This window comes from Oenanthe melanoleuca, chromosome 12, assembly GCF_029582105.1.
Source record: "Oenanthe melanoleuca isolate GR-GAL-2019-014 chromosome 12, OMel1.0, whole genome shotgun sequence".
In the NCBI taxonomy this organism is placed as follows: Eukaryota; Metazoa; Chordata; class Aves; order Passeriformes; family Muscicapidae; genus Oenanthe; species Oenanthe melanoleuca.
This window is the reverse complement of record NC_079346.1, coordinates 18,220,463-18,274,947: the sequence shown is the minus strand read 5'-3', so window position 1 is coordinate 18,274,947 and position 54,485 is coordinate 18,220,463. Positions and strand designations below refer to the sequence as shown.

At 45.7% G+C, this 54,485-nt stretch overlaps 4 protein-coding genes across 9 annotated transcripts; 1 reads left to right on the top strand and 3 right to left on the bottom strand.

Moving 5' to 3' along the window:
* The first annotated feature begins 2,341 nt into the window (after positions 1–2,341).
* Positions 2,342–17,848, top strand: RAB43 (RAB43, member RAS oncogene family). The gene is made up of 3 exons (XM_056501586.1): positions 2,342–2,766; positions 11,671–11,854; positions 12,632–17,848. The coding sequence occupies exons 1-3, from the start codon at positions 2,557–2,559 to the stop codon at positions 12,883–12,885; spliced, it is 648 nt and encodes a 215-aa protein (XP_056357561.1). The 5' UTR covers positions 2,342–2,556; the 3' UTR covers positions 12,886–17,848.
* Positions 15,658–30,573, bottom strand: LOC130258320 (haloacid dehalogenase-like hydrolase domain-containing 5). Its single transcript, XM_056501583.1, has 8 exons — positions 30,444–30,573; positions 28,261–28,470; positions 27,494–27,606; positions 26,706–26,799; positions 25,505–25,538; positions 24,423–24,597; positions 22,861–23,049; positions 15,658–22,069 (listed from the first exon to the last, which is right to left on the bottom strand). The coding sequence occupies exons 1-8, from the start codon at positions 30,552–30,554 to the stop codon at positions 21,640–21,642; spliced, it is 1,356 nt and encodes a 451-aa protein (XP_056357558.1). The 5' UTR covers positions 30,555–30,573; the 3' UTR covers positions 15,658–21,639.
* Positions 30,574–34,733: 4,160 nt separating this feature from the next.
* Positions 34,734–41,491, bottom strand: ISY1 (ISY1 splicing factor homolog). 2 transcript variants are annotated; one of them, XM_056501584.1, is made up of 11 exons: positions 41,382–41,491; positions 41,012–41,034; positions 40,326–40,377; positions 39,549–39,614; positions 39,074–39,116; positions 38,793–38,905; positions 38,506–38,623; positions 37,758–37,880; positions 37,440–37,543; positions 35,734–35,820; positions 34,734–35,452 (listed from the first exon to the last, which is right to left on the bottom strand). In XM_056501584.1, exons 1-11 carry the CDS (start codon positions 41,382–41,384, stop codon positions 35,345–35,347), a joined length of 840 nt encoding a protein of 279 aa, XP_056357559.1. In that variant the 5' UTR covers positions 41,385–41,491; the 3' UTR covers positions 34,734–35,344. The 2 variants fall into 2 exon arrangements, with proteins under 2 accessions (XP_056357559.1, XP_056357560.1); XM_056501585.1 differs by lacking the exon at positions 41,382–41,491 and adding an exon at positions 41,253–41,260.
* Positions 41,492–42,835: 1,344 nt separating this feature from the next.
* Positions 42,836–51,718, bottom strand: CNBP (CCHC-type zinc finger nucleic acid binding protein). Of its 5 annotated transcripts, none has more exons than XM_056501591.1 (5): positions 51,555–51,686; positions 45,477–45,596; positions 45,117–45,208; positions 44,741–44,943; positions 42,836–43,902 (listed from the first exon to the last, which is right to left on the bottom strand). In XM_056501591.1, the coding sequence occupies exons 2-5, from the start codon at positions 45,577–45,579 to the stop codon at positions 43,785–43,787; spliced, it is 516 nt and encodes a 171-aa protein (XP_056357566.1). In that variant the 5' UTR covers positions 45,580–45,596; positions 51,555–51,686; the 3' UTR covers positions 42,836–43,784. The 5 variants fall into 5 exon arrangements, with proteins under 5 accessions (XP_056357566.1, XP_056357563.1, XP_056357567.1 ...); XM_056501588.1 differs by having other exon boundaries at positions 45,117–45,211; positions 51,555–51,673; XM_056501592.1 differs by having other exon boundaries at positions 42,921–43,902; positions 44,741–44,939; positions 45,116–45,208; positions 51,555–51,718.
* Positions 51,719–54,485: the final 2,767 nt, after the last annotated feature.

Here is a 54,485-nt window from a genome sequence, read left to right as displayed (position 1 = left end):
CCCAAATTCAATGTGGAAATTGCCAACAATTTCCACCTGCACCCAGGGCTCTGCAGCTCAGTTGGGTGGGGTTGGAATTTCACTTCCCCTGTGAGCTGAGAGAACAGAAACTGTGACTAAACCACTTCAGGGGTTTTCTCCCAGGTTTTGGTGCTGTTTTCTAGGTACTGCTAGCTAAGAGGCTAATACAGAGTGCTCCCAGCACTCTCAACTCTTCTCTGATGAATCACTCTCAAATACAGCCAGACACAAATTAGAATTGACTCAAACCCATTTTGTTTTTCCTGATCATTGCATGAAACAGGTGTTAACCCCAATGGAGTTAATCAAATGAGATTAATCAAAGAAAACCAAGTATTTTAACACTCAAAGCACTACTTAGAGCTTTCACAACGTGAGGGAGCTCACCACAGATCCCTAACAATATAATGAGACAGTATGTGGGTTTTGTTGGAGGAATTCTTTATTTTAAAAGCAGTTAAAGGCTCATGATGACAAGCAGCAACAGTAATAGCTAATAGGAAAATGTTTGCAATGATCTCTAGCAAGGATGATGAAATACCTGATTTATAATTATCTTCACAGAAGTAGCACCTTTAGTTTTACATTAAAATGATGGGACACAATGAATTATAAATATTAAAGACTGACATCTCTAGCAATGCTTCCTCCTAACCTAAGTGTATTTCTCAGCCCTGAAAATATAATTAGCATGAAAGCACACACACAGTGATGTTTTATTATCATTTTAACACCTTTTCTGTCTGGGCTGATCAATATCCAAGGATGCAGTGTCCAGCTTAATTCAGAGTTGCAGGAATAGAAAACCTTGGGTCCAGCCTGGCTCAAACCTCTGCTCTTGGCTGGAAGATAACCATGGATCACCAAAAATAGATATCCAGACCCGAAAAGGAATAATCAAGAAGCCACCCAAAAACAGATGGATTGCAGAGGCAATTCAAGCCAAGCTGGCTCAGAGGTAATCAGGTTGTTCTCTTCCTGCACAACTACCTACAGAACAATTTAACTCTCACTCTTTGCCATAAAACAGTTCCACTACACAATTTTATAAGCTGAAACGATGAGGATGGAATTTAGCTGATCTTTGGTACAAAGAACAGAATGATGAAATGTACTCTACCAATGCACTTAATTAGTAAAGCTTATTTTTATGAGCACCTTGATTTTCCACGTAAGCTAAAGGAGAGTACCTGTTAAAAGAGCACTCTGCTTGGTAGATAACCCAGAGAGCAGTGAAATAACTCCAGACTCCTGAGACGTATCGATCTCGATACACAGAACCAGCGTGTGATGCAAGGGTCACACACACCCAGGGGCACAGGGCAGACACGTAGCTGATGCTCCAGCTCCAAAGCCGTGTCTCAGCAGAGCAGGACCTGGCAGGGGTGAAAATCCACAGCCCTGAGCCCTGGTCTGTGCACACAACCCACACCCAGCCAGAGCTGAGAGCCAGGAGCCAGCGGGGCGAGCCAGCAGCACTGCCCGCAGGCTGATTCTGTAACGGGAACACACACACAGAACCAGCAAAACACCAACTAAATGGGTCACCTCAGCCAACGTGGGGATGGGGTGCTCAGTGACCGATCCTGGGCAGGGACCGATCCACAGTGACCGATCCACACGGAGTGACCGATCCACGCCCAGTGACCGATCCACAGTGACCGATCCACACCCAGTGACCGATCCACAGTGACCGATCCACAGTGACCGATCCACACCCAGTGACCGATCCACACCCGGTGACCGATCCACACTCAGTGACCGATCCACACCCAGTGACCGATCCACACTCAGTGACCAGTCCACACTCAGTGACCGATCCACAGTGACCGATCCCTGCTCAGTGACCAATCCACACCCAGTGACCGATCCACACCCTGTGACCGATCCACACCCAGTGACCGATCCACAGTGACCGATCCACACCCAGTGACCGATCCACACCCAGTGACCGATCCACAGTGACCGATCCACAGTGACCGATCCACACCCTGTGACTGATCCATACTCAGTGACCGATCCACACGGAGTGACCGATCCACACCCAGTGACCGATCCACGCCCAGTGACCGATCCCTGCCAAGTGACCGATCCCTGCTCGGAGCCGTCACAGCCCGGGCACGGGTGGTGCCGGGGAAGGCCGGGCGGGGCGGAGCGGTCCCGGCAGGGGCGGTCCCGGTAGGGGCGGTACCGGAGCAGGGCGGTCCCGGGGCGGTCTCGTCGCGGTGCCGGGCGGAGCGGGGCGGTCCCGGAGCAGTCCCGGCTCGGTGCTGGCGGCCGGCAGGGGCGGTCCCGGCAGGGGCGGTCCCGGCAGGGGCGGTCCCCGTGCGCTGTCCGGCAGGGGCGGTCCCGGCGCCGTGCCGGGCCGAACGGAGCGGGGCGGGCCCGGAGCGGGGCGGTCTCGGGGCGGCGCCGCCGGTGTCGGCGGCGGGCGCCGAGCCGAGCCGAGCACGACCCGAGCCGAGCGCGACCCTAGCCGAGCGGAGCCGAGCCGAGCCGATTGGATTCGGCTGCCGTCGGCTCAGCGGCCCCGCCATGCCCGGAGCGGCCGCGCTGGGCGCCGGCCCCGACCCTGAGGAGAGCTACGACTTCCTCTTCAAGCTGGTGCTGATCGGCGACGCCAGCGTGGGCAAGACCTGCCTGGTGCAGCGCTTCAAGACCGGGGCCTTCTCCGAGCGCCAGGGCAGCACCATCGGCGTGGACTTCACCATGAAGAGCCTGGAGATCCAGGGCAAGCGGGTGAAGGTGAGCGGCCGGGGCCGCGGTCCGAGCTCCGCCTGCCGTGCCCGCTTCCCTTCGGGCCCCGGGCTGTTTACCCGGCCGAGGAAAGCTCAGCTGCGCTGTGGTGTTTCCAGAAAGGGATGTGCGACTGGCAGGTTGAGAGAAGGTTCTTAAATTAGGCGTGTTGTTATCTTCAGGCACTGTTTACAGGGTGTCACAGGAAGTGCCGTTTTTACGGTTCTTCTTTAAAGGACCGATCAGTTCTAAATTTGACATCTGCTCTCTTTTTTTTATGCTGGAGGGAATCAGCTGGTTGGTAAGGTTAGGAGGAGCCCAGGACATGCAGGATCTGTACAGATTCCTTAGAGCCGCCTTCACCCTCTGAGCACAGCACTGCGAGTGGGGAGAAAATGTTTAAAGCATCTCTGGTGTGTAGTAGATGCTTTAAACAGGGATCAATCTCTTCACCAGCCCCTCTGGAATGGGGTCACACAACTATCCTTGGGGTCACACAACTATCCTTATTCCTAGTTAGACTAAAAATCATTTAATTCAGTCTGGAAAAAAGATGGGGGAATTACAAAGCTTTTGGTGACACACAGATACAGTGGTGCCGTCAAGTTTTGTCCTGTGTTTACCAAAGTAGGTGTCAAAGTCCTCTTGTCATTTTTTTCTTATAAATTAACTTCTGTGAGGGGAATATGAAGGCGAGAAAGTTGCAGGAAACAGAAGAGATGAAGGCTCTCGTGTTTTAGGAAAAGAGTGATTACCAGTTCCACAGCCGGCTGCAGTGTTTATTTGCTTGTTGGTGTCACACCTTCCATGTCTGGCTGGGGCTGAGGAGCTGAAAAGCAAACTCAGATTTTCTGTTTGAGCTGTCAGTGCCTCTTCCACACTTCCTGGCAAGTGAGGAGTGGGCTTCTGCTTTAAGGTTGGAACCTGCCTCCATTTAAATGCCAGGCACATAGAAAGGGAGAAATGTGTCTGTTCCTGGTGCCAGGGGCTGCAGGAGTGCCCCAGGAAATCAGCCAAACCTCCTAGGTGTGCGTTTTCACATTGTCACCACCTAGACCTGAACGTTCCTGCCTGTCTCTAACTAAACCTGTGTGTTATTTCTAAGTGGTTTACAAAAAAAAAAAAAAAAAGTAAGAAAGTGCAAGGTCCTGAAGCTTTTCTTTTTCTTTGGGTTGGTCTGTGCTTCCACTTAGAAAAGAAATGAGGAATGCATATATTGAAGGATTTTAAGTATTACTTTAGGGAAATTAATCCAACACTCTTGCTGATTTACCTTACAGATAGTTTTGTCAGCTGCTGAGTCAGGGACACAGCCTAAATATAAAAACATTTGCTTGGAGGGTTTTTTTCTGTTTGTTTGGTCTGTTAAGGTGTGGGGTGTGTGTGAAGTTTAAATCAGACCTTTGCAGTTGGACTGAGGTTTCAGAGCAGCCCATCTAGCCTGGCTTAGGTTTGCTCAGCATGCTTTTAGAAACAGGAAATAAAGAAGCATTTTCTGACACTTTTTTGAGCTCCCTTACACACACTACTTCCACTTTTTGCCTTACAAAAGCAGGCCAGGTAATTAATTGTCTGCTGCTTTGATTTTGTTAGGGATTTATGCTACTCAAGACAGTATTGTTTTCTATTTAGCAAATGGTGCAGGAATGAGAAAATTCCCGGTTTTAAAATGTTTTAGATACTTATATTTAGAAGTTCCCTCAAAACAAAGCATCTACAAAAACTTGTTCCACCTTCCCAGTGGCCTAAACTTCATTTTCAGTCTGGCTAAGGGTAGTATTGCAACCCAGCAACACTAATTTTGAGATTGAAACAAACAGTTTAAGGTTAAATGTGCCCCTTTCTGTTTCAAACTTCAAATGTTCACATCACAGTTACATAATGTTTCTGAAACATTTGGAGCCCAAGGATTTTAGGTCTCACTTTCTTTTGATATGTGGTTGTTTTTTTTTTTTAATAAGGGAAAAGATGCTTTTTTGAGTACTGAAGATTAAGGTGCTGCAAATAACTTTTTCAAAATTATTCATGAGACTTGAGGCTTTCCTTGCACCTTGAAGCTGTGTTCTTTCAAGTGTCTCACGTGGTGTTCCATCCTCTGCTGCTGAAGCTGCCTGAACTTCATATGCAAAGAGATCAGCTTTGTGAAATGTCTGCAGCCTGTCTTCATTTAAAGAAATGTTCTAGTACATGCTGTTTGAAATTGTGGCATACTGCTTTCTCTAAAAGACATCCTTCCTAGCTGGCTAAATCCTAGAGTACAGACTGTAGTGCCCAAAAGTTGCTCTTGTTAATCGCTCAAAAGTGTTTAAAAGTGGTGTTAATCACTTAATGCACAGTGATTAGAGTCCTGTTGATAAAATAATTACTTGTTCTTTGAGCAATAGAAGAAAATCTGGCAAACAGAACTAAAATGTTTTATAACTGTTATGTCACTGTAAGAAAAGATATTTATAAAATGCTGGAACCAAGATTTTACATAATGGTAGGCAAGGACATTCCTAAGTCCAAGTCCATAAATCATGGTTAGTAATAACAGAAGTCTTTTTCTTTTGATGAATTACCTCCTGTGAGCTGATTAATTGTCTTTAATGTCTACTTTATGCTGTCATTTCATAGTGTTTTACATAAACTGTTTTTTCCTCTATGCCACAGTTTTTCTCTCTCAATATAACTTTCAGAAAGTAGCTGGAGAGAACAGTTGAAAACACATTCCTTTTACAACAAATACTTCTTTATGTACCATTGCACTTCTTCATTTGCAAGTTTTTTCAGCCCATATGTTATCAAGATTATTGGCTTTGATTCAGGCTCATGGCTGTGAGCTGTATTCCTTTCACAATGTCCCAAAATGTATTTTGTGTCATGACCTGGCCAAACTGCCAGTAACACAGAGTTGTGACTTGTTAACTCTCTTGTCTCCTGACTGGGCATTTAATAAATTTGCTACACAGATAAAAGTAGAGCTACTGGCAGCAATTTTCTTTGATATCCAGAGGAAAATGTTGCTCCCTGTCAACTCCTTTGACACACTTAACCTGGAGCAAATGGGAATACTGCATTCCCAAAAAACAGAGATTCCTCATTCTCTGAAAATCGTGGAGGGAAACATTTGACTGGAGCAGTTGATCCTGACTGTTCTGTCTCTGAATATCACTTTAAATTGAAATACACTGCCACAGAGATGTTGCTTTTGGCAAAAACTGCCTGGATTAAGTTGCAAGGCAATTTCAATAAATGTTTTTAGGAGCAAGTGGTGTGATTTGCCAGCCTACAGGAATGTATAGTATTGTCTGCCATTTGAGATGACAGGATTCAGACACAGTTGGTTAAGATTCATTTAGCACAGTCTTTAGGTCCAGTATTTCACTGATGGGAAATTTTATGGAATATTGCTGCAAAAGTGACATTTCTGTTTTTGTAAAGGAAGGTATCAGCTGGAGGATGTACTTAGTCATCATTTATGCTGCTCCACAAGCAAAAGTACACCTGAACTCCTGTGATACTTTAGAAGAATCAGGAAAGTACTTAATAAATTATGTAGGAAGTAAGGGAGGGAGAAATTATTTGATGTGTCTTGGGGCCATCTGTTAAGCATTAACCTTTGAGCCAGAAGCAGCCACATTGGCCCATTTGATAATGATAATTTACTGTGCTCTTTGGCCAGACTGTCACTCACCATCTTCAACATGTTTCTGTAGTTCAAAATCTGCTTTCTTGTAAGCCTGAGCAGACATCCCAGAATGATCTTCCAGAGACCCTCCATTAATTTTATCACTTTCTGTTTTCCTCCTTACGTCCAGTTGAAACACTCCTTGTTTCAGATTTTTCCTGGTGGCTCTCACTGTCCTTTACTTTCCACCGTGAAGAGCATGGCTGTCCAAAAAGTTCCAAGCTAAGAGCAGATCAAAATAATCAGCTTTTGTAAGTAAACGAGTATTCAGTAGTGAAACAATTAGCACAAGGAAGGTGGCTCCTTTATTCTGCCATATTCCTTCTGAACTTTGAGTATTTATTCCCTGTTCTTTACCTTCTTCTCTTTTGTTCCTAGCAGTGGTCCTCCTGAAGGCCTGCCACTAATCTCTGATTTCAGAGGTGTTTTTAATCAGTAGTTTCAAATGAATTCAGCACAATTCTCCAGCAATCCCAACTTCTCTCTGCCTTTCTTACACCAAAGGAGTTGCCAGAGTAATTACAAATCAGGAGCTGCTTTAAAAGGTTATTGAGTGACAGATGTGGCTACCATTATGTTATTTAAAAGCTGAAGCACTTAAGTCAAGGAAATAAATAATTAAGAACTTTGTGTCATTTACAACATATGTCATACACTTGTAGAATACAAAAGAACACATGAGCATGTCTTTTTTTAGTAACCTGTGGCTAGTACAGTTCTTTTGGTATTTAACTTTTAACTTCAACTGAGGAACTTTGGAATGAGAAATACTAAGGCTACTTTTTTTGTCCAAAGTTTTCAGTTATTATTTTTTGTCAAGAGTTACATGTTTGTAAATGTAGTTTAACAGAAATACTTTATAAAACTTTTACTATGCACGAGCTGTTTAAAGTTGTAGTTGTGATTGGTATTTCTGTATAGTTTTCATGGTTCTTTTTCAGTAAAATTCTCTGAAATTTGTCTCTGTAGACATGCTGGAGAAAATAGTGTTTACTTAGGATCAGAACTGGTATTTTTGTAATTAATTATATTTTAACCATGTATCAGATTGATTAATGTTCCATGGAAATATTTATCTTAGAATTTTCTAAAGATGCTGTCAAGCAAACTAGCTGTTAGAAATACAATTTGCTTTACATTAAGTAATCTGGTTCATAATACTCCCTTGCTGTGTCCATAGTGTGTATTCTTAATGATAAAGACATTATTCAAATTACAAATGATGTGACAAGACAAGGTTTTCAAGCTTCCAAACCAGGGGGTGAGAGTTGTTCTTAGCTCAGTCACTCTGCACTTTTATTTACACCACATGAAAAGTGTAAGTGAAAACAATTTTATTTTTAATTCAAATGTTTCTAATTTGTCAGTATGCACAGAATCCCTCAGGCCCTTCCCAAGAGTTGAGTAATCATCATTAGCCTTTTCTAGCACTTGACCTAATCAAATATTGAGATTTACAAACACAAAGGTCTGGTGGGAGACTTGAGTGCAGAGAGCACCCATAAACCTGGCCCCAGTTTCCTTGTCCCTGGTGATTGCCATTGACTGCTCTGAGCCATTATCTGTTTCATTAATAGTTTTTTCTTTGGGGCTTTCTGAGTCCATTACAGTCCCTTCCCCTGCTCTGAGAACACTCTTAGCAGAACTGAGAAGTCCTTTTTCCTTGGCTTGATTCCTTTTAAGGTACATAGATCATCTGGGATCTGAATGCTTGCTTAGCACAGGAAATGAGGTCTTACCAGCACTGCCTTCTCCAAAGTGAAATTTGCTGCTCAAAAATGCAGCAGAGTCAGAAGATACAAAGATACTAATGTGCAAAAAAGATAAAAGGAAAAATTATTGCATAATATTTGGTATAAAATAGCACTGGCACATTGTGTTGTCAACAACTCTTCAAAATAAGGAGGTTCAGAGAGAGGGAAACCATAAGTAAAAGGTCCATGCTATAGGAGGATTAAAAATCCCAGTAGTACTTGCTTAAGTCCAGTTTCAGTGGAGATGCAGAATATAAGGAATGGCACAAAAAGATGAGCAGTGGTTTCTCTGTTACCATTTGGGGACAGAGAAGTGAAAGTGCAACAGAATATAAATTTATAAAAGGAAATAATTTAGTTTTAGTGTGGCTGTATATTGAAGCCAAGAGCTTTGGAAGATTCAGAAAGAATCAGAGATTGCTATGGAGGATCAGAACATCCACAGTTACTGTGGATTAAAAGATGCTGGAATATAAGCCATCATGTTCCAGGACATTAGATAACCTATAAAACAACAGGATTTACAAAGAAATTCCCTAGGAGCAGGTGTCCACTCTGAATTATTTAGTTTCCTCCTCTGGAACATCTCCTATTGGGAACTCAAACTCTGATACCAACCAAACTCATAATTCTCATGCTGTTGGATTTAGGCAAAAGTATATAAAGCAAGCATTTCTTCTTCCTGCCCAGGTGTAATGTCTGTTTTACCAGCCAGAAAAGGACAGGTGATTGGACTGACCAGATCCTTGACTGGCTTTATTGACACTCAGGATTGCTGGCATTTCATTATACACTCTTCTGTCTGTATTCTTTTTATTGTCTCCTGTTTCCTTCTAAAACAGCATCAGTGCTCTCACGTTGTGTGACCACATCCTGCTGCCTTTGTTCCTGCCCTGTGGCAGAACTGGCAGAGCCACAGGCAGTGTGGTAGCCAAAACCCCCCTGTAGTTCCAGTGACACCCCAGGTGAGCGTGGCTGCAGGCTGGCACCTTGTTCTGCTGCAGAGGGTGACAGAGGGGTAGGGCTGGGCCATGAGAGAATTCCAAAATCTGCCACAGAAGGAGCTCACTGGCAGGAAACCAGGGTCCCAGCTGATGCAGGCACAAATTTTGAGCAGCCACGTTCCCAGCATAGATTACATATATATATATATATATACATAATTATTTTATATTTGTTTATATCAGGGTTCTCAAGCATATATTCTCATCCTTAGATCATTAACAAAAGGCTAGATAAACACAGGGCTAGAATATATTGGATATACAGGAGTTTTGGATCAAGGCTCTTGGATCAAGTCCTCTCTTGATGCCTTAAGGGGGAAATGATTAAGTTTAGCTTTTATATTTTTCAAACTCTGTACTGCATTAGTGGATAACTGTGAACTTTATATATAAAGTGTTACAAGTTCTCCTCCCAGCTCAGCCACACAAAACAATCCTTTTCCAGCCCCAGAACCAAGGACACGCTGCAGCTTCAGCCCCAAAAAGTGCAAAGAGCAGCGAATTGGGGAGAGAATCTGGGAGGGTGGGAACCTGGAGCTGGGATTGGCCAGTGAACCCCAAGATGGAAATGGAACAAAACTTAGAAAAGTGTGAGAACTCGTGACTCTTGAGTCCATCTTGGGTGTAGCCACGGCCAGGCTCTTGTACTGCCCAGGGTGCATCCCTTGAAGGGTTTTTAATAAATCCCTGCTCTATTCCTTTAACTCTGTCCAGCCTCTGTTCCAGGCAGCCTCTCCAGGCATCACTCTTGGTTGGGGAGAGCACTTCTGTGTGTCACTGTGTGCTGTGTGTCACCCTGTGCTGTGTCAGTGTGTGCTGTGTGTCACTGGTGTCACTGTGCACTGTGTGCTGTCTCACTGTGTGCTGTGTTTCACTGGTGTCAGTGTCCTGTCTCTCACCTGTGCTGTGTGTCACTGTGTGCTGTCTCACTGTGTGCTGTGTCACTGACGTCCCCGTGCTGTGTGTCACTGTGTGCTGTGTCACTGTGCACTGTGTGCTGTTTCACTGTGTGCTGTGTGTCACTGATGTCACTGTGCTGTGTGTCACTGTGTGTCCCTGTGTGCTGTGTGTCACTGATGTCACTGTGCACTGTGTGCTGTCTCACTGTATGCTGTGTGTCACTGCTGTCCCTGTGCGTTGTGTGTCCCTGGTGTCCCTTTGTGCTGTGTGTCACTGGTGTCCCTGTGCTGTGTCACTGACATCCCTGTGCTGTGTTCACTGTGTGCTGTGTCACTGACATCCCTGTGCTGTGTTCACTGTGTGCTGTGTCACTGTGTGTGTCACTGTGTGCTGTGTCTCACTGTGTGCTGTGTGTCACTGTGTGCTGTCACTGTGTGCTGTGTGTCACTGTGTGCTGTGTGTCACTGTGCTGTGTGTCACTGATGTCACTGTGCACTGTGTGCTGTCTCACTGTATGCTGTGTGTCACTGCTGTCCCTGTGCGTTGTGTGTCCCTTTGTGCTGTGTGTCACTGGTGTCCCTGTGCTGTGTCACTGACATCCCTGTGCTGTGTTCACTGTGTGCTGTGTCACTGACATCCCTGTGCTGTGTTCACTGTGTGCTGTGTGTCACTGTGTGCTGTGTGTCACTGACATCCCTGTGCTGTGTTCACTGTGTGCTGTGTGTCACTGTGTGCTGTGTGTCACTGTGTGCTGTGTCTCACTGTGTGCTGTGTGTCACTGTGTGCTGTGTGTCACTGTGTGCTGTGTGTCACTGTGTGCTGTGTCTCACTGTGTGCTGTGTGTCACTGTGTGCTGTGTCACTGTGCTGTGTGTCACTGTGTGCTGTGTGTCACTGTGCTGTGTGTCACTGTGTGCTGTCTCACTGTGTGCTGTCTCACTGTGTGCTGTGTGTCACTGTGTGCTGTGTCTCACTGTGTGCTGTGTGTCACTGTGCTGTGTGTCACTGTGTGCTGTCTCACTGTGTGCTGTGTCACTGTGTGCTGTGTGTCACTGTGTGCTGTGTGTCACTGTGCTGTCTCACTGTGTGCTGTGTCACTGTGTGCTGTGTGTCACTGTGTGCTGTGTGTCACTGTGTTCACTGTGTGCTGTCTCACTGTGTGCTGTGTCACTGTGTGCTGTGTGTCACTGTGTGCTGTGTGTCACTGTGTGCTGTGTGTCTCACTGTGTGCTGTCTCACTGTGTGCTGTGTGTCACTGTGTGCAGTGTCTCACTGTGCTGTGTCACTGTGTGCTGTCTCACTGTGTGCTGTGTCACTGTGCTGTGTGTCACTGTGCTGTGTGTCACTGTGCTGTGTGTCACTCTCACTGTGTGCTGTGTCACTGTGTGCTGTGTGTCACTGTGTGCTGTGTCTCACTGTGTGCTGTGTGTCACTGTGCTGTGTGTCACTGTGTGCTGTGTGTCACTGTGTGCTGTGTCTCACTGTGTGCTGTGTGTCACTGTGTGCTGTGTGTCACTGTGTGCTGTGTGTCACTGTGTGCTGTCTCACTGTGTGCTGTGTCACTGATGTCCCCGTGCTGTCCCCAGCTGCAGATCTGGGACACGGCAGGCCAGGAGAGGTTCAGGACCATCACGCAGAGCTATTACCGCAGCGCCAACGGGGCCATCCTGGCCTATGACATCAGCAAGAGGGGCTCCTTCCTGTCCATCCCTCGCTGGATCGAGGATGTCAGGAAGTATGCTGGCTCCAACATCGTGCAGTTACTCATTGGTGAGTTGCAAATGGCACTGCTGGCTTCCTGTGGCCACAGCTTGTGCTTTTGGTTGAAGTTAAGGTGTGTGTAATAGACTGACTGGAAATTTCACCAAAAGAGCTGATTCACCAAAGCAGAGATGTTTTACTTTGATTGACTTCTGTTGGGAAGTAGACAACTTTGCATCTCATTTAATGGAGAACTGGGATGCCCAGGATTTCCCAGTTCTGAGGCACAGCTGCTGTGGAGTCTTTTCCTTTTTTTTCCTTTTTCTTTTTTTTCCTTCTCCTTTTTTTTTTTTTTTTTTTTTTTTCCCTTTTCCTTTTTTTTCTTTTCCTTTCTTTTTTCTTCTCCTTTTTTTTTTCTTCTCCTTTTTTTTTTTCCTTCTTTTTTTTCATTCTCCTTCTCTTCCTAAGCTGCTAATACAACAGCAGTACCATTCTAGATTTCCCTAGAAATCAGCAGACATCTGCTGTTTTCACAAAATGGTTTTAACTTCCATTTCTAGCCTATTCTCTTCTGTTAGGGCCTACAGCCACTCTTCAGTTCCTTGTTCTGTTCTGTATGGGTAATACAGAAATACAGGTTGGAAAGGGCTGGGGAGATGAGCCAGTCCAAGCTCCTGCTCAGAGCAAGGCCAGACTCGGGTTGGTCAGGACCTTTTCAGTCACATTTTGAAAATCTACTGAATGGAAATCCTTCAGCTTCCTTGGGCAACCCAGAACCTCCTGCCAAACACTTCCTGTGGCACAAACAGCCATTAAGAATCTCTCTGTTGTTTCCTTTCCTTGCAGGTAACAAGTCTGACCTAAGTGACCTTAGAGAGGTTCAGCTGGCAGAAGCTCAGAGCCTGGCTGAACGCTATGACAACATCATCTGTGCCATAGAGACCTCTGCAAAGGACTCCAGCAACGTGGAGGAGGCTTTTGTGAAGATGGCCACAGAGCTGATGATGAGGCATGGAGGGCCCATGTTCAGTGAGAAGAGCACTGACAGCATCAAGCTGGACAGCAAAGACGTTGGGGAAAGCTGGGGGTGTGGTTGCTGATAAGAGCTAGCTGATATCCCTAACTTTACTGGAATTTAGATGGTGCTTCACCCTAATGCTGAGTAGCATGGTAGCCATATTCTCCTCCTCCTCCTGTGAAACCAGCAATTTTGTAGAAGTTAGACACAATCCTGTTTGCTTCGGTGTCTTATTTTTAAAAAGGGACTTTGGAGAGGTGGTCCTAAAGTCAAACCCTCTGAAAAACTTACTCAACATTTGCCCCCACCTTTTTATTTTCTGTAACCTTCATACGAGTTACAAAAATGGAGGAAGTGACTTTGAACTTGGTGTTTTGGGGTGGGAAGACATTTGTTTGGGTAAGAGACTGATGCAAGCCCAAAGGTCTGAGCATTAACATGGGGCTGGTGGCAATGGAGGTCACTTTTGGAATAGGCAGTCTTGACAGTGTCTCTTCAAATCCTCAGCACTCCACAGCGACCAGGAAGTGTCAGTGTCTTTGATAATGGTGTTTCAAGGGCCATAATAGCCAAGATTTTGATTACAGGACCAAATAGCAGTCACCTGGCCTAGGGCATGTAAAGTGCTAGTTGCTGTTGGAGCAGGCCCAGGGGGAGCTTCTTTCAGGTTTTGTTATCATTTGAGGTTGGTGTTTTAACAGAAAGCAAAACCAGCCTGAGCACTATCACAAGCAGGGTTGGACCAGAGTGGTGATTTAGAACAGCCTTGAGGAGAGGGAAGATTTCATTTGCCTGCTGCTTGCACAGTGATAGCTCCTTTTTCCCAGTGGAAGCATCACTGAGACTTTGCCCTCAGGTCTCCATCATTTCATTCCACAACTCAAGACCTGCACCACTGGAAAGAGGAACTGGAGAAACCTTGAACTGACTGTAGCCAAGATCTCAAGATCTCTTGCCATGTGCCTAATGGTCAAATACAGGGTTCATTCTGGTCAGACATTTGATCTCATGTTACCAGAGTGCATAAGTGGATTTGATTTTTTTGTTGGTTTTGTTTTTTAAACCATCTCTTTAAATACCACATGGGCATATAATGGGAAAGAAGACCTCAGAAGAGCTGAGAACTGGATGACTGCAGCTTCTTGGCTGTGAGAAGCCAGTGGCTTTTTGAGTGGTTCCCTCCCAGCTTTGTACCCAAATGTTCCCCTCTCCCTATCACAAGTTACTGGTTGCTTTTCATTTCTTGAAAACACTCAGCAGGAAAAATCTTTCACAGTGGATCATAAGTCTTCATAAAGTAAAAAAGAATTCATGATCCAGTTCTTTCAGATGCAGCTCTGTAGAGTGTCTTGTAGATGTAGCTGAGGTCCTGGTGGATTCCTCTGCAATTACACTCTCAGGCACCTTACAAAAGTGGATTTGCAAAGAGAGCAGGAGCAGCAATATTTTAAACTCTGCAGATAAAGCAAAGATGTTCAAGGATGGCAGTTGATTTCTGCCATCCTGGTAATTTGAAGGAGCTTACTTTTCAAAAAGCTCTCACTTGAAGTCACTTGACTTGGAAAAATCCAGAACAAAAAGGACTTGAATTCTTTTGCTACTAGGCCTGCACCAGTTTAATCATCCAACATATCCAGTGTCATGAAAATTAGGAAGATTTAGGAAAGGGCTAATGGATACCAATTTTAATACTATTCATCTTCCTGTAGCAATTATTCAACCATTCTCTGCTCTTTCTGGTTTTTTAAGCTGTGAGGTAGATAACTGAGGAGTCATGTGTGCTTAGTAGCCTGTTTGCTTCTATCTAAGGGGTTAGTTTTCAAATTTTATAGTTATGAGAATGAAAAGGCCTTAAATTTTTCAACTAGTATAATTTTCACAATTGTGATATTTTCTACAGAAGGGCAGGCTGAGCTGCAGTTCTTGGTAGTGTTTTTGGATAGCTTTCCAGGATATTCCTACTTCCAAAGATAGTAGGCAATAAATGTTCAGCTAGACATTTGGGGATTTGAAACTGGGAATGGGAATGAAAATGGGAATTTTCCAAACCCTAGAGTTGTTGGTGTATTTATTCCCTATATTCTGCTCTCAGGAGAAACTCTGAAGACAGTCCAGGCTAAAGCTCAGTGCTGGTGAATGCTTTTCCTCCTGGTGAGATCCTTAAGGTACAGAATATTTGCAAACACTTGACTTTCTGTCATGAGCCATTGCAGTTTTTACCTGTGGGTCATGGTCCTGCAGCTCTGCTTGAACAGGGACCCCCAGATGAGCTCAGCCCCCACTGCCTGCAGGACTAGTGCCAAATTATTTACTGCTGACAAAAATCCACATGCATTTAAGAACAGTGTTGCTACTTCTCAGACTGAAACCCATAGTTTACTTAGTAACTCATCTTAAAACTGGAACAAGAAGCAAAATGAATATAAATTCTGCTTCCAGTGCAGCCAGTGAATGACTGTGGTTTTATAGTAGATGAAGAATGGAGGAATTATTGATTCATTTTCTTTGTTTTGAAGTTTGTTTAGTGAGTAAGTAGAATTAGACCAGGCACTACACTTTTCATTACAATTTGCCTGGATTTTTCTCTTAAACTAGGCTTGAAGGGTGAGGCTCTGTCTGCAGGCCAGTCTGTTCAGTCAGAAAATGTGCAATACAGCAGCAGTGATTAGTTTGCTGTATTTAAAATGAAGGACCAATTCCAATTAGTTTTCAGTTTCCTGCATAAAACTAAAACCATGGATTTAAATCAGTTTTAACTCTTGGCTCTTCTGTGTTGTGACAAGTGGAGTACAAGTTTGCATGCCCTCCTAACTGAACAAAAGAAATAGAAGACCTGGTTTATTTTTAATTTATATTTTTTTCAGAAGAAACCTGAAGATTTGGTTTATTTTTTCGGTTAGCAGCTGGTGGTGCTTAAGCTGTCAGTAAAAGTTTATTTTTATTACCAAACCCTTCCCTTTTTTACTGCCCTGCTGAAGACTTTATCAAACCTGGGACTCACACACACCTATGGAATTGAGGCATTAAAAAGATTGTTGGTTTAACTCCATTAATCCTATTGAAACCAAAAGGATATTTGGGTGAAGAGAGTGAGGAGCAATAAACCTGTGATTTATGGGTAAAAACCTGAGTTTCAGCTCTCAGGGTACAAATGGGCAGTGATGTACATCAAGTGAATAATGCAGGAGTGCTTGTTCAGAGTTCACAGCATAAACATTTGCCAAGAAATCTGTTTACTGCCAGTTGAACATTAACAAGACTGTGGTGCAGTAATTGCTTTTAAGCAGATCCCCTTGGCTGATCATGTATTTGCATTAGTATTTATCATTTCTTTTTGGCAGGACCAAAGTGTGCAAAAATATTACAAAAGCACAGGAGGGGACATTGATTTCTGCCTTGTAGCACTTGGGAGTGGAATGCAGAGGCAAATACTGAAATGAAATAATCAGCAGAATGTGGTTCCCAGGAGCCTTTGTTACCCTTTGCATTGATTTTAAGCTAATTTTATCTCCAGTTTGTCATCCAGTCCATCATCACAGGTGGAACTTGTACAAATATTTATAATTATGTAAATATAAAACCAAATCAGTGTTGGCCCAGAAACCTGCTAACGTTTGCTTTGCAAAACAAACCTTGAGAAAAATGAGAATACTTAAGAACAGAGGAGAAGTCCTGATGATTTTCTTACTCTTACTGTCCTGGAAAAAAAACGGTTTTTCAAAGGAAAAAACCTAAATGAAGCCCAGCTAAAACCACTAATAGCTTTCCTATTAGCTAATACTGATAGATTTCCAAGAACTTCACCCAAAGTGGAGCTCTTGCTCCTTTTGGGTGCCTAGACTATTGTACATGAAAACAAGGGTTTGGAGGATTGTCCTTTGGACACAACATGCAAACTTGTCTTGAAAACTTGAAGACATTTTTTTAAAAGTGAGCCAAGAGCTGAATTTACACAGAAATGAAAGCTGCAGGCAGATGCCTCTCAATGTCTTCAAAAGCATCTCGGTACCATTGCAAGTAAAGCACAAAACTTGTGTGGAAGTGATTTTTGCACTAAAGGGAAATAATGATCAGAGAAAAAAAATCATTAATATGAAAGGCAGAGCATCCTGATTATTCTGCATTTTTCATGTTCATTTCCTATTTCAATGCTGTGCATAAGTAAGATTTTTCCCTTTATAAATGTTATTAAAATAGATAAGGTGTGAAAAGTTGTTTGATACTTGACAAAATCAATGCTTTCTTAAGAGAGTGATAATATTGATGAGGAGAATAACTTTGCTGATGAGGTTTGGTGGTGCAGTGTCAGGGATTCCCACAGAGTTATGCTGGAATGGTGGGAGGCACAAAAACCATTCCCAAACAGGGGAAGCCAGTGGGGACACCAGACCGTGTCCTGCCAGACAGAGAATAGATCCAGGCATGTCCTGAGCAGAAGGTGAATTTAGTTCTTTGTGGCTGTGTTTAAAGATTTCTGTTTCAGGTTTCTGATGGGCAGATGTGCTCTATGCTGTCAGCCAGCTTTTCCCTCTTCTGTGCCTCACTTGCTGAGATCTGACAGGTAAAAACCCCACAGCTGCAGAGCAGGGAGCATCCCAGCCAGTCTGGCTCACACACACCTCCTGGGGGGAAGGAAGAAAATCTCTAATTCATATTGAATTCATTCACTGCATTCCAAAATTATTTGAGGGGTTTGGGTGATAACAGTGTTAAAATGGTTCTGCATTTTCTAGGACAAATCTGTTGCTTTTCAAGGTTTCTTCGAGAGATGCAGGCTGTACATTTCTAATCATCAGTAACTATTTTGCTTTTAAACTTTCTTATCACAATACTGACTAAATGATTTGGAATATGAGGAGACAAGGGAGCAAGCTTGCATACTACGGTAATTTTTTATACTTTACCTTCATCTATTTATGAATTTATTATGAAAAGTATTTTTAAACATGAAACCTGCTTTTGTTGTGAATTTTAGCAAAGTAGTGGATACATTGTACTGTGTATCATTAAAAAAGGTTTAATTAAAGTAAACATTTGGCAATGAATACCTTTTGTTGTTACTTTATGCATGTACCTTGCTGTGGTATATGATCAGAAGCAAAATCAATTTTAAGAAATTATGTATCCTATCCTACACATGATATTATCTAATCTACTCTTAATTAAACAAATGGTGCTGAACTAACTTCCTCTTGCCCTCCCAGATGTCCATCACTTCCAGAAATGCATGCACTTTCAATTGTTCCCACTTAGCAAATTCTCCAGCAGAGCTGGCAGGAAGATGAAGAATGAAACCCGAAATGCTCAGTGTTGGGAAGTGCAGATAACTTTTCCAGTGCTTGCAATTAAGTGTGAACAATGTAGTTACAACTGTACCTCCCCAAGGGAACATTTAGATCCTGGGTTTTATTGAAGTGCTGTAAATTAAACACAGCAACACCCCTTTCTTTTTGCTTGGCTTTCTAATTGGAACGTCAGCAGATGGGTATTTGTGATGCACAGGGGCCAAATATTGAATTACTCGGTTTGCTTTGTCTGCTGCTTCAATAACAGCCTCAGGTAGCAAAAGAGGAGCTGTCAGTGCAATGGCCAGGCTCTAGAGCTGGCTCCTCAGAGTGCTGGGTGGAGCTGGATATGTCAGTTAATTCCCTTTAAGGACACATTTTTACTGCTGAAGCATTGTGGCTGTGACTGCCCTGGCACTGGTGTGCTGCAGAGTCCGTGTGAGAGGGAAATAATTAACAACACCCTGCTCTTGGGAGGGACTGACCTCGATTTTCTCATGGCTTCTACACGTTTATACTGGAGATCCTAAATCTGTGTGGGGAAAAAACAACTTATTTCCTTTTAATGGCTTCTTATAAGTGCATGTGATGAGCACTTGGAAATTGTTTTCCATTTCTGGGAACTTTCCCTGGAATTATCTAAGAATGTGAAATAGTTTGGATACAAGAGCTCTGCACACACTACATTTTTCATTTTCTGTGGTGAACTGACCTTTCATTATGTAGCTTGTGCCTGCAAAAAAAACCAACAACTCTATTTTTTATAGTATAGGTTCAATGAATATTTTTTCTCCACATCTGTGGGCAGGAAGTTAGCTGTAAAACTAGCAGAAAGGATTTTCCCAGATAAAATTCCATAAAACAAGACACCAATCCCAAATCCTACTGAAAATCTGATTCTGAGATTCTTACCTGTACAACAGGTGCTGCTTCTGCTTTGGGAAAAGGTCAATAACTAAATCAATAAATAAATCAATGACCTGCTGGGTGTTAAACTGTAAGGCATGATCCCAGATTCCAGTACTGGATTCTGAGCTGGGCATACAAAACCAACACAATGCAAGGAGGAGAACTTTTAATTAAGACCAGCTGAGTCCCAGGTGGCCTGAATGAGACAAATGAAACCAATCCTTACACCAAGTAAACCCACTTGTTTGGAATCTGCACTCCTCTGCTTTGTTCCCAGAAGTGACCACAGAAACACTTTACTGAAACCTGTAAGTGTGCAGCCTGTTTCTGTCAACGTTGAAAACAGGATCTGTTTCATCACCCAAGAACTCCTCCTTGTCTAGACAAAAGGTTTTAAGGCACACTGTCAGATATGCTGTGATATCTGTCAGCACCCATTTCTGTTCAAGTTACAGAGCATACAAGCTCACCACTGAATATCAGAGAAATTCCTGTAATCCCAGCTTCTCCCCTTTACACTGATGGAAAGGGATTTCCACCTCTTCTGGCAACTGCCCTCTGTGTGTAGTGTTACCCAGGTCACTATCTCTGCTTTCCTTTATTTCCTTCATCTGCTGCTTTTTCAGCATTTTGGCTTTTTGAGGCTCTGCCAGTCAGCAAGCTGGAGTTGGTCCATGGAGCTGGAGAACCTGGAGCACCCTGAGGCTTGGAGAACTGCACTGGGTAAAGGGTTTTACATTTCACTGGTGATGTGGCAGAAAAAGGACTGTCTTCCTTTTCTGTAACCACATTTTATGTTAATGTTTCCATGAGGGATGAGGTTGAAGAGGTCTATATACAGTTCCTTCATTTTGAAGTGTTTATCCACATTGCAGAGAAACAAAAATGGAAGAAACAAATGGAACATTTTCTGTTCTTCAGCAACTTCCAGCATTTTTTATTCCTTGCTTCACTGATTCTGGTCATGTTAGAGAGTTCTGCAACAGGCTTTGGTACTGAAACAATGTGACTTCAAATCATGGTGACCTTACAAAATTAGAGTCTTTACTTAGATTTGGCATTCTTTGCAAATACTTGGTATTTTACAGGAAAAGTGCTAAAGAAACAGGTTTGTTGTACCAATAAAAAGGCAAGTATGTGCTGCTGTAAATACTTTTCCAGTGAAGAAGCAGGAAATAAAACTTTACAGAGCAGTGTCCTGACACTGGATCCAGACACTGAAAGCTACTTGGGAAACATTACAAGAGATGAATCAACAATCCTGACAGTGGAGAGGGGATTACAGTGCTTTGCAAACAGAGGAAACAACAACAAAGTCTGACTTCACAGCAGCTGTGAGCTCTCAGAGCTGCTGTTGGGATAACAAGCAATGAAGGATTTGGCCAGGAAGTCATTCTGCCAGCCCTGCAAGAACCTGGGAGAAATGAACACCCAGGTTTTTGTCTGGACAATTTCTAATTTGCAAAAAAATCCTAAAAAAACCCAACCCTAAAAACCTGACTAGTCCCTAATGTGAATTGATCTTTGTGTGTAAGTTGACTTTGGTTTTAAGACAAATAATTGGGTTATGCTTTCCAATCTTATGTCACAAGTACAACATAAATTGTGTTATAACAAATAACACATAAATATTTTCAAAGACATCTTTGGGATGAAAACTTCAGAAGTATTTTACAAAAATAACAAAAAATAAATTATTTTTTCTTTTTAAATGAACAGCTATAAAATCCATGAACCAAACAACATATAACATTGACATGAGATGAAATATATTACACTAAAGGCCAGTTAATTTACCACAGTGGTATGAGGCTTCAAGTAAATTAGGAGGCACTTTTTGGCCAAGCAGTAGTCACTGATTCAGTGGAAAGTCCCAACTCACAGGAACACGTGAAATAAAACTGCTAAAGCTTTCTAAGATTCTAAATAAAATAGTAAAAAAACAAAACAAAGAAAAAAAAAAAGGTGCAGATGGAAAGGCAAAAAGGCCACAGAGGGCACCCCAGGTCTGCTGCTTCCCTTCCAGGACTGTGGAGTTCCAACACAATTAAGGCTTCACACAGCAGAGAGGAGCAAAAAACTCCAGGGACATGGGAAAAGAGACACAAGGAAAGGCAGCAGGAAGGGAGATGAGAGCAAGTCCAAAGTGGACCAGATGGAATCCACTCTGAAGGGAGCAGGCAGCACTTGCAGAGTGCCAGGCACTGACACATGTTGTGCTCTGTACCAGCCCATGTGGAATGGACTGAGTGAACAGCACCACAATCTGATATCCTCAACACCTAAAAGCTAAATCTTCCAGCAATCAAAAGGAGGTACTGTCATAGAGGGACTGAAGTAGCAGTACATGATGGGCTGCTATGAAATATTGCTGTTGAAGTACCTCACATAACAAAGAGGAAGACAGTAATGGGCAACTCAAGCCCAAGTTCACCTATTTAGAAGCACTATAAAAAGCATTATTGGTATTTAATATACTTGACACACACATGTATACCTAATAGAAGAATACCTAACAAGCATACCTAATAGAAGACTGTATTAATTTAGAGGTTAAAAAATTTAGAAGGCAGCACTGTTGTAAAGCACAGTGTGTTTTGGGGAAGCACAGCACTGAGAGGTCCTTGTGAAACCAGGTCACCTCAGTGAGGCGCAAAGTTCTCCAGCTGGAAGACCAGGTCTACAGCAGCATCCACATCGGGCACGATGTGATCGGGCTCCACCAGGGCGGGGTCGAAGCCGAAGTCCCGGTGCCCGTGGAAGGCGGGGTGGGTGAGGCTGTGGCTGGGGGCCGGGGGGCTGTAGACGCCGGTGCAGACCAGCACGGACGTGCAGCGGGCTGCAGCTGCACGGGCCAGCTCCGGCTCCCAGCCCAGCCCTGTGTCCGTGCCCGTGCCCGTGTCTGTGCCCGTGTCCGTGTCCGTGCCCGTGTCCGTGCCCGTGTCCGTGCCCGTGTCCGTGCCCGTGTCCGTGCCCGTGCCCGGCCGGCGGCGCTGGCAGCCCGGCCCGCAGCGCTGCCGCAGGTAGCGGTCGTACAGGTTGGCGCCGTACACATCCGTCATCACATTGTCCCTGCGAACCAGAGATGCGGTCAGCGCTGCAGCCTCAGGGCCACGACACATCCTCACAGCTCCCACCGAACGGCCGCTTGTGTGCTCTGCACAGCTTTATGTGGGAGCGGGCAGACAGGGGAAATCCAACCCTGCCGCGGTTTTATTGCGCCATTCTCATGAGCGTGATCACTCTCCGTGTTACTGACAGAGGTGAGGGGACAGAAAATAAATGTATGAGTAGCCCATGAAAGCTGCTTATTATATGTCCAAACATCTTGGAGATTCTGGAACAGTTTAATACAATAGAGCTTTATCTTCTTCTCTGAAAAGGATTCTATGATGTGGCAGCACACACAACAGCATATGACCAAACCTAAATGACCTCAGAGATAATGTCCAGCTCTACAGTCTCTAACTGTCCTTTGCTCAAAGGCAATTTGTATTACACCACTAAACCTAGCAGAATAAACAGCCAGGCAAACTCTTTTTGTTAGATTTACACAGCCTATTCAGAAAAGAAAAAAAAAACAGGAGAAATCTTGCATATAAAACACCTTTTGTGCTGCTGTAGAAACTACACATAAAAAGAAGAAAGCATCATTAATTTTTAAGATGAAACATCATAAAAAATATACCATAGCACCAAGAAATTTAGATGGTCTGAATGGTAGGAGAAACAAGCTGGTAAGAGTTGAGTGTTTTTCCTGGCTGGCATTTACACTGTGTATCTGTCAGGCTCAGCACACCTTACCCCACAGAACAGAGGGTCTGGGATTTCCTGCTGTACCTGCCAGCCCCAGCACACCTTACCCCACAGCATAGAGGGTCTGGATGGGCTGCTCCCAGCTCCTCTGCAGGGCCTGGGCCTGGATCAGGTGCTCTGCATACTGGTATGTCAGCCTGCTGGGCTTGCCCATCAGCGCCTCGTACTTCAGCTCTTTGCCAGTGATCTTCTTGTAAATGTTCTCCAAACAAACCATGAATGTTCCATGTCCAAACCTACACAGATAAAAATCCAAACCATGAATGCTCCATTCCCAAACCTACAGCTATAAATCCAAACCATGAATGTTCCACCCCCAAACCATGAACATTCCATCCCCAAACCTACACAGATATAAATCCAAACCATGAATGTTCCATGTCCAAACCTACACAGATACAAATCTAAACCATGAATGTTCCATCCCCAAATCTACAAGGATATTAAATACAAGCCATGAATGTTTCATGTCCAAACCTGCACAGATAAAAATCCAAATCATTAATGTTCTGTGCCCAAACTTACAGAGATATAAATCCAAACCATGAACATTCTGTGCTCAAACCTACAAAGTTATAAATCCAAACCACGGATGTTCCATCCCCAAACCATGAATGTTCCATTCCCAAATCTACACAGATACAAAACCAAATCAAATTGCATGGATTAAAAACACCAAACAAGGCTTTTTATTTCATGATTTTTTAGGAATAAATCATGTCCTGCAACTATCAAATTCCCCTCAGCATGCATCACTTCTGCAGCTGGTTCACTGAAAATTAAGTGCTGATTAGATGAACAGTAGACACCACAATAAACCAACATTACTGGGATGGCACAACAGGTTTATCTAATTTTAAAATTGCTCACTGGAGGTATCCTGGCTGCCTCACTGTAGCCTGAAGCCATCTCACATATTTTTCCAATGTGCCAATTAGAGATGGCCTTTGCTTCCAAAGACAGGTATCTGAGCAGATCTTTGACCCAGGACTGAGGCAGCAATCCAGCCACAGTAACAAGTTTCTATTTCAAATTACTGATGGAGGGAAGGGAGGAGAAACAAATCTATTTAAAAAGTACCTTCTACTGAAAGCAAAATCAAATAAAACCACTTTAAGAGATTTTGGCACCTTGCTCTGTGTGTTCTACTTGTTTTTTTTCTTGTGTTCCTTAAAGAGCTTGCTGCATTGTGCTCAGCTCAGAACCACTCACTGCTTTCAACCAGCAGGGTCAGCTCTTTACCCTACCAGGAAAAGAGAAATACCAGAGAGGGACCTAAGGAAATGAAACAATGGCCTTGATAATTTTTTCATTTTTGCCTTTGAACCAAGGTTCTGAGGCCCTCAGGAAAAAACCTCTCTTTCTCCACTGGTCTGGGAGTGAGGAAACAAAAGGGTTCAGAGCTTAAAAGCAGCTTTTCTCTTTTCTCTTGAGTAACTAATTTCCTGGATGCAATAATGCAGCCAGCAACACAGCAGCATTAGCTGGAAGTGCATTAGATGTGCTGCATTCACAGCCAAGCCCTGCTGTGAAGCTCCATCAAGCATTCTGCAATCTGGAAAATGAGGAAGCCCCAAATAAATGCCAATTACATGAATAAAGCACTCACCTTGGGGACTGTGCCTCAGCCACCCACATCAGGTCCATGTTACAGGCAAGCACAGGAATGTGAGGGTGGTTTTCCTGCTGGTAGGGATTTCCAGGATAGCCACTGGTCAGCAAAACATCAATGATCAGCTGCAGGCTGGTTTCCCATCTGACTGGCTCCCCAAACAACACCACAGCTGTGAGAACCACAGGCACAGAACAGTCATGCAACTGCAAACAGCACTGAATCTCTGACACTTGGCCTAAAGAGGCCAATAAAACAAGTAATTTAATATAGCCAGGACCTGATCAAACAGTCACATTAATTTAGGGGCTTAATTAATAGTCACATGCCCAGCCATTCATAGAAAATCTCAGAAGTAACAAGACCCCACTGTAAAATCTACAGGTTTAGGAATTTTATTTTACAGGTGAAGTCTCCCCAGATGTTACAACACTAACTTCAAAACTGTATTTTTAAGTCTTCCATAACTTATGAGTTCTCTGTTTACACACAGTATTTAAATACACCACCACAGATGTTGATTTGTTCATCTTAAAACAAAATTCAGATGCTGCTTTTAAAAATTTCTTAGGTCTCCAACAATAATCTGACATGGATTTTTTTATATCCAAAGGTCCAATTTCTACTTTCCTGTAGTTCAGATGAGATGAGAGTGAACACAAGACCCTTCTCATACTACAGCTCCATCCAGACCACTTGTAATAACAATACCAATTATTTCTGATTAATGAACATCAGTTCATGCCTCCTTTTTGAAAGGAGGGCAACAAGAGCCTGTTAAAGGCAGAGGAAAAGGAAAGCAGACCTCATGTACCCTTCAAACTTCAAAACCCACTGTTTGAAAACTGCACACATTAAAAAAACAGCTTTACAACACATGATGTTTTCAAATTAATGAAAGATGTCCCTAACAAAGAAATTTCAGGATTGCCTCAGACAAACTTCTAAAGTGTCCAACAATCTAAAAATAATTTCTGAAAATAAAATAAAATAAAATAAAATAAAATAAAATAAAATAAAATAAAATAAAATATTTCATTTATTAATGGATAGATGCAAGTTAAATAAAGATAACTGACCCTCAATCTTGGGAAGCTCCACAGCAGAGGGGGACTGCAACAAGAAAAAAGTGAAAGTTTTCTACAAGATGAAACATCTCTTTTTAACAGAATAAATTCAAGCACAGCTCCCACTGCTGCTCTGACAGGAAATGCACTCTATACTGGTATACACCTGACATCAGATCACTCACCAACTTGTGTTTCCACTCTGAAGTGACATCTCTGGCACAGGGACAGCAGTGACTGTGCTGTGCCTGCACCAGCCTCCTGCTTCTCCTGAGCTGCCTCTGGAGTTTTTAACTCCAGTTGTTAAAATTACTTGTGTTGCAATTTTAGTTGTTTAATGAGTTGTTTAAATTACTTGTGTATAAAAGCATGGATGTTTATTTTTCCAGGAGGAGTAAGAGGCCTCCAGTAGTGCCAAGACATTTGAAATATAGTTTTTGAGATGTTTTTCTGCAACACTTCTAATAAAGAATGCACTGTATAACATGTAATATATTTGCCAAACAATTGAGAGTTTGCACTTCATTATTTACTCACTGTGGTGACCAACACTTTAACAGGTTCTTGACCTTCCCCATCCACTTGGGTGAGGAGCCCAGAAAAAGGTGACACAGCTGAGTTATGGATTCTGTGAGCCACAGAGAAGGTCCTGATTACAGCTGGGGGAAAATCACTTTGCAGGCTGGCCTGAACATGGACAGCACACCCAGCTACTCATTTCTTTAAATTCTGCACAATTCAACTTCACTACACCTATTGCTGGCATTTAAATAGTGCTATAAACATCAAAAGCAGTCCTTTGAGGGAAAATTATTTATCTTCAAAGCATTCACTTACAATCAAAGCAACCTCACGGCTTAGAAACAATACCAACACAATCATGTATTCAGGGAAAAGCTTATGTTATCTTCCACACTTTCTGAAGAAGATAATCAGCTTTCCAGTCAGATTTTACATTAGGTGTCTGTATTAGATTGTGAGTTTTCCTGCAACAGCAGGTTACAAAATCAAAGGCTGGGTTAAAGAATTACTGCTGAGAGAAAAGAGTCGTTCTTGAGAATGCTGCAATAAAACAAACGAGGAAGCAGAAAAGCAAAGTCAAAATACAATGTAAGAACAGCAGCATTAGCTTGGGAGTTAAATATTGACTCCTGCTATAGGATGCCATGCAGTGAGCAAACAGAAAGGTTGAAAACAAAAACCCTCCACTCACCAGGACGCTGGGTCTCCTGTCATGGTCAACTGCATCGAGCAGGGGGCGTTTCTCCCGCAGGGTGTCAATGGTGATGGGCTGGCAGAAGCCAAGGCTGGGACACACCCGCTAAGGACACACAGGAAAGCTGCCCACAGGAAAAGGTTTTCAAACTGCTAATGCCACTGGATCCATTTAAAGGGATTCAGTTCACAAATTAGTTAGGAATGAAAGCAACATCAGACTTTTCCCTCTGTGAGACAAAAAGGTGATCGTCCCACTGCTGATAAATGAGAGACAAAGCTCTTCTATTTTATTTTCAGTCCTCTCATCTGCTTCTCTCTTAGCCTAGCCTAATGAATTTTGACCATTAACTGGAACGTTCCTTCAATACCTTTTTCTCAATTTTGTACTTCAAATAGAGCTTATGCTTAAAAGCTGCATATGCATGTTTACAACTTATGATTTACACCAACTTTAAAGAAAATCCCACTAAAGGAAGAAGTGCAGAAGGGACTTAATGGAAGCCTGAGCAAAGCTTATGCAAAAGTTAAGGTTATTAAGTTACAGTTTGAAACTTTGATACCACCATGATATCAATATAATTCAAGTTTTTTGGGCACTTAGTGTAAAAGCAATTCAAAACATAAATTTGACATCATACTAGGAATAATCATTACTATTTATTACTGCATTTGTAGGGTTAAAATATTTGATTTTCACTTCCTCCATAGGATCCCCTGAACCCGATTAAGGAAAACACTTTGACAGAAAGTTGTTGGTATTTTAAACCCTTTTTTAAAAGATACTCTTGAGCAATATCAAGAAGTGGTCCTTGTCCAGACACCAGAACACATTTTTCATGATAACGCTTGAACATTCGCAGAGGACTGTGTGACATCATCACTTGGTCTTGTGAAATCTGTTTGGGATTTAAAAACAAAAGGAGTCTGTTGTTTTTCAGAGAAGCTGTTTATACATAGATTCAATTAACAGATGTGACAGATTCCAGGAATTACAAATCAGCATTTTCTCCTTTCACAAATGATGTATTGATAATATGCCAGAAAGAAGTACCTTACTGACAAATTATCATACATACCCCTTTGCGCTCCCAGCTCTATTCAACATGAACAAACTTTTCTCTCCTAGTTTTATAAAATCACTGAATTAATTTGGAAGCAAACAGGGAAGGAGAATCAGAAGTGGTTCCAGTCGTGGGCCCTTTGCTAAACTGCAGCTCTGATTCAATTGTACCAGAAGATCACCTGATTTTAGTTTACATATCAACATTTCAACAGGACAGGTAGTAACCAGTAAGATTATTATCCTGGAAAGAAGCTCCTGTGAATCACTACTCACCACCTTTCCAACGAAATACCTTTAGCTTTGGAAAAAGCAGTGCCTTTACCAGTGGAAAAGCCATTATCTTTGAACAGCATTTTTTACTTTCAGCAAAGCATGTCAGGGGGCTTAAGGGAAAAGCAGACCTGATGAAGTGAGCAGCATTTATGGGAGATAAGACAGCTGACACGTTCAAGATGCTGATGAAATAAATGGGATTTAGGTGACTCACTGGAACCCCCAGCAGGTGGGACAGCTGGTCAGCTTTCTTCTGGCGCAGGCAGTTTCCTGCGTTGGTGACAAAGACCACGGGCACCAGGAACTGTCCCTGGGAGTTGACCAGCTTCTGAAAGGCTGTTCTGGCAGCAGGGATGGGGGTCTTCCCTCGCACCAGCACCCCGTCGATGTCAAAGAGAAAGCCAAAGGAGGGCAGCACGCTGAGCTGGAAGGAGGGATGGAATCAAAGGGTACGTTAGTTATGTCCTTACACATGTTTACTAGAGTTTGCAGCAGCTACAGCCCCTGAGAACAGACACTCCAGTGAGAGCAGGGCATCTATAACTGCACATCTTCATGTGCCTTATAGACACATCATCATGCTAAATATATGCTGACACAAGGAGCACCACAACTCCCTCTGCCTTATGCATGCAGACTCACAAGAGCTACTTTGCCTTACAAATAGTTACAGACTATTTCAGAAGATAGCAAAAAATTAACTTAAACTGATGCCAAGAAGTACAAAATACATGCTGCTGTGCCAGTGAGTCACACTTTAATGGCTTGACCCCTGAAGAATACTAACAAAATACACAAAAGTAAATTTTTCAGCAGTAGGCAGGTCTTGGACACAAGTATTGTACTTGGCTGCTCCCTTACAAGGTGTTTATGTAGTAAAACTGTTCTGTTCCCCAGGAGTTTGATTACAGCCAAGTGACTGCTGTGCCCCTACACATGGCTTCAGTCCTAGTTTCACACAGGGCAGACTAATTGGGAAAGTCAGCACCTCCTTACACAAAGGGGCTGCTCGAGTTACTAAAATCTATCTCCTTGCCTGCCTCTGAGGCAGTGAAGAGCTGGAGCTGGTGAGCCCTGGCAAGGAAAGTGAGGAAAGATGAGCTGTGTGATAAGGCCAAGGAGCAGAGACAGAGACAAAGAGAGGGCTGTTGAGCAGTGAAACTGTTACTGGATCAGGCTGCAAAAGGACGGAACAAAATCGATCATCTAAAGTTCATTTCTCTCCCGAGCCTAAAACAGAAACAGGAACCTTGAGATTTATGATGGGTGATGAAAAGGGAGGGGTTAAGGGCCGAGGCTGAGTGATGGGAGAAGAGGCACAGGAAGGACTGCAGCCATGGAGGTGGGACAGCCTCTGCTGCCGGAGCTGTCTCAGGGCACCCACAGCCACCGCGTCTCCGATCAGGAGGAGAAGAGCACTTTGCTGCTCAAGCAGCACTTTGTTCCACATCAATTATTCACCCGCCACATTCTTCCTGCGGCCGGGCACCGCACAGGGAAAGGCGCCGCTGGGAGGGGGGATGCAGCTCAAACAGCCAGAATCCACTCCCCTACACAGCCCGAGTTTATAACGTCAACACTGCAAATACATCGCATTACCATTCAGTTAAATTAGGCTAGGTTTTTGTCTTTACATGCAAGAACTCCCCCTGAAGCCCTCTCCTCTCTCCTCTGTAGAATCATCAACCTTTTAATTTAAAGAACAAAACCGCTGAAGTCCTGGTCTCACATAGCCTGCACCCGCTTCAGGAAGGCTATGTCAGAAATAACCCGGAGATGCTGCTAAAGGCTTGCAAATAAATGCACAGCAATCTTCCCAGACTTTGTGAACGGATACACGAAGCTGCTGAAACTATAGTGGTATTGGAATAATTTTGTAGCAGATGCGATTCTTTACGTTAATTTTGCGACATATAAATAAGAGATGTATAGATAACAGATTACAAATGGGAATTTCACAGTGAGTAACACGAGCAGAAAGAAAAAGTATTACAGGGAGGAAAAGAAAACACTAAGGAAAGAACTGGACATATATATATGATAGATATAATGATAGATAGAGGTAATGATGTCAACAGCTCTGTTTGCCTTTTGAGCCTAAAGAAAGTTGGTGACAGGAGCGCTGTGCCGCGCTGCACAGCCAAAGGGACGGAGGGAGCCGGCAGCGCTCGGAAGGAGTTTCCCTCGCTCGCTCTGTGAGACCAGGAGCACCCGCAGCCCCAGGACGGGCGTTCCGGCCGGCAGTGCCCGGGAAACCCTTCCCGGCGCCCGGGGGAAGCGAGGATGCCCCGGGCATCCCCGGTGCGGGCAGGGCGGGCGGCCCGGCCGCGCTCCGCCGCTCCCCGCGCCCCTTTCGCTTTCGCTGCGCCCCGGCCCGCCCGCCCCGGCCCCGCTCACCGCGCTGTGCCCGCTCCGCTCGGCCAAGGGGCCGCACGTCCCCCGGGGCGCCGGCAGCCGCGGGCGGGCGGCCCCGAGCAGGGCGCGGAGCGGCGGCAGCGCCCGGCGCATGGCGAGCGGGGAGCGGAGAGCGGGGAGCGGAGAGCGGGGAGCGGAGAGCGGGGAGCGCCCCGCCCGGCCCGGAGTGAGCGCACGGGCGGCGTCACCCGCGTCAGGGCAACGTCAGGCGGGCCGGCGGGGGAGCACCGGGGAGAGATCTGCTGTGCCTGGAGAGATCTGCCGTGCCTGGAGAGATCTGCTGTGCCTGGAGAGAGATCTGCTGTGCCTGGAGAGAGATCTGCCGTGCCCGGAGAGATCTGCTGTGCCTGAAGAGAGATCTGCTGTGCCTGAAGAGAGATCTGCCGTGCCCGGAGAGAGATCTGCTGTGCCTGAAGAGAGATCTGCTGTGCCTGAAGAGAGATCTGCCGTGCCCGGAGAGAGATCTGCCGTGCCCGGAGAGAGATCTGCTGTGCCTGAAGAGAGATCTGCTGTGCCCGGAGAGATCTGCCGTGCCCGGAGAGAGATCTGCTGTGCCTGGAGAGATCTGCTGTGCCTGGAGAGATCTGCTGTGCCTGGAGAGGGATCTGCTGTGCCCGGAGAGATCTGCTGTGCCTGGAGAGGGATCTGCTGTGCCCGGAGAGATCTGCCGTGCCCGGAGAGAGATCTGCTGTGCCCGGAGAGGGATCTGCCGTGCCTGGAGAGATCTGCCGTGCCTGGAGAGAGATCTGCCGTGCCTGGAGAGAGATCTGCTGTGCCTGGAGAGGGATCTGCTGTGCCTGGAGAGGGATCTGCCGTGCCTGGAGAGAGATCTGCTGTGCCTGGAGAGAGATCTGCTGTGCCTGGAGAGGGATCTGCTGTGCCCGGAGAGATCTGCCGTGACCGGAGAGATCTGCTGTGCCTGGAGAGAGATCTGCTGTGCCTGGAGAGGGATCTGCCGTGCCTGGAGAGATCTGCCGTGCCTGGAGAGGGATCTGCCGTGCCTGGAGAGGGATCTGCTGTGCCTGGAGAGAGATCTGCCGTGCCTGGAGAGAGATCTGCCGTGCCTGAAGAGATCTGCCGTGCCTGGAGAGGGATCTGCCGTGCCTGGAGAGATCTGCCGTGCCTGGAGAGAGATCTGCCGTGCCTGGAGAGAGATCTGCCGTGCCCGGAGAGATCTGCCGTGCCTGGAGAGAGATCTGCCGTGCCTGGAGAGGGATCTGCTGTGCCTGGAGAGGGATCTGCTGTGCCCGGAGAGATCTGCCGTGCCCGGAGAGAGATCTGCTGTGCCCGGAGAGGGATCTGCCGTGCCTGGAGAGGGATCTGCCGTGCCTGGAGAGAGATCTGCCGTGCCTGGAGAGAGATCTGCTGTGCCTGGAGAGGGATCTGCTGTGCCTGGAGAGGGATCTGCCGTGCCTGGAGAGAGATCTGCTGTGCCTGGAGAGAGATCTGCTGTGCCTGGAGAGGGATCTGCTGTGCCCGGAGAGATCTGCCGTGACCGGAGAGATCTGCTGTGCCTGGAGAGAGATCTGCTGTGCCTGGAGAGGGATCTGCCGTGCCTGGAGAGATCTGCCGTGCCTGGAGAGGGATCTGCCGTGCCTGGAGAGGGATCTGCTGTGCCTGGAGAGAGATCTGCCGTGCCTGGAGAGAGATCTGCCGTGCCTGAAGAGATCTGCCGTGCCTGGAGAGGGATCTGCCGTGCCTGGAGAGATCTGCCGTGCCTGGAGAGGGATCTGCCGTGCCTGGAGAGAGATCTGCCGTGCCTGAAGAGAGATCTGCCGTGCCTGGAGAGAGATCTGCCGTGCCTGAAGAGAGATCTGCCGTGCCTGGAGAGAGATCTGCCGTGCCCGGAGAGATCTGCCGTGCCTGGAGAGAGATCTGCCGTGCCTGGAGAGGGATCTGCTGTGCCTGGAGAGGGATCTGCTGTGCCTGGAGAGGGATCTGCCGCACCCGGCGAGCCCCGCGCCCGCCGCCGCCCGAGGCTCGGCTGTGTTGTGCCCCATGGCAGCAGTGCCAAGAGCAGTCAGTACAGCATTCCAACCGAGGAGGTAACTGTTTTTCAATTTAGTGACAGATCAGAACAAACATTCTGTCTGGTTCTGCCTGGCCAAGGGATGAAGGGACTGGAGCATCTCTCGTGAGGAAAGGCTGAGGGAGCTTTGGGGCATGTCCAGCCTGAGAGGGAAGCCAAGAGGATGGAGCAGGCTCAGCTTGGTGGTGCCAGCCATTTGGACACGAGGAACAGGCAGGAACTGAAGAACTTCTGCCCTGTTCAGATGTCCAGAGAGGGTGTGGAGTTGTCTCACTGGAGCTACCCCAGAACTGTCTGGACAAATCCCATGCCACATGCTCTGGGATGGTCCTGCTGGAGCAGGGAGGTTGCACCAGGTGTCCTCGCTAGTCCCTTCCAGCCTGACCCATTCTGTGATTCATATTTTGGGAAAAAGCCTATCATGCACAAACACCACAGTCCCTCAGCTCTGCACCCCTGCAGCTAGGCTTGAAAGTGAGACAAGCACAAAATGTCATGAGTTGATGGATACTCTGCAAAGCTGTCTCTGTTTACCTGCTCACCTGCTAATGCAGATTAGGTAAATCTGCATTAATGCTGCTAACAAATATTCCTCACCACCCCTCTGACTGCAGGAGGAACCAATCCTTCAGTGACTGCACTGAGCTCACCAGGACACAGAACAAGGAAGGTGGCCTTCAACTGATGTGGCTGGCATTAAATGCAACACACAAATGCATTTCTAAGTGACAAAGGCAGGCCCAAATGGATGCAGCAGACAGAATAGAGTTTATCCCCTTGGTGCTCAAGGCAGGGTCACACACAGGGCAGGACTCTGAAGCAGACATGTAAGAAAGAATACATAAAGTACTTGTTTTGTACCCTGGATGTGCTCAGGGCTGAGGCATTCCTGAGCTGGTATGAGCCATAAGCCTGCACCACACACACATCCCAGCATCCTGCCCACTGCTCCTTTCTCCAGGACAAACAGCATCAGTTTCCTGGCTGTGGCCACAGCAGCTTCCCCACCCTGACTCCACCAGCAGCTCCACAGCCTGGCAGGACACAGGCAGTTTGCTCTAGGCCACTGTGGCCAGTGATTACTCTGCAATTTGTTCCCTCAGATGCAGCCAAAAGCACTCAGCTCGAAAATGCTTCACAGAGCTACAGAGAGAGGATCTGGCACAGCAGGGCCAGGCAGCAGCCAGTTTGCCTTGCAGTTACACACTGCATTTCTGTGCATTTATTCCTTTTCTGTGTTGGCTGGCACAGATCAGCCCTCTCATAAACTTGCCTTTTACATCATGATGTTGGTCATACTCCTTTGAACATGAATGTAATTACAATCCTGTTGTTTTTTTCTCATTCTTTCACTTTATTCTTTTGTATTTGTTATCATCACTCTGTCCCTGACCTACCTTTACCCTTGTGTCTTCTTTTATCTCATAGATTCTAGAGTGACAAAGGGGTCTACGATTGCTATTACCAAGCCCTCAGATTGTATCAGGCTATAAAAATTAGCTGTTCCTACCCCCACCCCCTTAAATCTAGTTTGGTTCTCTCCAGAATATAGCTTAGAAAATCTACAACACATAATTACAAGCCATAAAGACATTATTTGCTGCTTTCTTACAAAGCAGAGAAAGCTGCACTGCTGACAGGAAGAGGGAAGTGATGTGTTTGTGATGATAGTTGTCTGCTTGCTACCAATAATTGAGTTTTTCATTTATTCTGGGGGGGTTTTCTTAAGGTTTTAAGTTGGCAGCTATGCTTTTCACTTTTTCAATTTCCCTTTTTTGGTGTTTTTTTTTTTTTTTTTTGTTTTTTTTTTTTTGGTTTTTTTTTTTTTTTGTTTTTTTTTTGTTTGATCACTTGCATCAGGTAACCCAAAGCTTGTCTCTATAATTTAGAGCTTTGGTTGTTCTGGAGTGGATTATTCACAATAGATTGTAACAGATAAATACTGGGAGCATCCAAAAATGCTGAACAGTTTAACTTGGCTGTTAAACACTCCATTCCTCAGACAGAAACACTCCATGGCTGCAGATGTCCAGTTTCAAATGTCATTCAGACCTGTACAACAATATTAGTCATCCATAAGACTCTGACCAGGCTCTACCTTGCCTCTTGTCCCAGTATTCATGAGCCAAGAGCAGCAGGGGATGCAGAGCTTCAAATCCCTATGGGGATGGCTGTCTATGATCCCAGTCTTTGGCTACCATTAGAGGATCACCACAATCCTTTGAGCTAGAATAAAACAGACATCAGCTTGTAAATAAGTTTTAATAAAAAAAACAAGGTATTGCAAAGTTTTTTTACGGTAGCTGCTGGAATGTCCAGCATTTAAGCAGTTCATCCAGGCACAGCTACAAACCACAAAAAGGGTAACAGGTTTTAGACATTTGCAGGTGTTTTAGAAAGAATCAAATCTCCTCCAAAGTCACTATAAGATCTGCCTTCAAGGCACCTCTAGACAGGTTCCAGGTTACTCTGGTAAACTAAGCAGGTGTAATAGTGTAAGTTACTTCTCAGCTCAACAAAACCCTTATAGCCAGGACAGCAGACAGGATGGCAGGAACACTGTGGGTTCTCATCCAGGTTTGGGTGTGGTTCTGTCTGTAAGAGGCCCCACTGCACAGACCCCTTCCCAAGGTGAAAGCACTGAAGCTGTTAGAGACAAGTTCACCAAGGTTTGACCTTTGCCAGCACTGGAGTACAAGTCATCCTAGAGGAGAAACCAGAATGATGGTTCTCCTTCTGCACACCACACTAACTCCAGCAGTTTGCTCCACATCCAGAGGAACTTCCAGAGCCAAAACCCACTGCTACCAGAACTTGGGAGGGATTACACACAAACCAGGACACTGGTGCAATGTTACAATCCTAGGAGTGTCTTTGCCTCCTCACTCTGTGCCAGGAGGGTTTCACTGGCGTACTTCTGGAGCAGCTCCATCTTCTTTCTCCGTACAAGAGCTTCCTCAATCTGCAGAAATAAAAACAAGGTGGATTCAGCTCAGCTGAGATGCTGAAACATCAGATGCTCAGTTATACCACAACACTTCCCAATTTATGGAATACTTAGGAAGGTTTTAGAAATTCTCAGGTGAAAAGGGTTATAGCATTTACAAGAGGATTAAACAGCTGCAGAGTCAAGTCACAGAAATCACAAATTTAGGGCACTTTTACTGATGACCTGATGTAAATTAAGATGTGTCTTGCAAAAGCCAGTGTGCATCTCTGCAGCTGAGTGCTGTTATGCCTTACCTCCTGTTGAGTTGGCACTGGAACATGTGCAATAAATTTCTGTTGGCCATCTTCACCTTCTCTCTCCTTGCCACCCTCCTCATCAGACTAAAAAGTGAAAAAAAATCACATCAAGTTTATTTTCTATAGAGGTCATTAAAAAAACCCTTTTTCACTTGCTTTGCCAGAAGGAACAAAGCACAGTCATCACTACAAACACAGGAATGAGTGCAGAGGACCCAGCACAAAAGGAACACAAGGATCACATGCAGATCCTGCTCTTTGACATTTTCAGCATTACTGCTTCCATTTCTCATATGGCCTTTGCTCTGCTGTGGCATGGGCATGAATGTAAAACTGTATTTCCTCCCCTTCCACAACTCTGGCTGCCACAGCAAAGCTGTGAGTAGAAGAGAAGCCAGCTAAGCAAGAAGACAGCAAGTGCTTTAAAAACATAGGTACACTTCCCTGTACAGCTCTGTACTGCTCTGGTCCCACACCCAAGAGCTGGGCTCATGAACCACAGGATAATACAAATACAACAGGTACTGGAGGAGCCACCTGATGGATTCCTCCATTTTATTCTTGTGCTTAACCCACGTAGAAACAGACTGGGAAATGAGAACTTGTTTCCAGTACCCTTCTGCAGATCTCACTGGGAGCAGGGAGAAGAAACAAGAGCCATGTCACAGCAGTGACAGCAGCACCAGCTGCATCATGATCCAAGTGTAAACAAGGCCCTGCACTCCTTGGGTTTTCACAGTGGCAGTGTGACGTTATTTATTGACAAAAGCAGTGCCACTTCAACCACAGCAAGGTGTTTCTCTCTCCAGTGAAAGGTCTGTCCTCACCTGCCAGCCTCCAGCACTCCCTAAACTTGGGCCAAGAGCACTCCCCTGCTCTTACTAACCCGAGTAGCGGGTCAGACTGGGAGAGGGGCAGGGCAGCAGAACACAGGTCCTTGGCACAGTCACAAGAAGGGAGCTGTCTTAGGTAGCAATGCAGGATGTGACCTAAAGTGTGTATTCTATCACCATCTATTGAAACCAGGTGGGGCAGTGATTCTTATCTTAGTGGGAAATATTCTCTGCTAATGGGGCAGTCATCTTTATCTTTTCCACACCCATCCTTCCTCCAGGGAAGTATCTTCTGTTAATGGCCCATTCAGTCCCAGTGCATGACTGATAAAATTCCATCATCCCACTGGGAGATGCTCCAGCCAAGGGGAGGAGCCAAACATTTCCTACCTAGATAGAAACTGAGATTTGGAACATCAAAGCAGACTTTTTTCCACTGGATTCCAGAAGAAAACTACACCCTTCTACATCATCACTGGACCTTCAGAGGAAAACTGCACCTTCTACAGAACCCCTGCTTCAACAGAACCACATCTGTCACTCCAAAAAGATGCAGCCACCATTTAATGGGACTGCTACCAACACCCTGACTGACAGGGTGCCAGGTTGTATTCTAACTCTGTCAGTGCTTTGGGTTTGTTCTTTGTAATACTGTATTTCTATTTTAATTTTCCTAGTAAAGAACTGTTACTCCTATTCCCATATTTTTGCCTGAGAGCCCCTTAATTTACAAATTATAATTTGGAGGGAGGGGGGGGGTTTACATTCTCCATTTCAAAGAGAGGCTTCTGCCTTTCTTAGCAGACACCTGTCCTTCAAACCAAGACAGGAGCACAGAAGACAAGTCACATCACTTGAGCCATCCCCTACCTCTTCCTCGTGGACAGCATAGATGTTTTCCTCCTCCTCCTCCTCACCTCTTGCAAGTCGTGCTTCTCTCTCCATCTTCCATTTTTCCACTGCTTCTGCTATAACTGAGGAGCAAAGGAAAATGGCAAGTGTGGCTGAGAGCCAGTCAGAGCAGCTGACTTATGGTCAATAAGACAATGGTCTTATTGCCAGAGCTTTTCCAATGGACTTAAACTTCTCACCTAAACCCTCTACATCAGAAAAAAAAGGTGCCTTAACTTCAGAGTCCACCTTCACCCCTTCCTGGGCTGCTCTGTGCAGGTTTGCAATCTCACATACCTTTCTTCTCATGCTCCTGCTCCAGGGGCTCCAGAATCCCATCATCCTCATCCCTGTAGCCATAGTACTCGGCGTCGATGTCCTTCATCAGCTCAGCCCGAGTCTTCCGTGGGGGTGGCAGGGCTGCAAGAACACCAGTCACCCATCAGGTCACTCCATCACCTGCTCAGTGTCCCCAGCTTGTCCCCAGCCTCACGGCACCCTGCTGCCTGCTGCCAGCACTGGAGCACTGGTGTCACCCTCTGGCCTGCACAGACCACAAACTGACCCAATGCCTCCCCCACATCCTGGAGTACTTCCCATAATTTGTCTTTGCTTCACTTTTAGGCCCACTCATTCCACAACAAAGTTTCATCCCCTTATATCAGTTTTTGATTAGGAAAACTCATTCCTGCTTCTAAAATTATGGACAACCCAACTTTCCCTTTTTCTTCATCTTTTTCTAGTCCTATTTATAACTTCTCAATAAAATTTGCCTGTTATATGGAAAGTTTCTATATGACATCAGTCCTTGCCTTTTGGAATTCCCAGCAGAAACCAGTTTACTCCTTTCTATATTTCCTTAACTGCAAACAGCCAAAGGTGCTCTTAGCATTCAATTAACTTTACCTGTACTCAGTGTTTCACTGAGCTGACCTAAGACATTCAGAAATGCTGTCAGCAGCACTCCCCACAAACTACAACAGCATTTTACTCAAGGTATTTTCCTACACAGATGCATGTCTGGGAAGAACTGCTTTTTACTTACGTTCCTTTTCAAAAAGTTCTCTAACTCCTGGCAAGTCCTTTGCAGCCCCAAAGTACTTGTAGCCTCTGTTTCCTGGAACTTCTTTCCCTTCATGATCTAACATTTTTGGGCCAATCCTCTGGAAAATAAATAGAGCTCATAGTTTAAAACTTTCTTCTAATACAACCAAACATTTTAGGGGCTGAACAAAAATAACACTGGCCAAGTCTTCCCTGGGTAATTAAATGTTACATATTTTTCTCAGCAGTCACTTCACTTGTAAGCAGAACAAGACATTCCACACTTACAGCATAATCAGGACCTCCTAGCTCCTTTATTCTGTACTCCCAGTGTCCTTTCTCCCTCAGAAGTTTGTTAATTTCATCATTCAGGTCCCGAATTCTGAATTCACCCAATCCAGCTATTAAAGAGGAAGAAAAGCAATAAATCAAGCAGCTCACAGAAACACCAGAGGAATTTCAGAATTTATGCAATGGAAACAACAAAGTTCACATGAAATGGGATTTTTTACTGTAACTGCTTATGACTGGATATTCAAAAAAATAAAACATGGTGAGAAAAATCTTACCATTTTGGATCTGTGCCACTTTCTTGGAAATTTCCCCAATGATCTAGTCAAATAAAAACACAGAAATTAATTTCTAAATCAGTGGAGGGAATAGAGAAGACAGAGACAGATTGTTTGAGAAGTGCATGGCAATAGGACAAGTTGCAATAAAATACAAGTTGCAACTGGAGAAATTCTGATTAAATTCAAGGGGAAAGAAATTATTAGGAAGATAATCAAAGACTGGAACAGCAGCTCCAAACACCTGGAACTGAAATCCCTGAAGAAGCTAAAGACTCACCTGGCCATGGTCCTGGGCAACCACACATGGTAGGAGCTACTTTGAACACTGAGCTGTACAATCTTAGAAAATTATCTGTGATTTAACTGTCAGGATACTGACGTGTGTGGAAAACCCCTTGTAAGCAGGTTATCTAAAAAGGAATCTATAAATTCTATCTACTATAGAATTAGAAAATCCACAGGTTGACATTACCTGTCTCCTCCATTTCTCAGCTTTGGGCAGCTCATTACACTCTGATGCAAGGAAAGGCCTTCGTTCCTGTCAGACAGAACACCACACACATCAAAATCAGCTGGCACACAGCATTTCACACAGGCTTTACTTCTCCATTAATGCCAAATTATGCTACCAAGCTCCAGGGCCATGGATTTTTAGGAAGTGGAGAACAATAATGATTTACAGCCCTTAGAAATTAAACTATCACAGACTATAAAGACATACTTAAATCCACTTTATCCAAACCAAAATACCTAACCTGTTTTTTTCAAAACACCCCATAATCCTCTCCAATACAAAAAATGCTCCATTCAGGACAGTTTCACCATTTTCAGCACACACCACCTCCTTAAGGTTAAGCTTTTCTCAACTGCTACTACTAAGCAATGTAATTTTTCCACTTTATATAGTGCCTTCTTCTCAACCTTCTTCACATTCCATTGGCTTGCTTACACAAACTAATGCATCGTCTTGCTTCTAGGGTTTTGTGTGCAGTTATTTTGTCCCTTTCCCCACAACTTTACCTTTTATTAAAAGGCTCTACCTTTTTTACTAAAAACTGCCTCTGAATAATACACAATATGAAGCAGAAAAGTAAAAAATGGTTTGGAGAATCTGTAGTGGACAATTTTCCTGGCTGAAATAGTGAAATAGTCAGCTGAAATATCTTCCTTCTAACTGGAGTCAAGCACAGGACACCAGTGAACAAGGCCTGCCTTGAGTTACCAAACCTCCAGGGCTTTTAGATCTCACCTTGACTTTGCCCTCCTCAAGTTGGGCCTGTCGAAATCTTGCCAAGGCCGTCCTAAAGAGAAGAAAGCAAATTCACTTTCAAAAAGCCACATTCCAACAACAACAAGTTTTGCTCTGGGTGTTTATAATGGATATGTAACACCCATCTTAGTTACAGAAAAAAAAGGCCTGAACACATTCACTGACCACCTCCAGCTCTTCCATTTAACCACTTCTCAACACTAGAAATCCTCAGTTGGTTCATTCTCAAGTAAAGCAATGCTGATTGATTCCTCCTATCTAGTGTGGCATCTCTGTTCCCCAAATGGGAACTCCCTAAAACCGCAGGGTCCTTTACAACACATTTCAGTGTACTTCTCTCCCAGCCTGCAGTACACTGCTGCAGGGTCTCTCCTGCACAGAACCACCCAGCACAGCTCCAGGAGCTCCAGAGCACCAGGTAGGTGTGTGCAGGTGCCCTCCAACTCCCACTGCCTCTGGGCCAGCATATGTACAACTGAGTACCCAGAAGCATCATTAAACTGTCGGTGCTTTAAAAGAGACTGAACAGTGAGTTCTATGGGCCAGCCAGGCACAGATGTGAGAGATCAGGCACAGCCAGGGCCAGCGAGCAGGGATGTGGGAGAGCAGGTCTGGCCGCAGCCGAGGCGGCCCGGGCCCGAGCTGGGTGTCCCCGCCGCACTCACATGGCCTTCTCCGCGTTGCGAGCCTGCAAGACACAAACACAGGGCCTGGGTCACCCCCGGCCCCGCCCCGCCGCCGGTCCCTCCGAGCCCCTCGGGCCAGCCCCTCCGAGCCCCTCGCCGGCAGCGGCACCAGGGGACAAGTGCCGAGCAGCCCCTCAGCCCTCATGGTCCCTCCGTGTCCCTCAGCCCCACAATGTCCCTCACTCACCATGGGCCCGCTGTTCTCCTGCCCCTCACTCACCATGGTCCCGCTGTGTCCCTGAGCCCCTCAATCCCTCACTCACCATGGCCCCGCTGTGTCCCTCAGCCCCTCAATCCCTCACTCACCATGGTCCCGCTGTGTCCCTGAGCCCCTCAATCCCTCACTCACCATGGTCCCGCTGTTCTCCGGCCCCTCAGCCGCTCAGTCCCGCCGCGCACGCCGCCGATCCCAGCCCCGGAAGTGAACGCGGCGCCGCTCCCCAGTGCGCCTGCGCGCCCCGCTCGCGCAGATTGGGTGACCCCGCAGCGCGCATGCGCAGCCGGAGCGGGCGGGCTCGGGGTCGCACGGGGGTCGCGGATGGAGGGCCCGGCGGACCCTGCAGTGCCACCCCTGCCACGGCACCGGCACCGCCCGAAGCACCTCCTTCTAATATGGGAGCTAAATTTGCTCTCTCCTGTCACCCAATTCCCGATGAACAGTCCTGCTCTGTAACCCCTTCATGAGTTATTTGCCCTAACAAATGCCTCAGTATTAGCGAAAAAGATCAACATGAAACATGGAAAGAATTGACTTTTTCCCCATCCCACAATGTATGGAATCACCACTTGCTCCTGTTCAATTGGAAAAAAATGACTATGAACAGCAGCACCAATGTTGTCACAGAAAAATGACCAAGGAAAAGACATCTCCTTTTGAAGTCATTTTCTCCTTCTGGAACTTACAGCCTGGTTTCCTCAGCTTTTAAATCTTGTTTTCTTTATAGAAAAATACAGATTTTTAGAGGAAAACCCCATTTGTAGCTGTCATTTGAATCGCAAAGACTTTCAGGTCTCTGTAATCAGAGAGGTCCAAACTCTGCTGCTGTTTAACTAAGTTAACTGTGTGCAGACTTAAGCTTGTCCCAACCTAGCAGGATGAACCATGTGCTGTGTATCTGCACTGCCCCAGAACCCACACATTTCACCCTACCTTCCAAAATTAACAGCACTGTAACCCTGACAGTACCTGGCAGTGATCACAGATACACAAGTGCCAGGGCAGCCGTCTCCAGCACAGCTGCAGACTGCCAGCCTGCTACTGTAGGGACAGACACCACAGCACACACAGCCCTTGGGACTGGAAAGGAAAACCTTTAGTGACAATTCAAACACAAGCCAAGCCCGTCCCTACCCCTAACTGCAGATTCCACAGGATCTGACAGAGCTTGAGGCACTCCCGGCAAAATCCCATCTTCACACCAAACACCACGACACCCCTCCTCCAGTCCTGCCTTTGTGCACACCAAGACTTTTATTCACTGGGTGGATGTATAGATCTAGTTTGCCAGCTCCCTTCTCAGCTGGCCACTGACCCCCAGGGAACCAACAAAGCAGGGACAGGGCAAATGCAGATGCTTTAAGTTCTTGGTGCCACTGTGAAAGCTCAAATACTGCTGGACAGAACTGACCTACTCAGAGTCTGGAACTCCCCGAACCTCCAGCAACCTCCTCCTTAAATGGTTTTTCCATGGAATGTTTGAACTCCACCAGCACTGATGTAATCAGCCCCACATCCAGACCCCACTCCCATGAACACGTACAGACATATTAAGATATGAGACAGTACAAAAGAAAAGGCCAAGCTGAACCTCCACATACCCCTTTTAATATGTTGTTTTGCACTGTGTACAGGAAAACCAAAAATAAACAAAAGGAACTTTAGCCAAACTCCCCTTCCTCCTCCAGCTTTATTGATAGTTTAAAATTACATTTTCTATGTTCTAGGACTTCAATTGCTCTTACCATCTTACTTTAAAAACCGATTACAAGCAAATGAAACTCAGTTGTCTAAGTGATATAGTATACAAAAATAACATCTTGATTTCTGTGAAAATGCATTTATTTGCAACTCCTGAATAGCTCCAAATTGTTTATGCTATGAGCACTGATGTCTGGGTTTCAGATTGACTTTGAGATATTTATTCAAAAGCTTCCCATTGCATTCTGTATCTCCAACATTAACATTCACTGACTGAATTACTGTTACTTTTAGATTTATTTCAGATTTCTCTCTCTCTCTCTCATGGCCATTAACAGGCATGTGCATCTTGTTTGTTTACTCCCACTCAGCTATATGCTCTAGGTAGGGCCTGATGCAGATATCACTTGGTGTTAACAGCTACTGAGGTCAGACAATCCAAGGCCATTGTAATAAAATAAAAGTTATGAGGAAGTTTAGACACTTCCAGAATTTCTTTCCTCCTGCATAGGATCACTTCCCTGTAACCCAGAGAGGGTTTTTGCTGGTCTGACTCAACTCTTCCCACTCATCAATCCCTATTCACCAGTGGCACGGAAAGGGGGTTCTTTAACAAAGCATTATACATAACACCTCTACCAAACTAAACATAAACATTTTTGTAGTTAAATGCAGAAAGTTGATTTTTCCACCCCTTTCCTCCTTTAACACGGCAAGTAAAGCTCACTGGCCTGGGAGTAGCCTCTATCTGCCAACCTTTGGCCAGTGAAGAGGATTCAGAGAAAAATAATACAACCATCAATCAGAAAAAGGAGGGGCGACAAAGGAAAATAATTAGGCTGTAGCTTCAATTGTGCATTCCCGTGCAAGGTGCCCTGACTCGCCGCAGCGGTAGCAGTTGACTTCGCTGGTCTTGCTGCAGTTGATGGCTACATGGCCAGTTTCACCACACCTGCAAAAGAAAAGCTCGTGTCAGAACAGCCACAACACTCACAGCAACAATTCTACTCTGTCAAGGACACTGCCTACTTCAGTTTCGTGCAACCCTAGTTCTGCATTCAAGGATTCTGTTCCAGAATTCTCTGACATGAAGCAAGTTTGTCTTCAGCAGAACCATGAACTGCTCCCAAATTATCAACTCATATAAAGCACTGGATATGCCAGAATCACTGTAAGCCACCTTTGTGTGTTTGCAGGTGTTTTGAGTTTTGCCCAATGCTTATGCTTGTAGTTTAGCCTTGTTTTAACTCAAACACACCATGTTCTCTCTCCTTCCTCCACAGAAGGGAATGTTGGTGGGGGTGAAAAATACTGCACTCAGGAACGTGCTGTTTCTGGTATATGCCTGCATTCAAAAACCATACAACACTCTGAAGATGGCATTTCAAATCTATTTAACACCCACTTCTATTCACTGTTGCCATAACCAAAGCATCTTCAGTGTGCTCCTGCAGGGGCTGGCTGTGCCAGCCAGCTGGGCTGTACAGCTGGGGTTTGTTAGCTCTGGCAGAAGACACAGGGTACCCAACTCTGTGCTACAGCCAAGTACCTTCTGCAAAAGGACATGACCCTTCCTGTACAGCTCAAAGGACTGAACATGTACCTGCTTTGGGTGGCCACCTAGAGATGCACCAACGAATCTGTACTCCACCTTGCTAATAAGTGTTTAAGCCTTAGTTTTGAACAACAGCGGGTAACTGTTCAAACAACCTGTATTTCCTAACCAAAACCAGACACAGAATGCACCCAGCAGGAGGTGCATCTCACAGCTGCCTCCTGCCAGTCCTTACCTATAGCATTTCACTTTGGTGCAGTCTTTTTGAATGTGCCCGAACTCTCCACAAGAATAGCACTTCTGCTCGTCTGCGTGGTCGCAGTCGCGGGCCAGGTGGCCGGGCTTGCCGCAGTTGTAGCAGCACTGCTCCCGCTCCCTCTTGGGCTCCTTGCAGTCCTTCGCAATGTGGCCACCTCTGCCGCAGTTATAGCAGGCTTCCACAATAAGAAAAACATACCAAACAAGACTATAAAACCTTGGTAGTGTGAGGGGCAGCATGCTCTCAACAGGGCACGTGCACAGCTTGTCCCAGGGAATCCCTGCACCCTTCTCTTCAGCCACAGAGCTCTGCCTGTGGCACTGAAGAGATGGGATCTTTAGTGATACTTACCATCCTCCTGAAGGTCACAGTCCTTGGCAAGATGGCCAGACTCACCGCAGCGGTAACAGATATCCGGCAGAGATGAAGACATGAACTGGAAGCCTGCTTGAAATAGGTAAAAGAAAAACAAGCTGGCATAAGTATTAAGTTCAGAATGCTTTTAAGAATCCATCACAAACTAAACTGACAAATTAGCTTTATTCTCAGAGCCCCTAGCCAAACTCTTAGGTAGAGGTGAATTTCCCTGGTTCTTCTCACCAATTTGAGTCTCAGCTTCCTCACTCTGCCAGAGCCTGTGTTACTCACTACACACAGCAGCCAGCTGGTGATCTGCTGTGCAAACAAACAGAACAGCACAGCCACCACTCACCTCTGCCACGGCTCCTCATCCCACGGCCACGGCCCATCCCAGTGGGGCACTCCCGGGCCCAGTGGCCAGTGCGGCCACACTTGAAGCACTCGTTGCTGCTCATGGCTGCAGATCACCTGTCTGAACAAGAAAGACATTTCTGAGCACCTTCTGCTCCCCTAGCCAAAAGCTACATTAAAATGAGAGATTTAGAGTTTCCCAGCATCTCAGCAAAGGCAATGGAAACCATACAGCGAAGTCAAAACTTTATTGTACAGTATCTGATCTGACCACACAAACCACTGCAGCAGAGGGTAAAAGTCTGCCTCCACTTTGCTTTGAACAAACAGTGTGCTACGGAACTTTCCCTTTAAGTATTTTGTTGCCACTCTTTACTTCGAGAACTTACCAAATGTTCAGGGAGATGGAAAAAGAGAAGGAAATCCCTTTAACAGTTGTAATAGCAGCCTTAATGTCATTTTCCCTTTCAGGAAAGCACGCTCTTCTCCTCACTGCTGAGAGTTAAACTCAAAAGCCAGTTACTTAATCTCTACAAGTAATTTCCTACTGGTAGTTGGTACATTTTCTCTTGAATGATTTGCCTGGCAGCTACTACCTCTATTGACTAGAAGCCAAGTGTAAGAATAGGTTTTATGTATTGAACCTAAAGCATTCAAAAGCCCTTTAGCTTAACATTTGAAGATTTTAGGTCTTTTATGACCTGAACAGTAGTTTAACTCTGAAAAGCAAAACTACACCTTTTAATTAATCTATAGCTCAGGATGCATATTCCACTCCAGGTGAAAATGTTTTATTATGTTAAGAAAGCAGACACATAAACACCTTTAGAATGCTCTGGAAGCATCAGACTGTCCATCAGCACAATCCCTGCTTTGCCCATACTGGGAATGGAGGACAGCACTGCGTGAGCAGAGCCGGCCTGCACAGCCCATGGTGCACGGGGCAGATTCCACACTGTGCTCACACTGCCACACCTCCCTGAGCTGCAGCACACTCACACAACACTTCCAGAGCCAGAGAGAAAAGAACAAAGAAGTTACACATTTAAACTGTGGTCTTTTTAAAAGTGTGCTTGAAGACAAGCTTAAAGTACACCAGTCTAAAAATATGCACGTCAAACTTTGTTTTGATGAAGTCTCCTGAAGTTTAAGTACCTCACGTACTCTCTCCCAATTCTTTATCCAACATTCCAACTTTTTATCCAACTGGATTTTACTTTATCCAGAAGTAGAATCATTATCTGACATGTTTGGCAGTTTACCTGATCCCCCTTCAAGGTAATTCCCCTGTAACCCTGCAGTTTATTCAAGCCACAGAATGATTCCCTTCCTCCCAAACCTCCAGCATCCCAGATTACAGGAACATCCCAGAAGCCGAGTCTTGAAGAAAGCCACTACAGGAGCAGTAGAACACATGACCTCCAGAAGGAACCAGAATTAGCATCCTGACATTTGGCTCTTAAATACAGTATGTGCATCTAAACATGAATTGTTATTAACCTATTTCTTAAGTACCTCAATGTTTCACAAATTTACTGTGGCTTTTTATCCACTCCTCCCTCAAAACAATTCTCTCTTCTGCACAGAAGTGTTTATTCCAACCACAGTAGATGGTTGAGAATTTAAAATACAAGAGGTACATACTTTAGCACGCCATCTCTGTAACCCCACATCTAACTTTCAGCTGGACCAGATGATGGTTTTTGTCCTCAAAATGAAGTTCTGGAGTGAACAGCTGCAACAAGACCTTAGACACATCTAAACAAAGCTAAACCAACTAGTGGTTGGAGCACTTAAAGAGATTCACTTGATTTCACACATAACACAGTCTTTTCTGACAGAGCCTCATTTCAGTGTTGAAGATTTCCAACGTCTTCTGAGGACACCAGGGCTGAGCAGGGCCCGCTCTGCTGGCAGCAGCTGGCACTCACTGTGCCATTGTTTATGCCTGTTTTCATAGCAACCATGTTGACACTGCAAAACAGGAAAAACACAGGCACAGCCAACTGCAGGAACTGGGCTCAGGCACCAGAGTGGATGATGTTTTTCCTTTGCAAGATGGGTCTCTGAAGTTTAAATAAATATATATGCTTCAGATACACGGGGGGAGCTTTTATACCAAGACTAATGGCAACCTACAGCTAGTGTGTCCTTCTGCCAGTCTGGGTCAGGAGCTGCATGAGGGACAAAAGCTCACTACTCACTGCCCCAAAGGAATGTCAAGAGAGAAGTTTCAAATCTGATTCAGAGGTTTTTTTTTGTTTTTAACTGCCCCTTAAAAAGGAAAACCTCATGTTTCTCTTCCTCAGCTATATAGCAAATTGGTAAAGATTACACAAACTGAAGTAGAAATCCAAAGTCAAACACCAGTCTCTGTGCTAGGATCCTTCTAGACCGAGATTCATTTAAAAACCTCTATCTTCAGAGGCCCCTGTTCCCCTACTGAGCTCACCAGCAGTGGAGGGTTACAGCTGCCACACAAACGTGATTACAAAGCATACTGCTCCATCCTTAGATACCTTAAACGTATCCAAATACCCTTTGCCTGAAGCTTCTCTTCCTCTTTAACAGTATTTACACGTTAAACTTCTGCATCCTCCCTGTAAAGGATCTGGAAATGCAAAGGGTTCACCAGCAACTGGTGACAGCAGTTGACACTGCTTTTACTTGCCTGCATCCTAACACAGGAAAGAATTTCCCAGCAGAGTGAACTGTAAGGATTCAGTTTCCAGAGAAAGCCAACAGCTACCTTCAATGACCAACATCCAGAAAAGGCTGGTTCAGAAGACAAGTCCTTAAATGGAGAGCCTCCAAGCACTCTGGACACCAGTACAGTTTTCAGTTACTTCCAAGAGAAAAAAATGAGCAAGTAAAAACCACCCAAGTTCAAACACTTCTCTGTTAGTCAATACCCCTCCATTTTGTCATCACAGGCAAGTTTCCAACAGTTCCTTTTATCTATCAAGGCCACCTTAAGTAAGTCTCCTGCAAGAAAGCTACCTAAGTCTTCTTGGAAAGTTTTCAGTCACAGCTATCACTGTTTTCCGCAGCTCAGATGTGTTACACAAAGCAGCCTGTCCTGTCTGTCCATGTGTCATCGTCCCCTCCCTCCCTACATACCAAAACCAGATTTTTACCTCACCAGGGCAGGAAAAGTAGTAATGGAAAACAAATTACAACTACGGCCTCATCTAGCATTTCTGAGACAGGTCAAATTCTGCAAGATATAGCAAAGCACTGCCCCTGTATTAGCTCCCAAAACTTGTTCAGAAACTCAAGCCTAGTTGTGCTTTTTCACCTCAAACCTTAAATTTCTGGAGAAGGCAGCCATTTACCTAAACTGTTCCTACATATCTCTGTAACAGCAGCTGGAAGCTGAAACATTTTTAAGAATGAATTTTAGATGATCTTCTGTGTGATAGCCACACTGCTAAACAGCAGGACAGATGACAAAGATCCCTGTGCCACCACAGCACTTTCCTAGGTCACATGTGAAGTTTTTGAGTGCAATTTGAGCACCAAACTTTAAAGTGGGAGTTTCTTGGTGATTCTCCCTGTTGTAGGAACCACCTCTGACACAAGAAGTTTCCTCTCTCACACTCTGAAGGAGAAAACTGCACCTTTCTGTGGCTTTGCAGTTAAAAGAAGAGGGTGCTATTAGAAGAAGTACTATTAATCTCCAGGCTTTATGCATAAGCTTCAGCAATATTCAGATCTGTTTTTAGTAGCCCTTTTAGACATGATGATATAAAAACTGCCACAAAACTCCACTGTAACACTCCTCATTTAACACGTCTTTTAGCCTAGATGCCCTCCAGAGAACCAGCTGTTTTAACAAATTAAAACACAACTAACTTGGGCTCCACATAGTAAAAAGCAAGCTGAACTTCACCTCTGAGATTACTCAGGATTCTTCTGGATACCAGCAGATCCTTAGGATCCAACAGCCCAAGAGAACAGGGGCAAGTCTCTTCCCTCTGCTTCAGTGCTTCTACTGACCTACAAACAGCACTTGCAGGCGCTATCAGCAGGACTTCACTCCTTCAACCCAAGGACACAGCAAATAAACCCTCTGCTCGAGCCGGCACAGGCAAAGCCCTTTGCAAGGAGCTCCACCAGAGGCACGCGTTGGGAAATCAGCAGGACCCTCCCAGGCTGCTGTGACCAACCCACAGCACCACACCTGAATTGGACAAGCTGAGCATGATGAAACCCCCAACGTGACAGGAAGCACAGCTCTGCTGTCCTCTGCAGCACTGAAGAGGCAGAAAGCCTAATCATAATCTAGCATTTAGTTTCAAAAGAGAAGTCAAAGCATTACTCATTTTACAAGAAATAACATCTTTAAGGAGTTTTTATTTCCCAAGCAACATGTTGTAAGATTACTTGAACACAGGATACCCGATTGTCACCAAAGCCACTCAATATTTAGTAGTTAATTTCCACACTGCCTCCCTCTTCTGCTCTCAGTGGAACAAGATAAAAAATTAAGGATTCTGACCAGCTGGTAACAACATCCCGATTCTGAAGGAAACCAGTTTGAAGATTCAAGGAAACCTGCCAAAGTGAAAAGGCAATCCCTATGCTCCATTTGGGACCCCTCAATACATGTCACAGCCAAGCTGAGCCAGGAGTGCTGAACATTAACTAAGACTCAGGAGGGGACAGAAACCAGGACAAAAGGACATCATGACTCCACTTCGACAAGTAATTCTCGGATATCTCTGTTGACACAAACAAGAAAGAGAACAAAAGTTCATCAAGGAGTGACTCAGTAGCATTTGGTGCCTATCCATACTACTTAATATGGAAAGGGATAAACCCTATTGAACAAATATGCACATTTGACCATCTTCCCCTTAAATCTTTAATGTGTATCCGTACGAAATTTTAAATTAAAAGTAAACACCACAAACAATATGTGATGCCTTAAACATAGCATTCAGCCCAGACATTAGAAAAGTTAGTTTAAATGTCAGGTTAAACCTGTAACTCTCAGGACTGCTGCAAATCACACAAACAGTGAACTTATTTAACCTCTTCACTCTAAGGACAGATGCAGGATCGCTTCTCTAGGCAAGTCTGCCCAGAAGCAAACGGACTAGGCAACCCCAAAGCTGCGTGGCAATGGGATCACACGGAGTGCATACAGGAAACCAGAACTCACTATTAGGTTTAATAATCCGCTGTGACAATGCTGGCTGCTAAATGACTAACAGCGGTTACTTGAGAACTACACCCGACAGGAACTCAAATAAAAGGCCGCCCCACAGCCCGCGATCTGCAGATGGCACAGGCTGTTTTTCCTATCCATTTATAGGTCACACTTGGATTTAGAGCAGGCCTCCATCCGTGCCTGTGGTCGGAGCGAACAGTTGCGACACCTCGACCCCCTCGTCTCCGGCAGAGCCTCACACGTGGGGAACCACGTGGTGAGCGGGCCGCGGCCCCGCTCGGCCCCGCCGACCGGAGTTCAGCGGGGACGAACAATTAAATATTAAAAAAAAAAAGGCAAATAATGATTTAATGAAGAAAGAACTACATTCCAGCGCGATCTCCGCAGTCTCCAGGCTCACAGGACGTTCTTTACCCCAAACTCGCTGGCTCACGGCGGGCCGGCCGGGCTCCCCCTCCCCGCGCCCAGGCGGCCACGTGCAGCGCTGCCCAGGCCCCGCCGCCCACCACCCACCACCCGGGGCCAGGAGGCCGCGCGTGAGGCCCCTCAGGGCCGCGGCCGGGCGCGGCGGAGCGGCTCCCCCCGCGCCCAGCGCCCCGGCCTCCCTCCCCCGGGCGGCGCAGGCTCCCTGGGCGCTCCCGGAACCCAGACCTGACTCACCGGCCGCCGCCCGCCGCCCTCTCCAGGCCGGCGGCCCTCACGGCTCTAGCGGCCTGCACAGGCGCCCCGGCGCGCCGCGGGGCCGGGAATGGCGCCCGCGGCCCCCGGCCGCACTTTCCCGCGCGCTAGGCCGGAGTGCGCCAGCGCCATCACCGTCCCGCGCAGCGCCCTCGCTGGCCCCTCAGGGCCCCGCAGGACTCCCGGCCGCTGCCCTGCGGTTCCCACACAGCCTCCCGGCGGTACCTGCGGTCCGGTTCCCCGCGGCCGCTACCCCCGCACGACTCAGCTCCGCTCGCTCGCTCGGCGCCGCCGGTCCCGCTCCTGCGCCACACGCGGTGTGCACACGGCCCGACGGCTCGGCCCGCCCCGCCGCTGTGCGCACGGCTCGCCGGACCCGCCTCGGCCAATGGGCGCGGAGCGGCGCGGCGGGCCGGCCAATGGGAGCGGCGGCCAGAGGGTGGGCGGGGCGCGCCTCCCGCGCGCTGCCCGGGGGCGGGCGGGGTGGCCATGGCGGCGCTGAGTTCGCGCTGTTTCCTCGTGACTCACCGCCGGCCGCTGCCCGCGGCGCGCACAGCCGAGCCCGGGCACAGCGCAGCCCCGGCAGCGGCGGCGTGGTTCCGCGCACACCCGAGTGGCTGGCGGGAGAGTCGGAGCCCTTGTCCGTCTCACTACCGGCCTGTCACTGGCCGGCCCGGCCTGGCCTAGTCCGCTCCGCGCGGTGACTCTATGTTGTGTCGCGCTCAGCCCCGCTGCTCTGTCCCGCACACATTGTCGCGCGGAGCCGGGCAGCCCAAAGCCTGCGGGGGAAACCCCGCACGCCCCAGCGAAACTTGCCCGGGACTCGCCGCCGCCCCGTCCCACAGCAACCCCGTCCCGCTCCCGCGCCGCCCTGCCAAGTCACCGCCAAGCGCCGGGGACAGCCCGCGGTGCGGCTCGGGGCTGGAACGGGCTCGGGGGCCGGGATGGGGCGGAGGGCAGCGGGCAGGGGCCGCATCCCGCCCTCAGCCGGCCCTCAGGCGCCGCCGCCATCTTGGCGGGGCGCGGGCGCCGCCGCGGCGCAGGAAATGGAGGACGCGGGGCCGTGAGGGCTGCGGGGCCCCTCAGCCGTGAGGGCTCCGCTCAGCAGCCGCGGGCATTCCACGCGCGGCAGCCGACACGCTGGAGCGAAAAAAGTTCTTCGAGTTGCTGAACAGAATTTGCTCTCGGGCTTTGTGCGTTACGCGAAGCTCAGAAGTAATGTTAGCGCTTAGTTCAGCGTTCTGAGGATGGCAACTTTGTAAATGAGTTACTGGTCAGTTATTGCCCCAAACTGCACCTCTACGTGGGTAGTGCAGCAAGTGCAACACAACAGCGTTACCCACAATTAGTTGTCATGCTTTTGTTAAAATGTCTTTCCCTTCCTGCTCATCAGGTGCAAAAAAGCCCCACCGGGCCCCCGGGCTCAGGAATGAAACGTGTGAGGCAGATCGTGGAGACACTTTGGATTGACCTTTCCTCAAGCTGTAAATCTAATATTATAGCACTGTTAAGTTACTTTAATTAGACTATGAGTAACAACGTGTGTCTTTTCAACCCTGTTAAGTGCAGATCATTTAAGAGGGACTTGGGTTCATTTGTGTTTTGAGTGCTGTGTTTGCGTGTCTGTGTGGCGCGGTTTATAACACGCTGTATTTTCCATAGAACTAAACCATCCCGAGCTGTGAAAAGGGGATGAACCTCTCAGTAAAACATCAGCGTCACCAATGGGCTTTGAACTCATAATAACATTTTCCCCAGTAACAGCATTTCGTCCCATTAATTACCTTTTAAATGTCTATGTCATAGTCCTAGTCCAGCATAATTTTCATGGCCTTTGGTTGCCTTGGATACATTACAATCCTGTTCACAAGTAGTCCTACTTTTAGTTTCAATCAATTACCGCTGTTTTCAGGTAATAAAGGGAAGAAAAATAGCGTGTGGAGCTAAGGAAGTGCTCAGAGTTATAAATCATCCTTTTTTTCACTGCATGAAAAAAAAAAGAAACAACCAACAGATCAATGTCACTCACAAAGGCTGCAAAAACAAAATCATATATCATCATTTTTTTTTTTCATCAAAACTTTACATTTTCTGAAGTAATAAAACCTGGCTTCTCTCTGAGTCTTTGTAATAGGACTCAGGAATTTCAGACCAACAAACCTCTTTAGTAAAACTTCTAACAACTTCTTGTGTTTTGCTGGTTGTGCTTCTGGAACTGTCCATGAGCCCAGGAAACTCCAAGCTTAATCTTGGTGTTACCTGTAGACTTACTGTCATAAAAACTTTTTGTGACTGATACAGCTGATAAATTGCCCTGAGCAAACCAAAACTCTTTATCTAAAAGAACTTCAAATCATCCCCTGGACTTTCCCTTAGTTGAAGTGGAACCAGGGTGCAACAGTGAGTGAAAATGCTTTACTCAAGAAGTGTTACTGCTGGTGACACATCAATTAATCATCCTCTCTAAGTGTACTGCCTCACATTCAGCTCCAGTGTTCTTATAATACAGGATATTTTTAGCTATGTTTCATTATAATGGAGGAAATTCTCCCCCAGCAGATAGTAAGAGAGTCTTTCAACAGCATTTACTTTGTGTACTTGCCTCAAGAATTAGTTTGGCTTGTTGTATCTTCATAAAACTTGTAATTCTTGTTTTGCAAGTTTCTCTTTGATATTTAGGCAAAGGAGTTAGAGAACAAAAGTGAGGAGCATGACATCTGTTCCTGGCTCAGTACTTCCTAGATAAAAAAAGGAGACAGAAAACAAGGTGCAAGTACAAAATCTTTGCATATCTTGCACACAAGGAAAATGCAGTTTTATGTCAGGCCCACTGTCTGCCCCAAAAATCCCAAGTTTCAAGAGCAATTAGGGAACAGCTATGCTCAGAGGAGCTCCAGTGCCTTCCCAGCTGAAGGTGATCTGTTGTTCCAGTAATATATCTTTGCTAACACAATCCCTAGAAGTGTTGGACGAAGAGCCAAATCATTTTAAGAGAAAATAAAACGACAAATCACATGCTGCAACCCATGTTGTTGCATTGTTTTCCTCAGAGCTGTGGGTAGAGAACTGTTCCAGTTGCTGGCTGATTGTCATTCATTTTCTCCAGAGTGTCTATGCTAAATTAGCTATATACAGTCTTCTAGGGCAAAATGAGTC

What these genes read in the sequence shown, in the direction of transcription:
- LOC130258320 (XM_056501583.1), bottom strand. Translation starts at nt 30,554, where the DNA reads ATGCGCCGGGCGCTGCCGCCGCTCCGCGCCCTGCTCGGGGCCGCCCGC. An exon ending in CCCACCTGCTGGGGGTTCCA is followed by an intron (nt 27,607 to 28,260) that starts GTGAGTCACCTA and finishes AATCCCAAACAG; the next exon opens with ATTTCACAAGACCAAGTGAT. An exon ending in CTTCTTGATATTGCTCAAGA is followed by an intron (nt 26,800 to 27,493) that starts GTATCTTTTAAA and finishes GGTGTGTCCCAG; the next exon opens with CCTTGGCTTCTGCCAGCCCA.
- RAB43 (XM_056501586.1), top strand. Translation starts at nt 2,557, where the DNA reads ATGCCCGGAGCGGCCGCGCTGGGCGCCGGCCCCGACCCTGAGGAGAGC. An exon ending in TCCAGGGCAAGCGGGTGAAG is followed by an intron (nt 2,767 to 11,670) that starts GTGAGCGGCCGG and finishes TGCTGTCCCCAG; the next exon opens with CTGCAGATCTGGGACACGGC. An exon ending in CATCGTGCAGTTACTCATTG is followed by an intron (nt 11,855 to 12,631) that starts GTGAGTTGCAAA and finishes CTTTCCTTGCAG; the next exon opens with GTAACAAGTCTGACCTAAGT.
- ISY1 (XM_056501584.1), bottom strand. An exon ending in TTGAGGAGGGCAAAGTCAAG is followed by an intron (nt 39,615 to 40,325) that starts GTGAGATCTAAA and finishes TCTGTCTGACAG; the next exon opens with GAACGAAGGCCTTTCCTTGC. An exon ending in CAGTGCCAACTCAACAGGAG is followed by an intron (nt 35,453 to 35,733) that starts GTAAGGCATAAC and finishes TTATTTCTGCAG; the next exon opens with ATTGAGGAAGCTCTTGTACG.
- CNBP (XM_056501588.1), bottom strand. Translation starts at nt 45,579, where the DNA reads ATGAGCAGCAACGAGTGCTTCAAGTGTGGCCGCACTGGCCACTGGGCC. An exon ending in ACTGTGACCTTCAGGAGGAT is followed by an intron (nt 44,944 to 45,116) that starts GGTAAGTATCAC and finishes TTTCTTATTGTG; the next exon opens with GAAGCCTGCTATAACTGCGG. An exon ending in ACCAAAGTGAAATGCTATAG is followed by an intron (nt 43,903 to 44,740) that starts GTAAGGACTGGC and finishes TTTCTTTTGCAG; the next exon opens with GTGTGGTGAAACTGGCCATG.